The sequence below is a fragment of the Puccinia triticina genome, chromosome 7A, assembly GCF_026914185.1.
Source record: "Puccinia triticina chromosome 7A, complete sequence".
In the NCBI taxonomy this organism is placed as follows: domain Eukaryota; kingdom Fungi; phylum Basidiomycota; class Pucciniomycetes; order Pucciniales; family Pucciniaceae; genus Puccinia; species Puccinia triticina.
In genome coordinates, this window is record NC_070564.1 from 2,089,193 (window position 1) to 2,160,176 (window position 70,984).

The window sequence follows — 70,984 nt, forward strand, 5'->3', positions numbered from 1 at the left end:
CATTCCGGTCATTGAGCACGAACCCTGGCAGAAGAAGAAAATTCCCATCCCAGCAGCTAAGATGGACGAATACATTCGGATCATACGAGAGCGAGTGCGTACCGGCCTGTATGAGCAGTCGACGTCGAGCTACACCAGCCCCGTTTTCTGCGTGTTGAAAAGTAACGGCAAGCTTCGAGTGGTTCATGACCTGCAGCCCTTGAATAAGGTCACCATCCGGGACGCCGGCATTCCGCCAGCCACGGAGGAGTTCGTGGAGTCTTTCTCCGGCCGTGCATGTTACGGACTTGGAGATATCATGGGCGGCTACGATGAGCGCGCCTTGCATCCTATTTCTCGGCCCCTGACAACATTCAACACTCCTCTCGGCAGGTTTCAGCTTACCCGGCTCCCTCAGGGGGCGACTAATTCCGTTGCGGTTTACCAGGCGCAAATGGTCTGGATCTTGCAGGACGAGATTCCCAATCACGCCGGGATCTTCATTGACGATGGGGGAATAAAAGGTCCAGCCTCCGACTATGATAATGAGAAGTTAGAATGGCACTCAGGAATAAGGTGATTCATTTGGGAATACGCGGAGACCCTCGAGCGCATCCTCTTCCGCATTGAAGAATCAGGACTTACGGTCTCAGCGTCGAAGTTGGCGGCCTGTGTGCCTGCCCTTGAAATCGTTGGACACGTCGTCTGCAAGGAGGGACGACGGATGGCGAAGACAAAGGTCAACAAAATCCTTTCCTGGCCGACTCCGGTGAACGCGACGGAAGTGCGGGGCTTTCTAGGCGTGGTAGTGTATGTCCGAGTCTTTATCCCCAACCTCTCCCAGATTTGTCTCCCTCTCAGGCGTCTGACGCGTAAGGACATGGATTTTGTTTGGACGGCGGACTGTGAGGATTCTTTCGAGGAGCTGAAGCTCATTGTTGGGAAGGATATCGTTCTCGTTAAGATCGACTACGGACCTGACGCGGGTAAAATCAAGCTCGCAGTTGATTCGAGTTCTCACGCAGCTGGCGCAGTTCTTATGCAGGAAGATTTGAACGGGCTCGATCGACCCCCTCTTTACGAATCATTGTTGTTCTCAGATGTCGAATCTCGCTACTCTCAGTCTAAATTGGAGCTTTGCGGCGTGGCTCGTATCCTCAAGAAGCTTCAGACTATTTTGTGGGGACAACAGTTTGAGTTGCAAGTGGACGCGCAATCGCTTATTCAGATGATCAACGCCCCAAGCCTACCCAATGCTCCCATGACGCGCTGGGTGGCTTTCATTCAGCTCTTTTCGTTCGATATTGTCCACAAACCCGGCAAATCTTTTACGATGCCCGACGGATTGTCTCGCCGCCCGCAAGGCGACGAAGACTCTGATTCGCCATCCTCTGATTTTGACGAGGAGGCTCCTTCTATTCGACCTGTGCATTCTTTCTCTGTCAACGCTGAGTCAGGCTATTCGGGATATCAAGAGGGTTTTTGGCGGCGAATGGAGATCTTCCTGGCAACTTTGACTCGGCCCACTGGTTCTGATGCTCGGGAGTTCCAGGCGCTCAAGCGCAGATCCGTCAAATTCTTTCTGCAAGCCGGCCGTCTAATGAAGCGCGGTAGTCCATGTTACCGCATTGTTGTAACCATTGCGTCCAAGCAAGAGGAAATTCTCCGGGAGCTACACGAAGCGTTGGGGCACCGTGGTACCGCAGAGACCTACCGGAGGGTTTCAGAGCGCTTTTGGTGGCCCTCCCTCAAGAATTTGGTGGCGCGTTGGTGCCAAAGTTGTGAGGCGTGCCAGAAAAAGGATTTAAGGCGCCCTCAGGAGCTACGTTATCCAACCGGCGAATCTACAGTGTTTGGGCACGTCGCGATGGACGCGGTTCACCTCAAGGCAAGTGGTGCAAAGTATTTGATTGTGGCTCGTGATGATTTTTCAGGTTGGGTGGAAGCGAAGATTCTTAATAATCTCACATCGGAGGCGGTCGCGTCATTCCTTCAAGAGCACTGGACAATGCGCTACGTACTCGCACGTTCCTACTTGACAGATGGCGGATCCGAGTTTGGCGGCGCGTTGGCGGAGATGCTTCGTGTGTTGCCCGGCCAGCACAGAGTTTCTACCCCATACTATCCGGAAGGTCAAGGGATGGTGGAGCGTGGCCACAGTCCTCTCAAATCTGCCCTGGTAAAGCTGGCTGGTGAAAGCGGCAAAAATTGCCGCAAGTATTTGCCGCTTGTCCTGTTTTCTGATCGCATTTCCACTAAAAGAACAACCGGCTACTCCCCTTACGAGCTGGTTTTCGGCCAGCGCGCGGTGCTACCCCTGGATCTCGAGATTGAATCATATCTGGGCGTGGACTGGGACTCAGTCGAGGACACTTCGGACCTTCTTGTCGCGCGCTCCCGCCAATTGGAGCGCAGCGAAGAGACACGCGGTATTGCTTACAGGAAATTGATGGACGCGCGGGGCGATTCCTTGCGCTATTGGGAAGAGAAACATTCATCAAGAATCCGCGATCCCCTCAAGCCCGGCGATCAAGTTCTTGTTTTCAATCGGTCTCTCGAGACGCAGTGGGGGCAGTTGTTTGCTCATCGGTGGAACGGCCCCTACCGCGTCGTGAAGCAGGTTTTTTTGTTCACCACAAAACCCCCAAATGTAGCAACTACAGTCTGATCAGTTTCCAAATATCACTACTTTTTTGGCCGCTTTTCAACATTTTGCTAACCATATGGCAGAAGAATTCCCACGCGGGGATGAGATTTAGTGGCAGAAACACCCAGAAACTGCCAAAGTAGTGATATTTGGAAAATGATCAGAATGTAGTTGCTACATTTGGGGGTTTTGTGGTAAACAAAGGTACATAATGAAACTTTGGGGGCTTTTCAACATTTTGGTTACCATATGGCAGAAGAATACCCACGCTGGGATGAGATATAGTGGCAGAAACAACACTGCAAGAGCTACGCTTCGCGAAGAAAAGCGGTGCTTTTGCGTAGCAAAGCGGAAACACGCTACTCTGGATCCAGAGTAGCGTTAGCGCTAGCGGAAAATCGCTACTTTGAGTGGTAGCAAAGCGCCAGAACCGCTACTGCAGTTTTGGCCTGCGCGTAGCGCAGCGCTTTTTTTTGCCGCTTCGCTACAGTCTAGCGCAGCGGAAAAATTGACGCTTTTTGGCGCTAATAGCGCTTTTTAGCGCCAAAAGCGTAGCGGGCATGTCTGCCTTCTGGTGTAAAATGCCAGAAAGAGTACACAAACATCAATCCTCCATCATTTTATGATGTGCAGTATTGTTGTTTGAATGGTGCTATGGTAGCACAGCAAAATTGCTACAGTAGCGTTTTTTCCGCTACTATAGGGAGCAGCGTAGCGAATTGCCGCTACTCTGTGCTAAAAAAAGCGCGCTATTTTCTAGTATTTTTTCCCCTTAAAAAATGTAGCGAATAGCGAAGCGCCAAGTCCGCTACAAAAAGCTTAGTGAAGCGAGGCTAAAACCGCTACGCTTTTGCTACGCTGCCGCTTTTTGTAGCGTAGCTCTTGCACTGTTGGCAGAAACACCCAGAAACTGCCAAAGTAGTGATATTTGGAAACTGATCAGACTGTAGTTGCTACATTTGGGGGTTTTGTGGTGAACAAAGGTTCATAATGAAACTTTGGGGGCTTGTCAACATTTTGGTAACCATATGGCAGAAGAATTCCCACGCTGGGATGAGATATAGTGGCAGAAACACCCAGAAACTGCCAAAGCAGTGATATTTCGAAACTGATCAGACTCTAGTTGCTACATTTGGCGGTTTTGTGGTGAACAAAGGAACATAATGAAATTTTGGCCGCTTTTCAACATTTTGCTAACCATATGGCAGAAGAATACCCACGCTGGGATGAGATCTCGTGGCAGAAACACCCAGAAACTGCCAAAGTAGTGATATTTGGAAACTGATCAGACTGTAGTTGCTACATTTGGGGGTTTTGTGGTGAACAAAGGTACAAAATGAAATTTTGGCCGCTTTACAACATTTTGGTATACATATGGCAGAAGAATAGCCACGCCGGGATGGGATATAGTGGCAGAAACACCCAGAAACTGCCAAAGTAGTAATATTTGGAAACTGATCAGACGGAAGTTGCTACATTTGGGGGTTTTGTAGTGAACAAAGGTTCTTAATGAAACTTTGGGGGCTTGTAAACATTTTGGTAACCATATGGCAGAAGGATACCCAAGCTGGGATGAGATATAGTGGCAGAAACACCCAGAAACTACCAAAGTAGTGATATTTGGGAACTGATCAGACTGTAGCTGCTACATTTGGGGGTTTTGTGGTGAAAAAAGGTACGTAATGAAGCTTTGGGGGCTTGTTGACATTTTGGTAACCATTTGGCAGAAGAATACCCACGCTGGGATGAGATATAGTGGCAGAAACACCCAGAAACTGCCAAAGTAGTGATATTTGGAAACTGATCAGACTGTAGCTGCTACATTTGGGGGTTTTGCGGTCAGCAAAGGTTAGCTGCTACTTTTGGTGGTTTTGTGGTCAGTAAAGGTACATAATTGAAATTTGGCCGCTTTTAAACATTTTGGTAACACTTTGGCAGAAGAATTCCCACGCTGGGATGAGATATAGTGGCAGAAACACCCAGAAACTGCCAAAGTAGTGATATTTGGAAACTGATCAGACTGTAGTTTCTACATTTGGGGGTTTTATGGTAAACAAAGGTACAGAATGAAAGTTTTGGGGCTTTTCAGCATTTTGGTCACCATATGGCAGAAGAATACCCACACTGGGATGAGATATAAGGGCAGAAACACCGAGAAACTGCCAAAGCAGTGACATTTGGAAACTGATCAGACTGTAGCTGCTACATTTTGGGGTTTTGTCGTCAGCAAAGGTACATAATGAAACTTTGGGGGCTTGTCAACATTTTGGTAACCATATGGCAGAAGAATACCCACGCTGGGATGAGATGTAGTGGCAGAAACACCCAGAAACTGCCAAAGTAGTGATATTTGGAAACTGATCATACTGTAGTTGCTACATTTGGGGGTTTTGTGGTGAACAAAGGTACATAATGAAATTTTGGCCGCTTGTCAACATTTTGGTATACATATGGCAGAAGAATAGCCACGCTGTGATGGGATATAGTGGCAGAAACACCCAGAAACTGCCAAAGTAATGATATTTTGAAACTGATCAGGCTGTAGTTGCTACATTTGGGGGTTTTGTGGTGAACAAACGAACATAATGAAATTTTGGCCGCTTGTCAACATTTTGGTAACCATATGGCAGAAGAATTCCCACGCGGGGATGAGATTTAGTGGCAGAAACACCCAGAAACTGCCAAAGTAGTGATATTTGGAAAATGATCAGAATGTAGTTGCTACATTTGGGGGTTTGTGGTAAACAAAGGTACATAATGAAACTTTGGGGCTTGTTGACATTTTGGTAGCCATATGGTAGAAGAATACCCACGCTGGGATGAGATATAGTGGCAGAAACACCCAGAAACTGCCAAAGTAGTGATATTTGGAAACTGATCAGACTGTAGTTTCTACATTTGGGGGTTTTGTGGTAAACAAAGGTACATAATGAACGTTTGGGGGCTTGTCAGCATTTTGGTAACCATTTGGCAGAAGAATACCCACGCTGGGATGAGATATATGCAGAAACACCCAGAAACTGCCAAAGTAGTGATATTTGGAAACTGATCAGACTGTAGTTGCTACATTTGGGGGTTTTGTGGTAAACAAAGGTACATATTGAAACGTTGGGGGCTTGGCAACATTTTGGTAACCATATGGCAGAAGAATACCCACGCTGGGATGAGATATAGTGGCAGAAACACCCAGAAACTACCATAGTAGTGATATTTGGAAACTGATCAGACTGTAGTTGCTACATTTGGGGGTTTTGTGGTGAACAAAGGTTCATAATGAAACTTTGGGGGCTTTTCAACATTTTGGTAACCATATGGCAGAAGAATACCCACGCTGGGATGAGATATAGTGGCAGAAACACCCAGAAACTACCAAAGTAGTGATATTTGGAAACTGATCAGACTGTAGTTTCTACATTTGGGGGTTTTGTGGTAAACAAAGGTACATAATGAAAGGTTGGGGGCCTGTTGACATTTTGGTAACCATATGGCAGAAGAATGCCCACGCTGGGATGAGATATAGTGGCAGAAACACCCAGAAACTGCCAAAGTAGTGATATTTGGAAACTGATCAGACTGTAGTTGCTACATTTGGGGGTTTTGTGGTGAACAAAGGTAAATAATGAAGCTTTGGGGGCTTGTTGACATTTTGGTAACCATATGGCAGAAGAATAACCACGCTGGGATGAGATATAGTGGCAGAAACACCCAGAAACTGCCAAAGTAGTGATATTTGGAAACTGATCAGACTGTAGCTGCTAAATTTGGGGGTTTTGCGGTCAGCAAAGGTACATAATGAAACTTTGGAGGCTTGTTAACATTTTGGTAACCATATGGCAGAAGAAAACCCACGCTGGGGTGAGATATAGTGGCAGAAACACCCAGAAACTGCCAAAGTAGTGATATTTGGAAACTGATCAGACTGTAGCTGCTACATTTGGGGGTTTTGTGGTGAACAAAGGTTCATAATGAAACTTTGGGGGCTCGTCAACATTTTGGTAACCATATGGCAGAAGAATACCCACGCTGGGATGAGATATAGTGGCAGAAACACCCAGAAACTGCCAAAGTAGTGATATTTGGAAACTGATCAGACTGTAGTTGCTACATTTGGGGGTTTTGTGGTGAAAAAAGGTACAGAATGAAACTTTGGGGGTTGTCAACATTTTGGTAACCATATGGCAGAAGAATACCCACGGTGGGATGAGATATAGTGGCAGAAACACCCAGAAACTGCCAAAGTAGTGATATTTGGAAACTGATCAGACTGTAGGTGCTACATTTGGGGGTTTTGTGGTCATTCAAGGTACAAAATGAGTCTATGGGGGCTTTTAAACATTTTTGTACCAATTTCATGGAAAAATTCCCAGGCTGTGTTGAGATATAGTTGTAGAAATACCAAGAAACTAACAAAGTAGTGAGATTTGGCAACTGATCAGATTATAGCTGCTGCATATGGGATGTAACCCCAAATATAATAGTTCTGGGTTTTATATGCAGAAAAATTTCCCAATGAAATTTTCTGAGGAAATATTCCTCATCAATCTGTGGTTGATAACAAAAGTAGATAAAAAAAAGAACCTGACAAAAATATGCTAAACCATGGTAAACTAATTTCAAAAAGGCCTTCTAAGCATGTAGTACTGCAAGTATGATATGCAATATCTTCAGGAAGTTCAACCAACCAAGTTAAGAATGAGTGCAGGATGGTATCATGAGAGATGTCAGGGGCCAATGTTTTTCCTTTTTTGAAAAAAAGTAGATTTGGAGACTTCTGATAACATCAATTGTTGATGTAAAAAAAAAAAAATTGAGACCCCTCAGCTACCCTGGATTAATCCTAAAACTTGCATTTTCAGGAAGAATTTAATGGTGTTTGTAGAAATTCATGATTTTACCAGGCAAAAAAAAAAAAAAAAGATTCCTGTGGCTTGAAGCTAACACAGGGGGAAGGAGAGAGATTATAGAAAAGTATTAAGGAGAAATGGAACACAGACAAAGGTATCAACAGGAATAATAAAAAAAAATTGATCAATATAAATTGATCAATATACGCTATATTGATCAATATACGCTATATTGATCAATATACGACATCACAAATTCATCCATCTTGGTAGTGTATAAACTCTTGATGGTCCGTCTTCTGGGGATCAGAATGCCATGCCTCTCCCATCAACACTGGTTCGCTACGCTAACCATAGCGGTTAGCGTAGCGTAGCACAGCGCAAATGCGCTATTTTTTAGCGTAGCGTTAGCGCAATTGCACGCATATGCGCTAACGCTACGCGCACGCGGTGCGCAGCTATTTTAGCTGATAGCGTAGCGTTAGCGCAGATGCGCGCAATTGTGCTAACGCTACACATGCAGGGCGCAAAGGAGCGCGCGCTACGCTGCGCTACAGCGCCTTTAGCGGGAAAAAAGGGCTTTTTTTCCGCTACAAGCGCTGTAGCTCAGCGCAGCATAGCGTAGCGACTGTAGCGGCGCGCTAACGCTAACAAAGAATTGGCGCGCTGTTAGCGCCGCTGAAAATTAGCGCAGCGTAGCGGCGCTAACAGCGCGCTAACGCTATGCAAAATAGATGGGCGCTTTTTGCCGCTACGCTAACGCGTAGCGCTGAAATAGCGTAGCGTAGCGTAGCGTAGCGTAGCGTAGCGTAGCGTAGCGTAGCGACCCAGTGTTGCTCCCATCATCCAAGTTCGGCGAACTTGGACTCCGGGAGAGCCACATGTCACATAGATTTCATCACATCCTCCGCGCGCTACACGCGCACACACTCACAACAGACAAGAGAAGCAGGAAAAGAGAACACAACACAAAGAAACAAGGAAAAGCACAGTGAGATGAGGCAGAAAGAAAAGAGCCAGAGAGAGGAAAGGAAGAAAGAAAAGAAGAGGTGGGCAAAACAAAAAGAAGAGAAGAAAAACAGAAACAAACCAGAGAATAAACCCACAGCAGGTGCTGTGTTAGGAGCAAGAAACTGAAGAGAACTGGGGACTGAGAAGGAGAGGAGATGGAAAGATGGAAAGATGGAAAAGGACAAGGGATGAGAGATCTTGAAGGGGGGATCCAGTTGGAGGTTGGAAGGTGGCGAGGAGGGATGAGAGGGGATCTTCAGGTTTTGGGTTCTTGATACCTTGATGAGTCTTGATGATCCTGGCGGCGGCGTTGATCCTGACTAGCTGGCCACGAGAGGGGCCACCACATCCACCCACCACTTGGAGTCTGTCCCCAGACTCCTTTGACGTTCACTGCGGCCAAAGGAAGAGAGAGAAACCTGAAAAGAAAGCCCCAAACAAAGGTCCCGCAGATGGCTCACAAAGTGGCGACGTAATGCTTACAACAGTGTAAAGATACCCTAAGGTGCATACTAAGGAGGGGGACTTACTTTTGGTCAGTAATTCCCCCGCGCGGAAAGTACCGCTTGACCTGATCTGCCGCAAATTGGCGCTTGAGCTCCGTCCCATCAAGCTCGGAAAGAACATAAGACCCTCCTTGAACCTGCTTTACGACTTGGTAGGGCCTGTTCCACTTGTGAGCAAATAGCTGCCCCCACTGGACTTCCAGAGATTGGTTATAAGCAAGGACAAGGTCGCCGACGGAGAGCGGGACGCGAAATCGACTAGAGTTCTTGTCTTCCCAGTAGCGGACCGACTTGCCGCGCGCCTTCATCATGCGCTTGTACGCAACCGCCCGAGTTTCTTCACTCTGTTCCAGCTGCCTCAACCGCGCCACCAACAGATCCGTTTTTGCAGGGAAGCATTTGACAGTCTCCACAAATAAGGTTGTATGTTTTCATGACATATGCCACTATCTCGCAACTTTGGGAACCCCAAATGAAACAAGTATTGGGTGTGTAATAGGTAGAAGGAGAAGAAAGAGAAATGCCATGATTGATATTAACAATTAGTGGGAGAATTGGAGAAGGGGAAAAGTATATTGTGAAGGTGTAAAATGTCAAGATAGATAAAGTAAAGACAATGAGAGGAATTATAAGATGGAAGTGCTGATATATTATGTGGATGTATATACATACTAGAGGCTAATGCGGCTTTGCCGCTGCAGGGGGCTGATGAAACTCACACTCAAGTTGTGGTTATTTGTGCTCAATACTGTTTCAAGCTGCACATCTCCGCTGTGTTTCTAATCAAGCTGTGTGAGACAAAAAACTGATTAGCCTCATCAAACCTGATCTTTGATTACGTATTTCTCACACTCTCCCTAATTTCCCTGATTCTCCTCCTGAAAAACCAAACTGCTTCTGTCCATCCACTCGCGCACACCTGCTAACAATATCAAGATCAATATCATCTCAACACTTGAAAAATGCTCATCAAAACTCATTCTGCCTTCATCAAGTATTGGAAAAGCTTTAACATTGGAAAATCTTCATATCTTCAAGCTTGGTGAGAAATCTTCATCAAGTGTTTCTTAGTAATCTCCCTTTCTTTCCTCTCCCAATATCTTTATAACTACATAATCTGTTCTAATCTTATCTCCAGTCCTCTTTCTTAGTTCTTTTTTCCTTTATATCTATCTTTCATCAGTTGCTGATCAATGATATATTTAGGGTTTGTTTGCTTCTATTGGAGGACTTCCGGTGAACTTGGAATAAATCTGAAATCTGGAACTCTGGACCACTTTGGGGATCTTTGGGGACCTAGAGTTCCCTGCAAAATCTGATATATAGCAGCTCAGATCTGACTTTCCAGATTGACACAAAGTCCTCCATTCTTGTCATCTATCTTGACCAAAATAACTAAACATCTGATTCCACACTTAGTTCCTCAAATCACTTCCCTGTCCTCACAAATCTCATTTGTCCTTCTTTGATGTACTTCTTATCAGCTATTGGGTTTGTTTCTCATTATTTTATTTACTGTTCTAATTTGATTATTATTTGTTCTTTCTTTTAGTTCTGTTGTTTTGGTTTCTTTGAAATTAAACAGTCTTGGGTTAAATAGGGGGGAGGTAGGACATTGCCACCCCCCCCCCCCTCTTCCTCTGTTCAAATTCAATCTGGATGCACTGGCCAGCTCCCCCTCCCACCCCCTTCCATTAATACCAAAGTGTGTGCCAGGGTGTGGGGCAGGAAAATGTGAGAGTCTGACAAGAATTTTCAATTAATATTGAAGATGAAGACCTTTGGAGATTTGGGCACATAGAAAGACATGGTAAAGACTGATTCTTGGCAAGGAGATTTCTAGTAGAGATGGCCCCGGCGAACCCGTTGCGGGTACCTGCTATCCGCTGGCGGGTACCCGCCACGGCCGGCGGGTGCGGGTGCGGGTGCGGATGTCTGAGATTCCGGGAAAAAGTGGGCGGGTACCCGGATAATTCAACCCACACCCGCCCGCACCCGCCCACCGCTTCAACCGGAAGGCCTCATCCCTTCAACCGGAAGGCCTGATCCCTTCCGGTTGCCAAGGTTTTACAGCCTTGGCAGCCAGAAAAACCCACCTGGTCGCCGAGGACACACAACCTCATCGACCAGGAGGGATTCCTTCCGGTCACCGGGGCTGTATCTCGGCGACCAGAAGGAAAAAATCCTCCCGGTCGCAGAGGTTACAAAACCTCGGCGACCAGGAGGATACTATCTTGGTCACGAAGTTTGTAAAACCTCGGCGACCAAGAGGAAATAGTCCTGGTCGCAGAGGTTAAATAACCTCAGCGCGCGACCAGCAGGTAACCTCCTGGTCGCAGAGGTTACCTCGCCGACCAGAAGGCAACCTCTTGGTCGCCGAGGTTACCTCGGCGAGCAGAAGCTAACCTCCTGATCGCTGAAGCTACCTCGGCGACCAGAGGACAACCTCCTGGTCGCTGAAGTTACCTCGGCGACCAGAAGGAAACCTCCTGGTCGTCAAAGTTACCTCGGCGAACAGAAGGAAACCTCCTGGTCGCAGAGGTCTTATTGCAACCAGAACGGCTTCCTTTTGGTCGCCGAGGTCATCCCTCTTCGACCGAAAGGGGCCCCTTCCGGTCGCCGAGAGGAGTTTCAAGGAGCGGGTATCCGCGGGTATCCGCGCGGGTACCCGCCCAGGCTGGCGGGTACCCGCCAACGAGTGCGGATGCGGGTACGGATGTCAGGATCCAGTCAAAACAGGCCGCGGGTACCCGCACCCGCGCGGGTACCCGGGTGTGACGTGCAAGAATTCAGGAGACTAAGAGCGTGTATTTCATCAGACCTCTTGTATCAAACAAACAAGTATATGTACAATGATAGAGAGATGGAAAAAGAAAGAGTTTTTCAGGAGGAAACAATAAAAGATTCTGAGTCTTACCTAAGAGCAGGATCGCGATGGTAAGAGACGGGATGAGATAGTGAAGTAAAGAAACAATGAGAACAAGTATAGGCGAGGAAGAAGAAGGTCTGTAGAGGACGTGAATCAGAGAGAAGTGAAAAAAGCTTCAGGCTGCTGTGGTTTGTTGGTCGCACAAGACAGGACAGGGTCTAGGAGCTGAAGAGTGAGGCAAGGGAGAAAGGTTATTGGAATAAGGCTCGAAGTGATCTGGCTGCTGGGTTAGGACTGTGAGAAAGAAGTGCGACGAGAGAAGCGAGACAAGGGATCAGTTCCACTGGCCTCTTTTATAGTGCTACGAGTAAGGTGGCTTACTGTGATAGAGTGCCTGATTAACGTCGCTCTGCACTGGCCCAATAAGGGTCCAGGTTGGTTGCGGTATCTAGGCCTTGACCGGTTTGGTTGTATTCTTCCTGCATGTGAGCATTGCCTGGGCGGTAAATGAGGGTAAAGTGATGATTCAGTCAGCACGCGGTTCCTGTATCATCCTGTATCATCAGTTGAAACTGGTATAGGAGTCAGACTTACCTGTATCGTGAGGGTTAGTTTGAACTGTAGCTCGGGCGTGATGGTTGTGAGGCTGGACCGGTCGAGACAGAGGAGGCGCGTTGCCTGAGGTGTCAGGCGAAGTTTCACATGACGGAGCCATCTCTAATTTCTAGAAACCAGAAATTATTGTATTCTTAGTGCAGTAGAAAAATAAGCATTCCTCCTGGTTATGTTTTCCTTTACTGTATCAGGTTTGTATGCATGCGCAATTTTGTGGTCCATTGGAAATTGTAGGGTGAAACCTTGATCTTGAATCCTGTGAGTCCATGTCTTAAATAATCTTGGATAAATACATTCAATAAGGTATAAAATTCTGTGTACTTTATTAACAATTGAATGAAGTCTTACAAATAGTCCTTTTGCAATACTAAAATGAAGAAAAAAGCTAATACTAATCATAATAGGCAATCTGACATTCAGAGAGGACCAAGTTGCTAGCCATTTGGATGTTGGAGCTAAGATTGCTTTGTTGACCGTTTTTGCTTGAAAATCCAGCCATATTGGCAAATTAATAGATTGCTTTGAAGAGCGGAAACGGAACTTTGGTTGCAAAATCCTAATAGTGATTGATTTCAACTCAAAATGAGGGGAATCCGGCCAAGGGGAGGTTGCAGTTGCAATAGAAGGCAGGAGTTGTGGGAAGTAGTACCATAGCTGGAGTGGTCTTCAAGTGTGGGATGATGCGGGTAGCGATGGCGGTGACTTCAGAGCCTAGGGCGGCGGGCCAGTTGGTGTATTGATTGCAGTTGATGAGCATGGCGGCGACCTGCTCTGCTATGGGCTCTGGCAGGGGCTTGCCGATCCTCTCAAAGAACAGCCGCTGCATTGAGATCACTTTCTCAATGAGGCTCTCTGGCTTTGTCTGCTTGTTCTCAAGATCCTCGCCTGGCGCTACTTGCCGTCCCCTGCGCCGAGCTTGTTGAACAAGGGGTTGTGGGTGGGATGGTTTGTCTGGATCACGATCACGACCACGTTGACGGTTGAGCGGGGCAGGAAATCAAGACTCTTCAAGTTAAGGTAGTGGGTGGGCGTGGATGCGCCCAAGGGCGGCCGGTTGGAGGGTGGTGGTCTCTGGTTGGAGGCGTCAGATAATGATGATCATAGTGAGGCGGAGGGGGGTATGGGATCAGATGGGAACGGGTATGGAAGATCCAATGGTAATTTTTGACCAGTTTGAGTGCCTTGGGCTGACAAAGCGGGCAATGAAGAGGCTCCAGTCGGGGTGGAGGAATCCAGGCGGGGTGATGGTCGCGTTGGCACATTGGTTTTTCTGGGGTTGCAGAACTGGCTGATGAGTTCGATCTGTTTCAGTGTTGCATGGACAGGCTTGGTGGCGTGGAATAACAAAGCTTAGTCAAGATCAGATTAAACATGCGTTTGTGTGAGAGGAGTGAGCGTTCTGGCCTGAGTGAGGAGCGGAGAGCTTAAAAGGTGGCAGCTTGGCGGCGTAGCTGTTCCCCCAGGCGATTGGAGATGCTGCACTTCCAGCTATCTGTTGTCCTCAACCCCTCCGCTGTTGCGTGTGCGCAGTCTGAGGGGCAAAGAGTGGGCCCCCCCACTGGTCAGCAGCCTTTGCTGCGGGCCGGGGGCCTTCACGTCCAACCTTTTTGACACGCGCGCTTGACGTGGGCTGGAGGTTGAGCCTGGGTGCTCAGCACTGCTGATGTTGGAAGGCTAGGTTGAGAATTGAGAGAGCTTTTTTTGATTCATAGATTGTTGCGGATTTTGCATTGGTTGTTTGTCCAATGGGGAAACTCATGATTTTTTTTCTCTCATTTTGTGTATTTACAGGTGGAACCCTTGAATTTTTTTTAAGGTTCTGGCAAATCTGTGTCTTTAATAAACTTGGATAGATGATTGAACAAATAGTTATGAGATCAGTTTAAAGAAAACATAATTGGCTCTTGGATGGTGGCCGTTGAGGTGCCCATACCATTAAGTGTTGAGAATACCACATGGGATAGATTCTCTTGTTAGTGAGAATAATAAACTCATTGAGCTCCTTCATCTTTGTAGCTCTTGCTTGCAAGGCACTTGCAATCTTTACCACTACATATTTACAGTTGATTTCAGCAGCTTGGGTCACTCCAGTTTGGGGCTGGCGATCTCTGGCTTGGTCTCCTTCAAGCTCCACCTGAGCTGCTGGTAATAATGGCTTGCTTCCAATCAATGTTGTAAGAATAGCTGGTTTTTCAGTGGCTGTTGACCGTCCGGTGGACGCTGGAAGAGAAGTCGCGAGGATCAGATATATTTAGCTGAATAGGCTGGACATTGAAATAATAGACACAGCTTGTAAGACTCCCGCGAGAAAATCTGGTTTTTGCCAAGTTGATTGCCTCCATTTACTCGGCCTCATTGAAAATCCACTCCAGAGCTCCGGTGGGGGTCTTTGGCTGGGGGAGGGAGTGGAGTGGGGGTACTGCTCGGTTAGGATTGCAGGGCAAGGTGGCTTGAAGATCTTGCTGACAGTCCAAGTCCACTGCTTGTTGTCCAAGGACAAGCCAACAGAGAGTGAGAAGAGTTGATGGGGATGGGGAGATTGTCCGGCGGGTGTAGGCTGCTGGCGGTGGGGTTTGAGTGCGGAGGCGGTCCAGGTGGCCAAAAGCCAAGCTGAGCGTTGGGCACGGCAGCTGAGGCCCGACAGGGGAGGTTGTAATGGGGAACCGATTTGGAGAGGAGCTCGTAGCCGGTGTAGCCCATGAATTTGACCGGTGCTGCTGGGCCTCGGCTCTTGGCTGGATCAGAGGGGGAGAAGCTTTTGGTGCAGGCTTGAAGCTCGTCTTGGGCGGCCTGCAGTGAGTCCCAGAAGGTTTTTGAGACATCCAGTGGCTGCCAGGAGCCGTGGTGCTTGTAGTAAGATAGCCAGATGGTCAGGGTCTTGCGGGCTGCAAAGTAGAAAACCAGCATATCCCATTTGCAAGTAAGATTCTTGACGTCTACATATTCGAGTGGGATGGGCCATAGCTCTCGGCAGGCAGAGTCCCGCCAGACGTGATACAATGGGCTGTGAGGCTTGATTGGATTCTTGAAGACCTGCTCTGGAGTGAGACTGCTGCTTGTGAAGACAAGTGAGCGCACTTGAAAGTGGGGGATGCCGCTGGTTGAGATTGTTTGTTGGGCGCTGGCGGAGCTCACTGAGCTGTAGGATCACGTTTGGCAAGCGCTGTAGGCCATTTCCCTGGCCATCCCGCTCTCTGACCTGACCATCCCGCTCATCCCGCTCTCTGAATTGACCTGCACTGCAGCAGAAACAACTTAGAAGAATGAGCAAAATATCTCGGAGCTGGCATTCAAGCAAACCAATAAACAAAATGGACTGTATCCATGACATCCGAGCCTCTGGCGCAAGGAAACACGCCGGTAAGGGGGAATGCCACTGGCTTGAACCGCGACCCGCTAGAGATGTCTGAGGATTGCAGGTCATGAAAACTGTTGAGAGTTGCACCGGGATGGTCATGAGAACTGTTGAGAGTGGCGCAGGGGAAAGAGAAACCAGTAATGACTTGCCTGGTTAGGTTGAGTTTATTGCGGATGTCTAGCCAATGGGGAGCGTGGCGCAGGGCTCAAACGGCGGGGTTGCTTGATCCAAGATGAGGCAGCGGTGTGGTGGTGGTGTCTGGTATCCACGGTGGATTTGGGCGAGGGCTGGGCCAAAGATTCAGATGGGATATATAAACCTGTCTGTCGTGATTGTTAAACCCCAGGACGTTCTTTGCCACTGCACTTCCAGCTGGCGGCTTGTCCTCACCCCCTCCGCTGTTGCACTTGCGCAGTTTGAGGGGCTAAACTTGTTGGCCCCCCTTTGCATAATGCCTTCAATGCGGCGCGCTGGGGGTCATCCTCTCACCATTTTTTAACCCTGCTAGACAGGGATGGATGGTGGGCCATGGTGCATTAGCTTGCTGATATTAGGTGGCTGGTTGCATGATTTTTTTTAAATTGTGTTTTTTTGTTGAGTTTGGCATTTGTAGGGGGAAAACCCTTCTTGTTTTTTTTCTGGAAGTTGTAGAGGGGGAACCCTTGATTTTTCTTTATGATCTTTCTAGATTTGTAGGGGAAACCCTTAAAGTTTTGTTTTGTGATTCAGAGGCTTTAATAAACTTGGATAATTATTATTGGATGTCATAAAGTTATTTTTAAGATTGATGGTTCAAAATTTTGAATTAAGATTTCTTTTGGGCAGGTAGATGGTAGGTATTTTGACCTATGCCAATCAAGCTTGAGTATTAATTGGGAAGGAGAGTACTATTTAAGTGTGGGTATTTCTTTCAGATTATTACGAAATATAGCAATGGAAGGGAGGGGGGGGGAGGGGGTTTTGGAGATCCAGATCATTTGACTTGATGTTTGCAGTGGTCAAGCTGCCTTGGAATCTAGTACTATAAATAACCAATGCCACAACCACCTGGAACTCCATTCTGGATGCTGGAAGCGGGTAAGACATTAGCTTGAGTCACTGCTGGATATGCCTGTTTCAAAATCAAATAATCAGAATCTGAATTTGTTTTGTAAAACAAAAGAATCTTGATTAATTAAATATGTTAAAAAAAAACTAACTCTGCAGATAGCCAGAGCTTGATTATCAAGAGAAAACTTGTATGCCGAAGACTGTATCATCAGGTTGGCAATACAAGGTCTTCCAAGAATTGAGTTGCATTGATTTGCCTCTTGAGGGCTGAAAGGAACATAAGATTGCCCACCATCCTGTGTTGAAAAATCAGTGGGGTCTTGAACTTTCACATTCTGAAAAACATTTCCTTCTGCTAGCATATTGCTTCCTCCTGCTACTTGGAATGTTGCACCTCTTTTGGCAATAATTTCAGAATCCAAGAATTAGCAAGATATAAAAACAATCTCCCCATCCTTCCAGTGATCATTATATCAAGATATGAAATTCTCACATAATGTTTGTGTGTAGATTATTATAGCTGAAAAAACAGAAATTTATTTTCTGTGAGGTTATGTGATAGAGTAATATATTGCAATTAGATCAATTTTTATATATTTGAACTCACTAATGTAATAGCACCTTGGGGTTCCCAGAACCTCCGGTTTTTGGACTCCTACCTGACGTATAATCAATGCAGCTGGTGAAAATAATTTTTAGATTGATTAATCTGATTTTTGGAAATCTGTTCTTATGGTAGGATGTGTCCATTTAGGTTTGAGAAAAAGAAACTGACTTGTTAGCCATAGTTATTTCATCATTGGCTCCTGTGAAAAAGATTGTCCAGTAATGATGGCTTATATGTGAAATAAGGTTTTGGTTGTCAGGTTCATATTTTTAATTAGAGAATTTGTATTGTGCAAGATTTAGAAAAGTTAAAATTACTTTTGACAACGAGAGGACCATTGAGTTTTTCCTGAAAATAGGTTGTTAGATATTGTGATACCTGTGTTTTCTTCACCCTGCCTTTTACCACCAGAAACAATCATCTGCCGACCAATGTTGCTGAAAGTGCAATGGTCAATCCATATCTGCAAATTCAAAAATTGGCAGTCAAAATCTCCATGCTGCTTTTCTAAGAATTTAACAAGAATCACATTCTTTGCACCCTTAATCAAGAGTCCATCCCCTCCCCAGACCTATTCATTGATTTCAATCCAGAAAATATATGTGAGACAGTGGTTTCAAATTTTCATAGACCAAATGAATTGAGCAAGAAATTGGAAAACCCAACAGTCACACTGACCAAATGTGGATTCAACAATGTGATGTGGATATTCTAGCAAGGCAAAATTGAATGAAAGATTTTGAGGGGCTGATAAAAAATTGTTTGATCAAAAAAAATCAGGGCAGACCTGAATGATGATATTCTCAACACCAGATAGAGAAATTCTGAGAAAAAAAAAACAAGCATAAATCAGTTTGATGGCAGTTAAGAACAAAATAATTGGAAAGCTTGCCCTTTCCCCCTGATGATTGCTGATTTACCAACACCCAACAAAGTCTTTTTACTTCCAATTCTCAGGGGCTTCAATGCAGAGGGGTCAAGTGAAACCTGTCAAAGAAAACTTTACATGAATAAATTTGGTTTGAATGAAAACTGTGAATCCCACTAATACATATAAATTTGGCAGCCATGCATACAGGGATATTCCCAGAAATATTTTTTTCTTTGGTGCACCAATCATCTAATTAAGCCAATCCTACAAGTCAGTTGCAGAATTTCTGAAAACTCAGCACTAGGTGAAAAGCAGACCTTCATTTCTTGCTGACTGTACTTTCATTCCATTTGAGCAAGGTTTCCAAGGTTGGCTATAAGATCAAAATACACCATCAGCTCAGGTAAAAATTTGGAACATTATTTGAACCCAGTTGAACCATATTTACCATCCCTGGGCAGTTATTGTAGTAGAAGAAGTAAAATCGTAAGTTTTGTCAATCAAAATTACTCTAGGAACTTTATCTGCCAGCCAGGCTTGCAGTTCTGCAGTATCCTTTGGGGTTTGAGGAGTGACATTCCCACCGCCGGTCACTTTGGAGCCAAAACCAAATGGGACAGGTTTGTTAGTACCTTTTGACTTAGGGAGCTTGTTAGTTGCCCCCTGGATTGGTTTAGGCCCCATAACAGATACTACTACTAGGAAGAGCAAGATTAAAGATAGTAAACCAGCCATTTATTGATTGGAAGGAAGAGAGTGCCCTTGCGTGGTAATGCAGAAACAAAAGCAGTTCAGTCAAGTTATCGTTGGAGGAAGTGGATGATGAATCTGATCGGAAGGACGTGTGCCAAGCATGTCAAAGAGTCCCCCTGATTATTTATAGAACAAACGCTGAAAGGGAATATGGTAGCTAGCACTGCATAGACGACAGTTTCTAGCAGTCAAACGGGTTGTTCTTTTCCTCGACACGCAGACCGCAGATAAAAAAATGAGCCGGCATTTCATTTTAACCCCGGTTGCCATTTTCCATACATAGATACCCTGCGTCAAGGATACGTGTGCCACACGAAGGCCGTAGTGTAACGTTTTCATCGATTACCACAGAGTAACACAAATATAATGTACACCCAGGTCGAATGTCGCATGCGACCGACCCTCAAATGTTCGGCTATGAGCGGTCGTGATGCAATCAGTCATGACCTTCATAGCCAAGCGTAACTACACCCTGGGCCCATATATTCATATTGCGGGCGGGGAGACCGGGGACCGAGATCAGCTGCATGCTTTTTTTATGTGCAGTTTGTTTTGACATTGCGCACTATGAGTCGATACCAACAGAAGAGTAGAAGTAGTGATTAAGAGATGTCTCATTGGACTACAACCATTTCCGTCAAGATTTGCAAGCTAAAACAAAGAAAAATGAAAAATTTGAGAGAAAAGGGAAAACAGAAAATTATGGCTAAGACTAGAGTGGGGAGACAGCAGAAGAACTGGATCCTATGAGGGGGTTGGTGATAATGCCGCCGCTGAGAGGATGCAGTGCCGAGTGTCCAGAAAGCGCCCGGTGCCCCGAATAAATTGTGCTACTGCCTGAGTGGTTCTGGGGCATTCGAGAGGTTGGCTCTGGGGCATTTAAGAGGTACCGAGCCGATACGGAGCCCGATCGTAGTTTGAGTGTTTTGAATGTTTGCCTCATCCGTGGCCTGCAGTGTTGGTGATGAGTGAGCCAGTAGACCAGGAAGTTGTTCCATAGTGTCTTTGAAGTTGCATACGTCGCAAACCGTGTAGGGATCAAACTTATCAAAGTCCCTCCGAGGGGGGCCCGAAGGGCCCTCCGCAGAAGGGACTCACCTAAGCGGTGAAAGCGGGGAGGCAGAAACAGAAAATCCGCGTCGATGGCAGGTCATATTTATCAAATGATAGGTAAGAAGCATGGCTTCATTCCTATCCAGATCCTTTCCCCATTCCCTCAGAGAATCTCCACCATGGGCCCTAAATCCCACTTTCTTAAATCCACATAATCCTGGACCTCTGGATCTAAGTTTTGGCGTGTTTTATGTACAAAATTACAACAGAAATATCACACAAAACAATTGAAGCAAGTTGAAAATCACCCTCCAGCTGTGCCAAAGCAACGAGCAAAAGTGGGCCGGTTGTTAGAGTAGTCCAGGAAGGCCCTAATCAAGTGATTAGTGGGCTCCCAGGGAGGGGGTGTCTTTTTTGGTTTCAAACGTTTCTTGGCCATCAGGATAGATATCAAAATTGTGACGGAGAAGTCTCTATGTCCCAAGAATGAAAGCCGTGGTGAATTCAGCCAGAGTGTATAAAGGCAACAAGATGACTGATGGGATATACCCTGAATTGTATGAATATGAACCGAGTAAAGAAACCAATCAACCAAGTCAAGAAAATAATGTTTCAGAGCTTGAATGTAAAAGGTGCGAGACGTCAGATGTAGAGGGATTCGAGTAGTTGAGGGATGGGATTCAAGTGGTTAGTTGGATATGGTTGGATAACAGTCAGGTTGGCAACCCGAACTCAATGACATCACTTCAGGATGGCCCAATGTGGCCGCTGCAAGCTCCGGTGAACTAATCCATCACCTATCAACATATCAAAATAACAACATAATTATTATATGCTCACCTGCTATTTCGAGCATCAAAAATATATGCCGCAAGCTCCTCTGTGAATCTAAAAGGATGGCCCAATTCTTGCTTCTAAAATTCTGTTTCTAGGATATCTCCACCAAGCACTGGTTCCAGCTTCAGGCTGTGCCTGTCATCAGATACAAGACAAAGTCTGGCACCGTTTCCTGGATACTTTCCAGGAACTTCCACAAAGGCGGAGCCTGCGCCAGGATATCAGATATAACTGATTGGACCAGAGGTACAGGCCGGAGCAGAAGTACTGACTGGCTGGGTTACTCAAATTGAAGCACAAATATCTGTTTGTAAAGTCTGGCTCCGTTTCCTGGATACTTTCAAGGAACCCCAATCATTGGTTCCACAAAGGTGGGGTCTGCGCCAGGATATCAGATATAACTGATTGGACCAGAGGTACAGGCCGGAGCAGAAGTACTGGTATTTCCATTGATCATCGGAAATGACTTGATGGATCCATTATTTAAGAAATCCACTCACCGGCCCTTCCAAGTTCCATCCACCATTCTCCCCATTATGTAAGAAATCCACTCACCGGCCCTTCCAAGTTCCATCCACCATTCTCCCCTCACTCCCCACCAAATACTCAAGCTAATCAAGATCCGACATCCTCTGTCCGCTAACTTGAATTGTTCATCCTCTTCTCTTGTTTTGCTTGCATTCCTGGCTTACGAGATTCACTGTTGGGCTCTGCGCCGCCCGGCCAGCCGGGCCGACTTCCCACCCGCACCGGGGCAAATTTTATGCAAGAGCTTCGGTGACGAGCCATGATGGGGAGCACGGCCTCAAATTTGCACCAACGCACACCTCGGGGCCCCGGCTCTGCCATGAGCGCGGCTCCAAATTTGCACCGACGCACGCCTTGGGCCCCCGGCTCTGCCATCCGGAGATCTGCTCCATTGTTATCATCTGCTTCCATATCGCCTACATCCTTACAAACGGTCGGAAATTTTTCACCTTCTGTGTCCAATACTCGGCGATCAAGTACGTTTTTTCTTCTATTTTCTTGATATCTGCGTTGGTCATTCCTTCAAGACTGACAAACAAAATACCCAAAAAAAATTCTTTGGCTGTAGCCCAAGTTCCATCATCCTTACAAACCGTTGGAAAGGATCATTTCACATTTGGGAATATTTCATCTCCTGTATCCACTCCCAAGCTATCATGTGGGTTCTTTTTGGTCTTGTCTACATTGCGGAGTCGTTTCATCAAGACTGACAAACATATTTTTTAGTTCCAAAATCGCCACCTGCAAAAATGATTCCGCCATCTTTTGGGACCCAGACGGCAAGCAATAAACGAGTAACTTCCATAAGCCAGCTCTCAGGTGCTTCTGCTCCAAAGCGTGTGAGAACTCAAGCCAACAATGCTCAGTGTTTGACTCGGTCTGGCACCACTAATCTACCTTTGACTCCACCTTCAACATCCAACGCTCCTCATCAAGAGACTGCCACCGGAAGCATTGGGAATTTGGGAGCAGCCAACCAACAATTTGACAATGCTGGAGAACAGACTGACAATGGCGGCTTCGAATTCAAATCTTTGGAACCTCATCGCAACGGAGACGCTGCCAATGCAGTTGTTGATGGCCCCAAGTCCGACAAGAACAATCAAAAGCGTCTAGACCCCAGGATTGTTGATTTGATGAAGGATCTCGAGATCAATCAGCTGCGCCAAAAGGTCACCAAACATGCACAATACAAACGTCTCACCGCTGACGAACGTCATGTACTCACCAAGCTTTACACCAACTACCAAAGACAAGTTCTACTATTGGCTGCGGAGAGACTCCTCAAAATCAATCCAGTCTTGAAGCATTTGGGAAACCGGAGTCGTTTCAGAGGGCCAACAATGTACAACAACTTTTGTGAATACAATGTTGAAGCTTGGAAATCCTTTTACAACGGTAAGCAGTAGATTGACTCCTTCTTCTGGTCTGTTATGTCTGGTTACTCATTTTATTGTTATCAATTAAAACTAAAGGTAATCTAACTATAAAAAAACGACATAAGCAATGCGGTTGCCTCTGGAAAAAGCTCGATCGAGCTACGCAGCTGAAATATAAGGATGTTGAGTTCTTGGCGACACTCCCCAATCCTTTTGGACGCGGTGCTTGTGAGAAACCTGATGGTGGGACTTCGGAGGAATCTTGTCAAAAAACCAAGAAGAGTTGCTTTTACCGGGAGGCTGAAACGGAGCTCTGGAGCCAAAAGGTCATCCTTGATGTGAGTTACATTCCCTCATCTTTCATGCGAATCACACTGACATCAATATAACTGAGTTGAAGAACCTTGGGGCCGCACACAAAGTCAAAGGATTTCTGATGATGTACAAGCCTAAGGACACAGGAGGCGAAATCATCAGTGGCGGTAGCTTCATGGGGGAGCAGTTTATTGACATGTTTTCACAGGATAAGAAAACTGACATTGAAGCCAACTTCCTATCCTTTGCGGGCGGTCAGGAGGTCATTAGAAGAGCTACTGGAAAGCTTGCTCAAGTTACCAAACCCAGGAAGAATTGAACTCGCAAAATTGGGGCCCAAAAAACCCCCTGGAATTTAGGTATATCATCTATCCACCATTTTTCTTGTGTCAAATCCCACTGATATCTTTTCTTTGCTTCTAATTGCAGGGTCCAAGGAGTCCAACTATACGGCTGCTAGAGAGAAGTTAAACACTGCGATATGTAAGTTTTCTCCCTCACTCACCCTTAGGATGTTTGGCATGGTTCTTACTGATTTGGCTGGTTTATTACTGACCATTGATTCAGCCAAAGTTACCCACGGTGTGCAGGCCCAGTGGCCAGGAAGATCTACCACATTAACCTTGAAGAAGCTCGGTGTGACTTTGCGGATCAAGGACAACGATCACGGAATCACTGTGAACGACTTTTGCGGCAAACCTGGGGCCATGAGAAACGAGCGGCTGCAGTATATCCTACGGGCTTTCCATGAGGACTTGGTCGTGCTTGATGGGCCGCCGCCTCCTGATGCTCCTGTGACTTTGGGTGCAGACCCTGACAACTGAGAAGTTTGGGCTAAATAAAAATGATTTCAGTAAAAACAATAAGATAAATAAAAATACAAATAAATAAAGAAAATGATTTTTACCTAAATAAAACAGGAACAAGATTTGGGATGAGAGCTATGAGAGATCAAATACAACAAAATACTAGGACTTTAGGACTAACAAAAATAAAATTATCAGAAACATTATATCACGGTCAACAAGAGTAAATGGAAAAATATAAGAACCTTATAATGATTAGTCGGCCTAGACAAAGTGACCTCGACGATGGAATCCCGGCGTGTTACAATGAGAGAGTTGACTTGCGCCGTGGAAGTGAGTTGTCGAGATGAAGAAGAAGAAATCAGATGATGGTCAACAGGCCCCGGAAGGGGACGGTCAACTGCTCTAGAAAAGGAGTATCGACACCCGGAGCGTTCTTGACGTCATAGCAAGAATAGAGCAAACCTCCGTACCGTGCACACCTTGCATGCAGTAAGTTGGAGTCAGCCGTCAGATTCCAACAACAACCCCGCCACAGCTATAAAAGCTACAAAATCCAATCAAACAACCTCAAAAAAGGGCAGGGGAGAAAAATTGATCAAGGCAAAGAAGAAAGGGAAACAACTGGCTGTTATCAATTCTGACAAGGATGAAGAACACAATGATGATGAGGAGGAGGAGGAGGATGATGACAAAAACGACAACAACAACAACAACAACAACAACAACAACAACAACAACAACAACAACAACAACAACAACAACAACAACAACGACAAGGACAACAACAACAACAACAACAACAACAACAACGACAACGCCAACGACGATGAGGACGACACCAACAACGATGAGGACGACGCCAACAACAACAATGAGTAAAAATATGACAGTGAAATGAAGAGGGGTAGGTAGGCATCATAGAATTTCCAATACATTCTTCTTTTTTGTAGTTTCTCTCACTTTTATGTCTCAAATTGCTCTCAAATTCCTTGTCTGGTAGTCCTCTTGTTTCTTGGTTGCATGCACTACCCCCACTCAGTTTCTCAATCCCCAATCACTCCCTCTCATTGTTTTTATGTCGAACATGTTTTTTTTGCTTGAAATATACACGCAAATGTAACACCAGAAACATCTGAGAGACTTAAAGAAGGATGTTGTAGTGTGCGGTGTGCAAACTCCACATTTGGAGTATGGAGTAGTCAAGAGGCGGGCGTGGAGGAGCAATGTCAACTGAAGGGTTTTCACTTCAAAGCAACAGATTAAGATTTGACTGCTCACCACTTCGCTAGCCCATACGGTTGGGAATCACGTCTGATTTGAATTGATGCATGGTCAACACCCGGCGCGAAAAACCTGAAATCGCTGGACCGCTACCACCTCCTACACGAGCGAAACGCCCGAAACAAACAAAGGCGTACAAGGCTTTACTCGCACTTCCACCCTTACCACCATCTCCCGTTGAAGAAAAAACAGATCCATTAGAACTAAACCGGCCCCCTTCTCCTTTCATTTCGGCTATATCCTACGTTAACTCTAACTCGGCACATCAACGAAAGGTTATCACATCCGGCTCCGGCTCTGCCCAACTATTGCGTGGTTCAGAATCCTTTTGGATTACCGATAACGACCCTTATTCCCATACCTGAATATCGACCCAAGTTAAACGTACCACGGGGTACATCACCATCTTACTCACCATTGGATACATCACCGACAGAAGAATTGTCGAACGTCTCTGAGTTCTCGTTGGATCAACCACCTTCAAACCTACCCATGTCACAGCCGACGTCGGACATTTCTCCTTGTAATAAGTTTCTCCAGCAACCGAGTGTTTACAAAACTGAGATCGAACGGGATCTTTCCCGGGTCATCCTTTTGACGCTCAACCATGCGTTGTTCTTCGAGAATACGGACAACTACAAAAAACTCTTGGGGCAAGAAGAAACGTGCTTGCTGTATCTTATTCAAATCACGGTACACGATGAACTTTTGTCACTTGTGGATCGGTACACAAAAGGCACCAAGGTGTTTGATGCAGTCCAGGCCAACTTTCAAGGCACTATTCGGTTCAGGCAGATGGAGCTTATCGACTGGCTTCTTGAATTCAAAATCACCGGTCCAACGACCAATCCAGCTCACGTCCAAGGGTTGTTCAATAAAGTTTTTGACGTATTTGCAGATCTCAAAAACGTACAGGCAGCTCTTCCCCCGCTGGTTGAGGGCCTCATACTTCAAGCAATCGCACCGGCTCCCTCGACGATGTCTAGGTCTCAATTGTTCCAGAACATATCGCTTCAGCTCGGAAGCAAAAAAGACGCCACTGCTTGCAACATACAAACAATTATTACTTCGGCATACGGGGAGAGTAATTGCTTCAATAGTAACTCGGCTTCGAATGTGTCCGTTTTCCGTTCTGTCCCTCATCCCCAACAGTCATGGAACATGTCGAGAACACCACAAGCTCCTCAGAACCCTACTGGACGATTTCAAAACCGATCCAACCCACAGGGACAACAACAGCGACACCGTCAACCAAACGTTGGAAAACCCGGAAATCCGACTGTCGAGGACATATCGGCTGCTATTAACAACATCAACAAAGGGAATCAAGGACCCAGCGATTGATCTTTATTTGACGGGAAGCCATGTTCCTACTGTGGAGTGCAAGGGCATTGGAGGTCGTCTTGCCCGACACTCCGCAGCAATGCCAAGCTGCCTCCCCCTAACACTCCTTTATATGGTCGCCCCGCTTCCGGTTTCGCCCGCCAGGTCGCACCTCCGAACGGCCCTCCCGCAGGACATGATCAGGATGTGGCGGTCCGATCAGCTGCGGGTGCGGATGCGATGGGTGCCACCGGCGATGGCACTGTTTTGGATTCTGGGGCGACCCATCACGTGAGCGGCTCTTTCCACTCATTTTTCTTGTTGTCTCCGTTAAATCCTCCGATGAAACTAAAATTGGCTTTGTCCGACGGTTCCATGCTGGCGACGCATAGTGGGTCCCTCAAGATGGTCAATGGGGATGGTACCCTCACGATTCCGAAGGTTCTATACAGCCCGGAGATGACCGGAACGCTCATTAGTCTGGGACAACTTATCAAATCCGGATTCCAGCCGTTTTTTCTTCCAAACCACAATATTTTCTTAATCTCAAGCTTCGCCTCAATCACTGCAAAGTTTCTACATCGATCTTGGTTTATCAATCCTTCTTCTTTTTGTTTCTTTTCATCAACTGCCCATTCTGTATCTACCCGCTCCGGACTTCAATCGAGATCTCCGGCCTATGAGTGGCATTGTCGTTTGGGCCATGTCTCCGATGGGGTAGCAAAGGATTTTCTTAAACGGTTTGTACCATCCTTCGACTTAAAACTCTGGACACCGTTTATCTGTGAGACCTGCAAACAAACCAAAAGCGAACGCCGTCAACAATCACTACCCGAAGTCATTCCGCGAGAAAACCGTCTTGATCTACTAGTCACCGATGTTATGGGACCATTCGACCCTGACGTACATAGCAATCGATTCTTACTCACAATCCGCAACCACGCTACTACATACTCGTTTGTATATCCCATGAAGTCAAGGTCCAAAGTTCCACAGATCATCATGGCACTCGTGCGAAAGATGGTCACACAATTCAAGTCGGCACCAAAATTTATACGATTGGACAACGCTAAAGAGTAAACTGTGAAGCCTCTTTCAGATTATCTGGATTCAATCGGATGCCAGATGATTTTTACGTCACCCTATACCCCGGAGCAGAATGGGGAAGCAGAGAGACTCAACAGAACGCTAGGGGACATTGCTAGGACGACATTGGCTCATTCGGAACTGCCATCAAAACTATGGTTGTATGCGTACCGGTGCGCATGCTTCCTCGTTAACCGCATCTCCAACCAACAATGCAAGTCAACACCTCTTGAGGAGTGGGCTGTACGGCAGCCTTGTGCCGATACATTCTATCCTTTCGGTTCTCGTGCAAGTATTCATATTCCAAAAGATCGACGTCGAAAACTTGACCAACGCGGCTGGACGAGTTACCTTGTTGGCTATCAGGACGACGAGAGGGGATGGTTCTTCTGGAACCCCATTACTCAGAAAGTAATCAACTCTGAGTGTGCCTCTTTCTTAGATTTCCAAGGGAAACCTTTATTTCCTTCTCCCACCTTCCTCGCTAACAATCCCATTGCCCGTAGAGTTCTGACGCTGGGTCGGGAGCGCACCAAGGAAATTTGCGAGGAGCAAGATAGCCAGCTCGATCTACTTCAAGCGACTTCAGACGTTGATATTCCCTCGACTTTACAACAAGCGTTGCGATCCCCAGCGGCGGACGAATGGAGAAAAGTGTGCATGACGGAATGGAACCAACTCACAGACATCGACACATTTGACATCATGGACAAAGAAAAAAAACATTCAATAGGAACTCGGTTTGTTTTTGACATCAAGCGCAATACAGACGGCTCGGTTAACAAGTTGAAGGCTCGGTTTGTGGTGCAAGGATTCAAGCAACGTCTTGGGAAGGACGTACGGTCAACCTTTGCCCCGACGGCATCACTCTCGACCTTACGGATTCTACTAACTCTAGCCATGTGAAATAAGTGGTTCATCAATTCTTTTGATATCACCGGGGCTTTTGTGCATAGCCCAATTGAAGAAACCATTTACGTTGATCCACCGGTTGAACTATTTCCTCACCTCAAAGGTAAAGTCCTCAAGTTAAAAAAGGCGTTGTACGGTACCCGTCAAGCAAGCCGATGTTGTTGGAAACACTTCAAAGGCTTGCTTCACAGCTGGGGATTCGAATGCAACGAGGTGGAGGAGTGCCTGTATCGGTATAGGAAGGGGGATTCTATCATCATCGTTTGGATTCACGTGGACGATGGAATAGTGTTTGGAAATGATCAGCAGAGCATTGATATTCTTCGACAAAACATGGACCAAAACTTACGGCTCAAATGGGATTCTAAGCCAGACAAGCTCGTGGGAATCCGACTGGAATATGAAGATGATGCAGTATTTCTAAGCCAACACATGCTTATCGACCAACTCGTGGAGAAGTATAAGAAAGAGGTTAAGGGCCAATTGCTGGCCACACACACTCCATTGACGGGCGACAACCTAATCACTTCGTGGGGGGAGCCGATCTCGCCGACTCTTTACCAATCTCTCATTGGCTCAATAAACTACCTCGCACTCGGTACTCGACCGGATATCAGCTTCGCGGTCAACTGTCTAGCTCGCTTCAGTACCAATCCGAATGAATCACATTGGGACGCATTATCAAGATTGGTTCAATACATCCACACGACTAGATCCAAAAGATTGAAAATATCGTCGACGGGAGACGAGATGACAACATGGGTAGATGCTAATTGGGGGGGGGAATTTCAACAATCCACCTCAGGTTTTGTGATCACTCTGTTCGGGACTCCGGTCGCTTGGGGGTCGCGAAGGCAGAAAGTGGTCGCCATGTCAACTTGCGCGGCGGAATTCATCGCATTGGGACAATCAGTCGATTTTCTCCTGTTCCTTGTACCAATACTCAAGTCTCTCGACATCCATCCAAAACTATCGATCAAATGCGACAATAGGGCAGCGGTTTTAATCTCAGACGACAACGCTTCAAAGGGAAGAATGAAAAGCTTGGAGCAAAATTTTTTCTTTGTCAACGACGCTGTTTGGGAAAACAACATTGAGCTCAACTGGGTTTCCACCAAATCGAACATTGCGGATTTTCTGACGAAGCCGGTCAAAGCGACAATTCACCACAACTCCATGGAAAAAGTATTTCTTTAATAATGTGTCCTATCTCAGTTTCTCTTCTAGTCTAATATCTATCACCTTTGCCAATCCTTATGTCAATTTTTTTCGTTCAAACTTTTCTCACTTATTTCTATCTTCTCAAAATTGGTTGTACTTAGATGTGTGGAGTTTGAGGGGGGGGTGTTGTAGTGTGCGGTGTGCAAACTCCACATTTGGAGTATGGAGTAGTCAAGAGGCGGGCGTGGAGGAGCAATGTCAACTTAAGGGTTTTCACTTCAAAGCAACAAAGGAAATACAAGGAAACTGAGACAGGCAAGAAGTTTTTTTGCAAGGCAACTAAGAAAATGATGAGAACAGAAGATAAAATGGTGCGGGGTGAGGGTGTTGAGAGGTTGGCAAAGTTGTTTCTTGTGAGGTTGCCGGCTGTGTTGTAAGGTTTGCCGGGTTGAGTTGCGGGCCGGGTTGTTGCAAGGATGAGTTGCCGGCCGGGTTGTTGCAAGGTTGAGTTGCCGGACGGGTTGTTGCAAGGTTGAGTTGCCAGCCGGGCTTATTGTGAGGTTGAGTTGCCTCGGGGCCGGGGGGGAGGGGTGAGGGGTGTTACATGTATACGGTCCGGTGGTGTGATGTGCTGTACGTACACAGCAGGCCCACGGCGACCAATCGGGGACGCACCTGTATGGTCGCCGCGACCCCGCAACAAGGGGACATTGGAGTGCGTCGGGGTCAAGGTAGTCAGGTCCCACGCAGCGGGGACGCAACCCGTGAGGTTCCTGGATGGGTGACACGACCGGGGAAGCACGTCCCCAGAACACACTTCTGACCATATGACCCAGGGCTCATCCATGGGCTGAAAGATTATCCGGTCTTATCACGTGGATTATGTTATCCGGTCACATGACTCAAAAGTGGTACGGACAGTGACCCGTGAGAAACGTGCCAGATATTCTTTGGGGGGCCCAGGTTTTTGGCCGGACGGACCAAGAGATTACAGCAAAATACACTGGCAGTTTTTTTTTATTTCTCAAGGGGCGGGGGGAGTATATGGATGGGGGTACATAGGAGATTACATAGAAAACTGTGGGACAGAAACTCAGCCAGATACTCGCTCTGCTGGGCCTGCGGTGGCTTGCTGTTTGGGATTGATAGCTGGAGGGGCTGGATGGACAGTCAGAGCATGGGGGAGGGTGGTTGTGAGGTGAGCGGGGAGGCATGATCATTAGTATCATCGCAGGCAAGTCAATCGTTGAGAGTTAGGTCAACAGCGGTCTGGGTGAGGAGTAAAGGTTCTGGCCCTCAGCGGTCGGGAGAGGTTCTGGGCGGAGAAGACAATTGGGCAGGTGGGGGTGACCAGCAAGGCTGGTTCACACTTGTCTTAAAAACTCAAACAAACCTGGAGCCCCCCGGAAAGGGCTCCACTGCTTGAAAACCATTGTCGAGGTCAGACCTGTGGGTGCGAGCCGAGGCTGGGCCCCAAGGGAAAGGGCTACACTACCGCTGGGTGGCACAGCCTGGGTCAACCATCTAATGACGGAGCCCTACTGTTCTTGTGACGCACCCGGTGACGCAGGCAGGACAATTGAGTCCTTTCTGGGTCACAGATGCGTGGGGGAGCCGGACTAGTGACTGGGCACGTCCCAGTGGGTGGCATAGGTGCAACACGGGACTTGCAGTCCCAGGTGCGCCCTATTGCGTCGTACGACGCCACGGCTACTGTTGCGTACTGGTTACGGTTCCAATTCACGCGGGGTAGTCCCGCTGTGTATGTACACAGCGGGCGCAAGGCAACCAATCGGGGACGCACCCGGATGGTCGCCGCGACCCCGCAACAAGGGGACGTTGGGGTGCGTTGCGGTCAAGGTAGTCAGGTCCCACGCAGCGGGGACGCGACCTGTGAGGGTCCTGGATAGGTGGCACAACGGGGGAAGCAGGTCCCCGGAACGCACTTCTGAATGTATGACCCAAGCTCATCCCACCAGATTGTGGACTGAAAGATTATCCGGTCGGATCACGTGGGTCATTTTATCCGGCCACATGACTCAAATGGGGTCCGGACACTGACCCGTGAGAAACTTGCCAGATATTCTTATTTATTTTTTTTTGGGGGGGGGCAAGTTTTTGGCTAGACGGACTAAGCAATACAATTTTTCTTGGATCAAGTTACAGCAAAGGGGGAAGAATACACGGATGGGGGTCCGGGGGACATCATCGGAGCGGGGGGTACATAGGAGATTGCACAGGAAAAAAGATGAAGCAGGCTGCTGGTGGCAGAGGTGAGAGTTCCGGGTGCATTTGCGACTGGATGAGATGGAGGAGAAACTGGAGCAAGGGGAGACCTTGGGCGTAGACAGTGCGGGAAGCCGTTGGCGGGGCCGGATGTGGTGGCTTGCTGTTCGGAATTGATAGGAGAGGCTGGATGGGCATTCATAGCATGGGGGAGGGTGGCTGTGAGGTGAGCGGGGAGGCATGATCATTTATAATATCATTTCAGCGAAGTCAGTTGTTGCTGCTGGAGAGTAATGTCAACAGCAGTCTGGGAGGAGCCAAGGTCTGGCCCTCAGCGGTGGGGAGATCAGGTTCTTGACGGGAAGATAATGGGCAAGTGACCAGCGGGAGTGAATCACACTTCTATTTAAAACTCAAAAAAACCTGGAGCCCCTCCAGAAAGGGCTCCGCTGCTTGAAAATGACCATCAAAGGCAAACCTGTGGGTGCGAGCCGGGGCTGGGCCCCCAGGGAAGGGGCTACACTACCACTGGGTGTCGGCGGTGACAGTACAGCCTGGGTCAACCGTCTAATGACGGAGCCCTACTGTTCTTGTGACGCCCCTGGTGACGCAGGCAGGACACCCAAGTCCTTTCTGGGTCACAGGTGCGTGGGGAAGCCGGAGTGACTGGGCTCATCCCAGTCAGTGGAATAGGTGCAACATGGGGGCTTGTAGTCATAGGTGCGTCCTATTGCGTCGTACAACGCCACGGCTACTATCGCGTCCTCCTTACGGTTCCAATTCACGCGGGGTAGTCCCGCTGTGTAAGTATGTGTAAGCGGGTGGTTATGTGGTTGTGTAGTGGGGGTGATGATGGGTGATGTGTAGTGCGGGGGGGGGGGGGGGGGGGGGGGAGGAGGGGGGACTTGGAGCAAAAATTGGGGGCTGAATAGCTGGTATTTTGGGTTGGGCTGGAACTGCTGGAAATTTGTTAGGCCCTGTTTGGCAGCGTCATATGACGCAGCGTAATAATAGGAAACATGCTACATTACATATGGTAAAACATGTCTTTTTAGGATAATCTTTTGAAAGTAAACCCTCATAAGGCTTGGCAGTTTACTTCCAAAAGATCAGGCGGAAAAGTAGTGTCTTACACAATGTAGGGGGACATGGCAAGATTATTTATTGCGTAATAATCACACTGCCAAACAGGGCCTTAATATTTGGCGGTAAGTGACGCCTTAGTGTACCATTAAAAACGCGCGCCATACCATGTATAGTATAGTGGGGAGTAGTGGCCACGGGTGGGCGTTATAAGAGAGAACCGATGAGGATGAAGTAAGAGGATCATACTTTTGATGATACTTTTGATTTTGGATGTTTTGAACGGTGGTCGGTTTTTGGTGGTTGTGGTTGAGTTCCCGCAATCTCCCTAGTGCATATATTCAATGTGGTCCACCAACAAAAACTATGAAATAGAGAAAAAGAAGAGAAGAAAACAGCTAGCCAACACCAGCCAAGATGTTCTCAGTCAACCGATTCGACCCAAACCAGCAGCAACAGCAACAGCAGCCAAGCCAGGAAAACACTTTCAACCCACTCTCGAGACTCAACCAAAGACTCCAAGAGAAGAATTCAACAGCACCAGCACCAGCACTAGCACCAGCAGAAACTGAAAGCACCCATGAACGACCAACAACCGCCAGCACAATCCATGCCGACCGACAAGCTGTCATCGACAAACCTGAACCCTCACTAGATCTGAACCAGCCACTGACCAAGAAACAAAAGGCTCGTCTCAAGCTGGGCTTCACCGGGGCAAACACCATCCCTCTACCATCCCTAGAAACACCCAAGCCAAAATCGAGCGCAAAGCTCAAGTATCTCAAGCGCAAGAAGGAGCGCAAGAAATCCAGGAAACGGACGACTACGACATCTGCCGAAACAAAGAAAACTATCAAACAGGAACCGCTCCAATCTACTAGTGTGGCCCCAGCCGATCAAACCTCTGAACCCGAGAACCATGAGAAAGAACTATGCTCAGATCCACCTCTTAATACGACAGCCGGTCGGGCTGCATCCACCGCGAGTAATGAAGACCCGCCCCCAGAGAAACCCAAACGAGCCAAGCGACCGAAGAACCTGGACGTCGCCTTGGAGAAGATTTCGAAAAAGAAGAAGAAGAGGAATCGAGAGCCAACACCAGATGACCAAGAGGAGCGGGAGTCCAAGGCGGGTGATCAAGATGAAGATCAAGATGCACCACGGCCGACGCTCGTCGAAGAGATCAGCCAGCCGGGAGCACTTCCCCGCTTCCCAGCACCCACCAATCCCTCCCTACCCGACCCACAACTCTTGGCCCGACTGGCCATGGGATTGGGCGACCCGGACCCTGCAGAGATCGCCGATCCCCAAGCCGACACCGGCATGGTCCGCTTCGATAGCGCCGCCACTCTCCCCTTGTCCCAGCTCGAAGCCAGGGCTTCTGCCCCGGGCCAATTCATACAGGCTCTCTCCCTCAGCCCCCAGTCTATCTCCCGACTGAAACAGCTGGAATTCGAAAACCTCCTTGCAGGTAACCACTTTCCCCTCCACAAACAATCCCTTTTCAAGCTAACCTTTCTGTTGGGGCACACTCTTTCCTTTTCTCCTGTTTAGTGCAAATCGCCGTGTTTTCAATCCTCATGCCACCTCTGAGCGCACACCCAAACACACCCGCCTCCAGCCTATACCCTAGCCGGCGACCTCCTAGAGACTTATGCGTCAGCGCACCAACTGGGTCTGGAAAAACGTTGAGCTACATCGTGCCGATCGTCGAGGTAAATGCAAACCCAGCGCAATATCGTAACCCACTCGTCTCACTGTTAACTCGATTTCATCCTTAGACCTTGTCTTCCCGGGTCGTCTGTCGTCTGCGGGCGTTGATCGTGCTACCTACCCGAGACCTTGTCCTTCAAGTCAAAAATACATTCGACTGTTTCTCTAAAGGGACAGGCCTGAATGTAAGTCTGTTTCCTCGCCGGATCCTAGAAGAACAAAGCTCACATAAAACCCACTCTGTCTAGGCCGCAATCATCACTGGACAGCATTCATTTACCAAGGAACAGGCTCAGCTCAGTTGTTCTCGTGACGGATTGGAAGGCACGGTGGATGTAGTGATCGCGACGCCGGGAAGGCTGATCGATCATCTTAACTCCACCCCCGGATTCTCGCTCCAGCACCTTTGCTTCCTGGTCAGTCAACTCAAAAAGCTCTGATGGTTCATTGCTGTTGTTGGAAATCTTACGCAGTCTTCTGTTCTTCAAAGTTAGGTGCTCGATGAAGCCGATCAGCTCTTGAACAAATCTCAGGCCTGGTTACATCAAGTCCTATCTACCACCACTAATGGCCCATCCAACTCGCAAGAAATCCCCGAGCCTGTTAAAGACTCGTCCAATAATCCCAAGTCACTGCTCGGTCTTCAATCATCTGAGCCCCTCGAACCCTCAAATCTTCTTCCATCACACCTTTCCGATGACCCTCTCCCTTCGTTTTTCAACCCGGATAGTCGTGCTGATGGTCTTGCCCAGAACCTGCCTATCGAGACGTACAACCCGTGCCGATTACGTCCCGTGAGCGGCTTTGACCCCCTTGCACCAAAAAATAAATCAATGTCGTGGGCTAACTCAGCATTCTTTGCGTTGATGTGTGCATTTTAACAGTTTCGAATCTTGTTGTTTTCGGCTACTCTGAGGAGGGATCCCGTGAAGCTTGCCCATCTGGGCCTCCGCCGGCCAGTCTTTGTCAAAATCTCCACATCCTCCTTGGGCGATGTAGGTATGGATAACGGGGGTCGAGAGGGTGGCCAAGTTGATTTTGTGGATCAATTGAATAGCTACAGTCTGCCTAAGACCCTTAAGGTTCGTCCGTCTTTGTTTTTTGCTGCTGGATGATTGAGAGAATGTTCGCTGATTGAAGTGGTGTTTATAGCAACATATTGTTGTCACCAGGACGGATTTGAAGCCGTTAGTGTTCTTCAAATTAGTTCAGTCACAACGGATCGAAAAAGCGTTATGTTTTTGCAAATCAATCAACGGAGCGCGTCGATTGACCGGGCTGTGTCGACTCATGGCCGAGCAGCTGCAAGCATCTCCCGCTTCCACTGAGCTTGGGCCCGAAGCCGACCCGCAACAGACAGAAAATCAAGCTCCAAATGGCGGGTTAGATCTTGCGAAGCTGTGTCGGGTCGAGTGCTTCTCGAGTGATCTGAGCCCGGCCGACCGTAAAAAAATCTTACAAAAATTCCAATCCGGCGAAATCAACATGTAAGCTGATCACACTCAACGTGACCAAAAAGAAACACAGAGAAATGATGAAAGATGCGAAAAAAAAACACAAGGTTGATATGTTCGGACATAATAGCCCGAGGGATCGACATCGCAGGGGTGCAGAACGTGGTCAACTACGACTCGCCGATCGACATTAAGAAGTATGTGCATCGGGTGGGAAGAACGGCGCGGGCGAACGAGCAGGGCCGCGCGTTCACTCTCGTCGAGTCCCAGGAGGCCAAGTTCGTCAAGGGGTTCCTGAAGACTGGGTTCGCTGCGCTGTCTCCCGACCAACAGGTCGTCAGGATCCGCATCGATTGGCTCGACCTCCAAGCCCTTTCGCCCGCCTATAACGTACGTCTCTCTCTCTCTCTCTCTTCCTTTTTTTGCTTTTCACTTATTGCGGGGTTTTCTGTCTGTGTCGACTCGTAGATCGCGTTGAAAAAGTTGGGTGATTTGTTTGGGAGGTCGATCGATTTATAAATCGCCAGTTCAAAATTGCATCCAGGCCCCAATTATAAACAGTTTTTTGAGATATTTTTGAAATGGGTTTGAAATCAAAACAAACTTTGGTTGGTTTTCTTTTCAGTTCAAGTTTGCCGGGCGGGTTGGCTGGCACATGAAAAAGATAACTGCCAATATACCAGATTGCCACAAGGTTCCACAACTGAATCCCATTGGCAACAAAGTCAGTGGCCTCAAGACCTCCAGGAATATCACAATCCCCATGAGAGCCAACCACCAGGAAAAATGAACTGTCACAACTACAGGTGACATCAGGCTAAGCCCAATGAGCTACCCACCAGTACTTGCACAGTTGGCTGCATAGACAGCCCCCTGTAGGAAACAAAGGGGCCATTGTAGCCTAGTTGTGGTAGCACCAGAGCTGAAAAAAGTAACAGCCATTGTTGCTTGATGTCACCTGATGTCTGGTGACAATTTATTTTTCCTGGTTAATGCTGCAACAAATACAACAGGGGGGGTTCACAATAGGATAAAAATAAGGGCCTGTACCATGGGCCTCAATTTTGAAAAATTTCAACTTTTTTTGCCCTGTACACAAAAAATGAAAACTAGTGGGGGGTTCAAATTTTGAAATTCTTCACATTTAGGCTCAAGCCTACATTTTGGCCAGGCTCAGTTTTTGTACCAAGAAATTTTTAGGTAAATAAATTTGGAAAATTTCAATTTTCATGCCCTATGGTACAGGCACTAAAACTTTAGAGCTAATTTTAATGCCTTGATGAACAATTTTTTAAAAAATGAAGAAGTTGCTCTGATTCTCTAAAATTAGCTCTAAATTTTTATTTTTATCCTATTGTGAACCCCCCTAATACATGGAGTGTATATGTATGGTATTCAAAATTGCATAAGATTTTTTTACATAAAATCATAAACTGCAATTTTGGCTGGGAGATGTCACTTGAAGTTTTATGCACACTGACGTCTCCCAGCCAAAATTGGCTTTATGATTTTATGTAAACAGTGTCATATGCAATTTTGAATACCATAATGGTAAATATTAATTGAAGATGCATATCTATATGTCCAATTTTTTGTTTTTAGCTGCTATCTGCATAATAACAGCTGAAAACAAAAAACTGGCAATTTAGGTATGCATCTTATTCTTCAATGAAAAAAGTTTGCCATATACACTTCATGTATTGTATTTATTGCAGTGTTGCCAGAACCTCCAGGGGCAATATGATACTGACCTTGCCAGCAGACGCACATGACAAAACACTGGTCAATACAGATTCAATCTCACCACTGATCCAGATGGCCATGGAGACTGCCACACAGGAACTAACACCCCATTCTGTCTCACCTGTGAGGAAACAATGAGATCCCACAAAGTGGCATGCTCACAATGTTCAATCAAGCAGCCGTGGGCACCATGGGTTGGCCAACTGGGCCCTTGGAGGGTTCAGACCACACCATCAATCCTTGCATAGGTATGAGTCCCTTGAATCTAGTTGTTAAGCGGCTTCTGACCACAAAATTGATCCTTGCATAGGTCTAGGCATGAGTCCCTTGGATCAAATTACAAACAGCCCTCAGGTGGGACCCAAGGTTTTGTCCACTTGTCCCCCACCATCTTCTGACCAGGTCAACACTTCAGTGTGTGTGTGTTTAGTGAAGAGGCAGGCAGTTTTTTTTTCAGCCAGCCAAGGCTGAACACTGGAGATGTATTCCGGCTTTAGTCCTGGGGCCTGGCCTGCATGACAGACATATTGCCACTGCCTACCCACTTTGTCAGGGACAACAATGGGCCACTACGCTACACTGCGCTATTTGAGCGTCACGTGTCAGCATAGCAGCAATTATTTTTGGCCAGTAATCTGCAGTGTTAGCAGGATTCTAGGGCACCAAAAATGAGCTGTAGGAGACCTCCACCACCAACACCATATGGCCACAACCACCACCACATACACCTGTATGGATATCACACCAGCAAAAATCTGGCAGGGCAGACCTGACTTGGCTACAATTTCCCCAATATTATATACCCCTCTAGACTTCTGATCCTCAATCTGCCTTTTCCACCATTGGACTCAGAAGCTTCTTAGTTTTCTTCCCCCCACTTCAAGCTCCTCCATATCCATCCCCCCTGGAAAGAAACATCCTGTAAGTGTTTTAACATGGTGGAGTTTTGTAACAATCCGCCCCCTTGGAGGCCGCGCAAGCCCAGCAAATTTGAAATTTTGAGCTCAAAGGATTGGGCTAATAGTTATGAGAGGCAGTGATGAGGTAAAAAGAAAGGAATGAAACCTGCTGGCTACAAGCCTGTCTACTCAGTCTTTTTTTTAAAACCACAAGCTACACTCTCAAAAACATTTTGAAGAAATAGTAGTTTTTTTACAAGAAAACCTCATTCCTTTAGGGCCAATGTTGTGACCTGTTGTGACATTAAGGGAAGCCTCTCCTTCGAAAAAACTTTGCCCCTCCTCGGAGAGGTTTAGTTCAGCTCGAGGATTACCCAGGTGATGGGAAGGTGTGCTTCAGCGGGTAGGAAATGTACATTCTGAAGTGGGTCAAACAACACAAGCACCCAAATTAACTCCCACAAAAAAGTGCGAGTCTACACGTTCTTCCAATAGGGTGTGGCAGCCACAATCTGGTTTCCCCTTGGTCAACTTTTTGAGTGTGTTTCTGCTGTGATACTCACTGGTGTTTTTGGATAGGGGGTCACTTGGACCAGCAAGTCGTCAATCAGGAGGGGTTCCTCCTGGCCAATAAAGCTGCATGCGCTTCAAGAAGAACGTGTCTGATTGGACTTCATAGAGATGGAAATGCACGATTAGGGTTTGTTTAGATCTAATTTATCTGCGCTTGTAGATACAAGGTTTAAGCAGTTTTCGGCCAGTTTCGATCAGTTCAAGTTTTGTTTTGGGGCTCAGAAGGTTAACCGAAGATAGGTCTTTCTCACTGTTCGCAAGCGCGGCTTTCTTGAATTTGAAGAGTATGAAATGGGTGTTTGATTGGTCCTATTACATGTTTTTGGTTTTGGTAAAAAAATAAAACAGGGTTTATTGGAAAAGAATAGACGAAGAAAGTCGATTTTGAGAATGTGAAGGTCTAACCTGGGAGAGATTGGAGAATCCGAGAGATTTGATGAAGGTGACGAAGAGGTCGACGTCGACGAACCGACTGGTGACTTCAGCTATCCTCAGTTCACCGCTGAAGAAATGGGGGCATTCGTGTCAACCAGGAAGGATATGGACGTCGTTTTGAGAGAGAAAACGTATGTGTGCTCAACTCTTGCTTGAGTATCCGCCGAGCTTCAAAAATCATCCCGACCCAATTGGTGCTCATCAAGCTTAAACAACACACCCCTACATCCATCATCCCGTTCCCGATTCGATCATCTAACGAGCCTGGCAATGGAACCTGTAATTTTGTAACGTCCCACGCATCAAGAATAAGCTTACATCCTTCTTTTTTCCTTTTGTTCGTCGTGGTTTTGCTGGATTGGGCAAGCTTAACTAAAGTGGAACATTCAGCAACAGTGATCCAGCCTTCGGGATCGGCGACCAGATCATAACTGAACACTTTAAATTGATTTTGCCGAGTCAACGAACTTGCGTTGGCCTTTTTCTTGGACGAATTCGAAGAAGCAGAAGACGAAGAGGGGCACAGCAGTTTGGCGAGAGGGGCTTCCCCACAGCCTAAGTCAGCCACAAGAACAGGCGCATGATTTTTGAGAAGATGCGGGTCATGTTGGAGGTCATGAGCGATAAGATGGACCGGGTTCTGCGGCCAATGTTTGGTTTGGGAGCGGAAACCGAGATGATAGATCTCAAAGTTCGGGTTTTGTTCTCCGCTTCCGCCTCCCTCTTGCTCTTCTATTTCTAGCGATGGCGTTGATTGGAAAAGTTTGAGCGCTTCTGGGCCGGTTGAGGTGTATAGAGTCTCATTCAGAATCCGGAATCGGGAGCCATTCAAGCCCGAGTTCAATAGACCTTGTGCGAGTTGATGAGTTGCTGCTCCATTGATTGTCGAGCTTGGCCGGCTTTCTGCTTGTTCATGGGGCTGATGCTTTTTGGCTGGAGGATGTGAATTCTTGACTCGTTTTTTGGGATTGGGTGAGTCTTCTTTTCGCTGTTCCGATTGGGATGGTCGGCCAGTCGGTTGCTCAGTCGATCCGTTGGTCTGCTTCTTCTTCCGTTTAGTTTTTTTATCCGGGTTCACGTTTTCCTTCGGTATCGTCCATCCAGGCGTATCAAATAGTAGTTTGCTGTTTGGCTTCTTCATCCTTTCCTTTCAAATTGTGGCATGATTGTTTTGTTTGCCTGGGTCGGCTTCTCTGCTGACTGTGCATATGCATATTCATATGGTGCCCGACATTCAGCGTATGAAGATCGGTAAGCCGTTTACCACTTCGGTTCAGGCTTCGCCATTCTACTCATACCTACAGCACTTGCGACTCACGAGCATACATATACAGATGAGTTGTCCATGAAAAGAGATGAAAAGAGGAAAAGAGATGAAAAGAGGAAATGAATGAAAAGACGAAAAGAGATGAAAAGACATCATCTGTACATAGAAGTTGCAAGACCACTCGGATCCTCAACGTGTTTCAGGCTGTTTCAAGCTCCAACATGTTTCGTCCACTCAAGCTCGCTAAACATGAATCCCAGGACCTTAAAAATCATGGCACCGCTGAAATGTAGTCGACATCACCAGCCGAGAAGTCCGCCTGCCAGCTATCTACATCGAACACATCCAATCCAAACCATGTTGTATTGCCTCCTCCTGGCAGTCTTAACTGTCCTGATCCTCTCCTCTGATACAAGTGCCCAACCGCTCATTGAGGACACTGCGCGCTTCGGCCACGCTGGCAGCTTCAACCCATTCAAAATGCCCGACTACTTCACATGGGAGCCAACATCGGGACGAAAAACAGTCGGCCAAATTGATCACCACCCTGGAAAATTCGAACCTCACGGCAGCGGAAAAGTACTCATTTTTCTCGAACTTGTGAGTCAATCATGCTACCCCCTGCACATCTACAAGGTGAACCGTTACTGATCCCAATACACTCCATGAATGTCGCAACCACACCATGCCAAAAGGGGGCCCTACGACTGCCTAATTGGCACACCGACTCGGCCTACGAAATACTGAAGAATTTGGCCTCAGGAGAAAATAACGAAGTTTGGATGTATAGTGTAAAAGATCTCAAGTACCTGGACACGTATAGGACTATTCCTAATCTCAACATAGCGACAGAGCATGGGGCGGTACTGCGGATGGCGGGTTCTGATGTGATCAACAACGCTGTGCACCCTGAGGTACCACAGATTAAAACAGCAATGGCCGAAATCGCTAAACGTTATCGTAAGTTCCCTCACCGGATCTAGAAGAATTGAAACTGACACAAGTTGTGTATCCTGTCGCGTTTTTTACCCTCTCAGCCATCTTTAATATTCATATGTTACCAGGAGTAAACACTGTGTCATTTAGGTACAACAAAAAATACCACGGTGAGTCACAAGTGGAAAAAAATCCTGCAGCATTGACTAAGTTTTTGACATTCATTACAGATTATTTCGAACCAGTGGTTGTCGCGGACATAACAAAAATGTTAGAGCAGAGCCACCGGGACTTCACGTTCAGGCTAGATCAGATAGGCTATGGGGAAATTAAGCATAAAGAATCCGACAGAGGGAATCTCATCCACCACTTGCTAGTCACCAAGTGGTACTCGCGCGGAATCGCAATTGGACGTCGGGATGTTGATGAAGGCATGTTCAAAGCAATGAATATGGCAAATTCCTTCGGCGCCAATTTCCACACTGTGATTGTCAGCGAATCGGAGGAGCAGGAAACTTCTGCAAAATACAAATTGGCAAATACTTTCCAGGTTCTCCGGCTTCTCTCCGACTATGCCCGCCGCCAAGACAACTTCAAGTATGCCACTCAGACTGGACAGATAGACCCTATTAAACCGCCTCCAGACTCGTAACCAACCCTTTTATACATACATCTCTGCGCAAAGCAGTTGGGAAACAATTTGGAAAAATTAATCAATCATTTTGCTGTAAACTCGTTCTCTGTGGAGATCCAAAGAGTGTTGAGTAGAGATGGCCACGGGTAATCGTCGGCGGGTAGCCGGCACCTGTGGCTTGCGCGGGTACCCGCCTGGCGGGTGCGGGGGTTCAGTTTTGCTAGAAAAAAGGCGGGTACCCGCCTGTCTGACTGGGACAATAGAGGCCTATTGATGGCCAGAAGAGTTGCGGTCATCAAGAAAACACACCTCTCAATGACCGGAACGGTCCCGGTCATTGAGAAAACACACCTCTCAATGACCGGAAGGGGGAATGGTCCCAGTCATCAAGAGAAGTTAAAAAACCTCTTGATGACCGGAACGAACCTGGTCATTGTGAGGAGAAACACACCTCTCGATGACTGGTGCACACCCGGTCATTGAGGGGATTAAGTAATCCTCAATCATAGAGAGGAGTGTTTACTCTTCTCTCAATGGCCTGAGGGGAGCAAACACTCCCCTGAAATTGTCAATGACCGGAGCCCAGTCATCAAGCGTGTCCCTCCTCTCAATGGACGGGTCTGTTCCGTCCATTGAGGGAAGTGATCCTCTCAATGACCGGAGCAAACTTTTCATCATTCCTCTCGTTGCACAGTTTTCTCCGTTCATTGAGGGAGTGTTTCTCCTCTTGCTGACCGGAGCAGACCCGGTCATCAAGAGGATTACTTGATCCCCTCAATGATTGGGTTTCCTCTGGTCACCAAGAGGTGTGTTTCTCCTCGCAATGACCAGGTTTGTTCTGGTTTGCCTCTTGCATCCAGGTACTCGCCACTCCTAACTTATCTAAGTCCCGGAGGTGGGGGCGCAAAGCGCCTCCACCGGAGAGATTTATGCGGTATTGGTGATTTAGGACTGAGAGCAAAGGCCAAAAACACCAATTTTGATAAATGTTCCCATAGCTCCCTCACCTCCAAGGATTCCAACATTTTTTTTGGATCAGATGAAATATCAAAATCTTGTCTAATTTTTGATGCATTAATATCATCATAAGTCTGTAGGATTATGGACCCAGACCCCCACCCGCAGCTACCCGCAAGGAAGCTCGCGCGGTTAACCCCAGACGCGCAGCATTCCGCAAGGAAGCTCGCAACCAGAATAAGCCCAGCTGCTAAGAAAGGTAAGCTGATTAAGCCCCTTTCGCAGTACAAAGCCCCAGACCACAAGCTGACAAACATCGCTTTGACGATCGCAGCCGAGGATCAACCAGCAAGAACCGCACAGGTCAAAGCCCAGCCAAACAAACAAGAAAGACCAACCTTGTACGTCCCAAGAGCTAGATCATAGAAGACTTAGAAATAAGGCTGACTAGATCTTACATTTTCTACTACAGAACTCTTGCGGATCGACTCGGACCCAGAAAGAAACAAGACTCACTCGTAAGACTATTGGAGGTGCAAGCACCCGGTAAGCAGAAGAAACAGATCCAATACAGAACAAAGAGACAGAAGAGAAACTGACTCAGAACGTTGCGCGCACAACAAACAGACTCACAGCAATACCACCCGTTCCGACAGGACAAGACCAAGCTGCTACGCTGATTGGTCCCTGTCTCGTCTTGTATCCAAGTTCAGACAGACCCCGATCTCACGATTGACGGTACCAGACCCAGAACCAAGCAACCGGACAGAAGGTCCCTAAGCAAGCATCCTCCAGTGTTGCTTTTAGGTAAACACTTCTGTCCGAACTCTTTCTTACTTAACTATTAGTTTGTAAATACAACTAGTTTAACGGAGAAATTATTATTTTAGTTGTTTGAATTCTTTTAGATTTACAGTCTCGAGCTGCTCTTGCAAATCACCTCAAATCACAACTGAAAGCAACACCGGATGGCCAACCCCAAAGATCCTAAGGCTCCCAGCACTCGAGCCAGCGTGGAGCGCGCATCTCAGTCAAGGAACACCGCGAACCGGAATGACGCCTATAGCCCGGACAAAGACCATGTAAACGTCCCGAAATTCGACGGTTCTAACTTCCCGCTGTGGGAGCGCAAAATTAAGATGCACCTGCGTCCACGGTATCTCGAATCCTACTTGGATGAGCCAATGTCAACTGACCCGGACGAAGACGAGCTCCAAGGCGCCTTGCGGACTTGCAGCATTCTGAGTGAAGCAATATCCAACGCAATATTCACGAGCGTAATCAACGACGATAACGAACAAGACCCACACGCTATCTGGACTGACATCAAGACAATCTACGCGTCCGACTCACTCCTTTCAGTGTTCCAAGTCTGGAACAAGTGGCTAGATATTCAATACAACAAAGATATGAACAGCTACATTACGGAGATGGAGGAAAGTTTAGCTGAGTTCAGTTCGCTTGGTCTAAAAGTCCCAGACGTTTTAGTAGGCTGTGGAATCGTCGGAAAAATCACGAAGAGGCGACCATTGCTCATGCAGGCGCTGTTCGCCGATCTGAAAGCGCTGGCGAAGCCCAAAGAAATCATCGCTAAACTACGAGACATTGGAAGACATGAAACCGCGACAAAGAGGAAATATGTCGAGGATCCAGAACCCACCTCCACCGCTCTCGCCACCGGAACCAGTCGCCGACCTCCAAGGAAATCTAAAGGCCCCAAAGCAAGCGGATCAGGAAACTCAGACGTGCGATGCAGCAACGGCAAGCACAACCCAAGAGCAACGACTCACGTCGAGGCCGACTGTTGGACGATACATCCTCTATTGCGGCCGCAAGGCAGGCCGCTACAAGAAAAAGAGCGTCCGCAGAAGAAACAACGTAGTTCCTACCACGCTGAAGCGGACGATGATGACGGCGAAGAAGAAGCTCAGCATGCCACCATAGCCAAACCGACCTTCACCTACAACATGACGACCCCAGAGAAACCGCTGTCCACGATCCTGGACTCGGGAGCGAGCAATCACATGCTCAACTCCCTCAGCTTCTTTGTACAGACCACCCCCGTCCACATAAGCATACTCACCGGCAGCGGTAAATCCGAGCTCGTCGCCATCGCTCGAGGAACGGCAGAGTTGCATCTCCCAACTGGAGAGATCCTAGTTCTGCCAGGAGCACTCTATGTGCCTAATCTAACTCGAAACCTGGTCTCGATGATACAGTTGATGGATTGACGGGTAATCATCGGCGAGCGAAGCGGCTATTTTGAGGTTAAAATAGACAACAACAAGCCATTCCAGGTTAACATTTCCAACGATCTCCTTGAGATCGCCGATGTCACCGCAGCCCCAACTTCCCCCACCGGTCTGGCCACGACGGCATCCACTGCTTTATCAGACTTTCAAAAGTGGCATAATCGATTAGGCCACGCTAGTTCCGGACGAATCGCGCAAGCGGTGTCGGAGAAACTCAATCTGACAAAAACGCATGCTTGCACCGCGTGCATGCAGGGCAAACTCACCCGGATACCGTGCAACGGAACCTTCAAATCTGTTGACGCCTCTCTCAGCGTTGTCCACGCCGATCTGGTCGGCCCCATCTCTCCCCCAACGAATGGAGGCGCCAGGTACTTCCTAACACTCGTGGACCAGTACACCGGATACATCCACACGGTAATACTAAAGGAAAAGAGTCAATCTTGTCAGGCGATAATCGACTTCCGAGTATTCTTCGAGAAGCAAACAGGTCACCAGATGAAGAAACTTATCTCTGACGGCGGTGGGGAGTTCGTGAACGGCACCTTAAGCGATCACCTCAAATCTCACGGGGTACAACACAACGTCGCGCCACCATACACCCCGCAGAACAACGGTATGGCCGAGCGCGCCAATAGGACCATAATCGACATGACGCGCTGCTTGATGATGCAAGCGAATTTAGCCCCGGAGTGGTGGGCCGAAGCGGTTCAAGCGGCCACCGCGACAACCAACTGCCTTCCGTCGCTTGGAAAGAGCAAGGCATGTCCTCTTGAACTGATGTTCAAGCTCAAGCCGAACATCTCGTTCTTCCGGCCATTTGGCTGTCGAGTCTGGATTGTGAAGCCAAAACAGAAGCGCGAGTCAAAATTTTCTTCCATATCCTGGGAAGGCGTCCTGCTTGGCTATGAAAATGACTACTCGTCATACCGGGTCTATCGCACTGAAGACAAAACCGTGGTCATCGCCAAGCACGTTCATTTCGACGAAACTACTTTTCCCGACTGTCCCGCTCTTAACAAGAGCTTCACGGCACTGGGTAGCAACAAACTCCCTAGCTTCAAGCCCGATGAGCCGCTACCATTCGCCGAGGAGGACTCCCTGGCAGCGGATGATAGAGAAGAATCAGCAGAAGAGGAGCAGGAAGCGGAATCTCGTGACTTCGCCAGAATCATCACCGATCTTCGGTCAAGCAGCCCGACGAGCAACGCATCACCTGAACCTAGTCATATCGGACCCGTTCCTGCTTGTCAGCAACAAGCCCGAGCAGGCGGCAGTCGTTTCGCTTGGACGACGGCTCTGCCGCCCAAGGAAATCTCAAGCGGAATCGACACAAGTAACATAATCACAGGGAAGCGCAACCGCCAGGCCTACTTGATCGAAATCGAGCTCGACCCAAAGAATCATCGTCAGGCCATGAATGGCAGGGACCGAGACAGCTGGACCGAAGCCGAGAAAAGGGAAATCGCTAACATGGTTAAGCACCAAGTGTGGATCGTCCAAGCGCGCATTGACTCTGACGAGCCCATCCCATCCACCTGGGCATACCGGAGAAAACTTGGCCCCTCAAATGAGGTCATAGAATTCAAGGCGCGCATTTGCGCACAAGGATTCCGCCAAATTCACGGCAGAAACTTCAACGTGATATATGCCCCGACCGGAAAAGCGGCTTCGTTGCGCCTGCTAATCTCCTTTGCAGTAAATAACGGCTTGAAGATACACCAATTGGACGTTCGTAGCGCCTTTCTCACCTGTCCGCTCGAGGACAAAGTAACTCTCTTGCCGCCGCCGGGATTCGAATGCCCGGCGAACTCTGTACTGCAGTTGAAGAAAGCCATCTACGGCTTGCGGCAGGCGCCTCTTGTATGGTACAAGCGCTTGACAACTTACCTCAAAGGTCTTGGTTTTCAAATCTCAGTTTCGGATCCTTGCGTCTTCTGGAGACCCGACCAGAAGGACAAGCCAGCCACATGGCTTTTTGCACACGTGGACGATATAGTGATAATCAGTCGACGCCCAGAGGTCTTCAAAGCCGAGATGGAAAGGGAATTTGATATCAAATACCCTGGGGAGGCCGATTTTCTCTTAGGAATGAATATCGAGCGCTTTACCGACGGCCTTCAGATCAACCAAACCCAGTACATAGAAAGGAAGCTAGTTGAGTTCGGACTGGAGAACGAGCACCCCGCGAGCTGTCCCCTCAACCCTCGAGAACGCCTATCAAGAGCGACGGAGCAAGAAATGGCAGCCTTCAAGAAAATTGAAGTCAACTACCGCGGCCTAGTCGGCTCATTGAACTACCTGAGCATCCTGACAAGACCGGACATATCATTCGCCGTCAGTCAGTTATCTCAGTATCTTGAGAATCCAGGCATCAGGCAGTACCAGGCCGCTGTCCAGGTTTTTCGCTATCTCTCCGGAACTCGACATGTCGGTCTAACATTCAAGAAAACCAAAGGCGCCAACCTGAAAGCGTTCGCAGATGCAGACTGGGGCAACTGCCTGGATACAAGGCGCTCGACCACTGGCTTTGTTGTCACCCACGGAACTCACTTACTCAACTGGAAATCCAGTAAACAGCCGACTGTTTCGCTATCTACCGCGGAAGCGGAGTACAAGGCACTGTCGGACCTGGGCAGGGATCTAGCCTGGTTCGCCAGCCTCATCAAGGAGATCAACTTACAGTCAACTGTCGAAAACATTGAGGTGGCGGTCGATAATAAAGGAGCCATTGATCTAGCGAATAGCGAGACGTCTCAAAATAGCTTCAGAACAAAGCACATGGACATTCGCCTACATTTTGTTCGGGAGCTGATTCTACTGCATCTCATCAAACTCCGGCACGTCAAGACGACCGCTAACGCCGCCGACTTTCTCACAAAGGCCCTCGGCCGGTCGGTAATCCGACGCTCTCTCGCTCTGATCGGGGTAATCCAAATCTCCGAAGTTGCTTCGAATCTCGCGACTCGAAGCATGCGAGGCTGTAGGATTATGGACCCAGACCCCCACCCGCAGCTACCCGCAAGGAAGCTCGCGCGGTTAACCCCAGACGCGCAGCATTCCGCAAGGAAGCTCGCAACCAGAATAAGCCCAGCTGCTAAGAAAGGTAAGCTGATTAAGCCCCTTTCGCAGTACAAAGCCCCAGACCACAAGCTGACAAACATCGCTTTGACGATCGCAGCCGAGGATCAACCAGCAAGAACCGCACAGGTCAAAGCCCAGCCAAACAAACAAGAAAGACCAACCTTGTACGTCCCAAGAGCTAGATCATAGAAGACTTAGAAATAAGGCTGACTAGATCTTACATTTTCTACTACAGAACTCTTGCGGATCGACTCGGACCCAGAAAGAAACAAGACTCACTCGTAAGACTATTGGAGGTGCAAGCACCCGGTAAGCAGAAGAAACAGATCCAATACAGAACAAAGAGACAGAAGAGAAACTGACTCAGAACGTTGCGCGCACAACAAACAGACTCACAGCAATACCACCCGTTCCGACAGGACAAGACCAAGCTGCTACGCTGATTGGTCCCTGTCTCGTCTTGTATCCAAGTTCAGACAGACCCCGATCTCACGATTGACGGTACCAGACCCAGAACCAAGCAACCGGACAGAAGGTCCCTAAGCAAGCATCCTCCAGTGTTGCTTTTAGGTAAACACTTCTGTCCGAACTCTTTCTTACTTAACTATTAGTTTGTAAATACAACTAGTTTAACGGAGAAATTATTATTTTAGTTGTTTGAATTCTTTTAGATTTACAGTCTCGAGCTGCTCTTGCAAATCACCTCAAATCACAACTGAAAGCAACACCGGATGGCCAACCCCAAAGATCCTAAGGCTCCCAGCACTCGAGCCAGCGTGGAGCGCGCATCTCAGTCAAGGAACACCAGAAATTATTATTTTAGTTGTTTGAATTCTTTTAAAGTCCTCCTGCATTGCTCACAATGACCCATCAAAGATTATGGATGGCAAAAGCCAACCTGGAGATTGTTAAAACACCACTTTTAATGCAAATCCATACACTTGCCTTGGGGAAAACAATTGTCAGTTATCCAAGACTCCCTGCTCTGACAAGATCTGAGAATGTCAAATATGGGAACTAAAGATGTCACCTGATACGCGAGTACTTGCCACGGGTGCGAGTACTTGCCAAAAAAAACCCAAAATCTGGGCACCCGCACCCGCACCCGCACCCGCGCAGCGGCAGGGGGCAGGTACGCGCGTACTTGTTACAAGTACTCGCGAGTACTTGCTCTTTTTGCAGCTCAGAATCATCGCTCTCTTGCATTGCCGTGATTACATATCTTAGAGAAATAAATAGAAAGAAGGAAAAAAAAACAACAAGCACATCATTTTCTCCCTGCTCTCCCTTTACCTTTTTGCTTAGTCTTGTTCGCCTTATTTACCTTCCATCTATGTAATACCCCGGGTTTTATTTTCCCATTCTTCGAATAAAAAGCAACCGTCATACCTTTTGTGACTGACACGGCACCGAGCCGGTGCCTTTTAAGGGAAACATAATCCCTCTCAAAGCTGAATGATCGTTTGACATCCACGGTCGTTGCTACAAACATAAGTGTCAGCAAATCAAACTGGCCATCTGTGCTAGGAGACCAACAACTTACCCGGACAGCTTAAGACATCAAGGGCCATACGTAGCAGACCCCCGTGAGTATTCCCTGCACGCCGTTGTCGCATCCACCATTTGAGGGGATTCACCGGCTGACCGTCATCAGTCAAAGTCAAGCCGCCAGCTAGCCACATGTGAATCGGATCGGTTGATGTGTTCCCTCCTCGCGCTTCGGAGGCTCCAATCAAACCTGCAAGAACCCCTTTCTGGGGCTTTATTCCACCAATTATCATAAGTTAGCTTGCATTCGATCGGATGAAGTAGATCAGAAACATCCCATTCACTCACCTTAGGACATATGATAATTGGTTGTGATGTCGATGGCTGAGATGTAGGTTTGTAGTGAGTTTCCCACATCTCACGGGTGAGCCTTATGGATTCTTCAATCCATTCTGGTTGCAATCGAGCAAGTTTGAAATATTTGTCTTTAAAAGACGGATGTAGGACTTAAGATAAAGAAATACCATCAGTACAATATAAAATCATTGGTAGAGATTGAAAGCATACCCATAGCGACCCGGTATAATGGTGAGCAGTCGGTCAGCGTGTAGTATTTATTTGTTAGCTTAAGTCCAGCCCGACACGCGTTCCTCAAGGCAGGGGGGTAATTGTGACGCTTCTCCGAGATTGCAGAAGAGAGATGGCTGGTGATCTGGTCGATGAAGACAACGATGTCGGCGATCCGAGCGGAACCACGAATTGAGACCTGCAGGGTAATGTCGTAGAAAGGTTCAAGAACCTCAGCGAGGTCGTGTGCTAAGCTGAGATCCTCCTGGTTAATATGATATTGTCGAGCGGGACCGTGGCGTTTATCTTTTTGCCACTGAAGGCTTCAATTGGAATATAAAACTATCAGCCTATCAGGACTGATCGTTGATGTTGTGAGTGGAAAAAAAAAGCTCACATTGCTGCCGAGCATCGCAGAATGCTTTTTAATTGCTCCAGAGTTGAATTCCACCGGGTCCGAACGTCGCGCCCAACGTTATGCGGCCTTGAACACTCAACCTCCTCACAGATCTCCTTGAAGAGAGCCTTTGAGTTCGGTGACTTATTTAACTTTCTGGAAATCACTCGGAACTGTTTTTAAATTAAAATGATTCAAGTCGGTAAGCAATCGGTTGACTGTTTAATCAGTTGGAGACAGCTTCTTACCTTGGCTAAGGTCACCTTGGAAGATTTGGAAGTGTATCGATCATCTTCCCCCTCATCGCTGAACTCATTCAGATCATCATCCTCGAGTTCAATTTCATCCTCACGAATGAGATCGGCGGCCAAGATATTTTCCCTGGAGTCGTTTTCAATCTCATCATCTTGATCATCTCCTGATTCACTCCCGGTAAACCTAAGCATAAACGTTGTATCAGCCTTAAAATGAATGAGAAAAATCAAAACGATCACAATCAGAAGATTTCTTACATTTGAATCTGCTCATCTGGATCATCTAGGTCTTCATCTTCCTCGTCGTCGTAGTCACAAATGTCGTCGTCAGTGTCTAGGTCCAGATTAAGCGAGGCAGACATTCTGGGTTGTTTTTTGTGGCTGCCAAAGGGTCGTAAGATCGCCTGAACGATCAAGTTGAGTATGTGAGCAAAGCATTGGATCCACTGGCCTTCACCTTTGAACCTAGGCCACTTGAAAGATTTGATGGCTTCAATCATGGTCTGGTTGTTTGAAGCGTTATCGGTGACGATCCCATGTATCTATCCAACATAATATCTTCTGATCAGGACACCAAAAAAGGAAGAAAAAGAGAAATAAGTCACAGTAAAAAGCATACCTTTTCCGTTATCCCAAATTTCTCAACAATGCGCTGAACAGTTTCAGCTAAATACGAACCGGTATGGCTTCTTTGAAGCTTGACAAAGTCGAGAGGCATCGCCTCCAAGAGATATCCACTGGGCGTATCTTCTTCCACGAGGCGGTATATGACCGTTCCTAAGACATCATAGCCATTTGGGGACTGCCAGGCGTCTAGCCCCAGGTACATTGCCCCCTTGTGATCCTAGAATAAGAATAAAGGTCAGATCGATGAGGTTTAATTTACATGAATTCTAGATAGATGACAAAAACTGACCTTGAGCGATTTAATCATTTCCTGCTGCACAGCTGTATATAGACGGGCTATATCATTTGAGACGGTTCTCCGTGGCGGTAAATTCTTGATAATGACCGGGTGCAACATTGCTCGATGAGCCGCATCTCCAAGAGCTGAAAACGGTCGGGCCGCTTCGGCGCACCAGATCGCACACAGCTGAGGTACCTGGAGGTCAATTGCAATCAGAACAATTGTCAACTTGCTGCTATTATGGGGAGGAGAAATAAAAGACTTACTTCTTGGGGATCAATCTCGCCGGTCCCGGATATCCCCATCGACGAAAGTTTCTGATTATCGGATGCCTTGCGTTCTTTTTTGGCGCAGCTGGCTACATGTTTAGCTAGATTCAATGGGGAAGTGTCAGATACTGGGCGGTGGATTTTGTTCCCACAGCTAAAACGACAAACGAAAGAGAAATTAGATACAGGCTGCAAGACGATCAAAAAAAACGTAAACGACTTACGTTTTACAACAGTAGACGATCATCCTCCGGCCTTTTTTGTCAAGCAAATCCGAAAGATGTGGTGATTCGAAAGCTGCATAGCAAGCGCTAAGACGATTTGCATGAAGTCTCCGAGCCTTTTCTGGAATTTCACAAAGTGAAAGTCAGTCAGTTTGGTTAAGTAAATGAGTGAGCTAGAAATGACTTACTCAGCTCTTGCTCATCTGTCAGCTGTTGAACCTTTGAGTTCTGAGTGCTTTCCGGAGCTTCTGAGTTGGAGAGAACATTGTCGCTTTCGTCGGAATCGTTGGGTACATTGACAATCAATCGGCTTTTTGTCTTTTGTGAAGCAGAAATATTCGGATCTTTGGTGGGGATGGATATAGAAGATGTTGGTGATCCACTTGGCCTCTGACGCTTCTTACCTCTCGCCATGGTGGCGGCCGATGGGTGTGGTGAGGTGGTGGTGAGGAGGTTGATGGAGATGGATATGTCACGGGGACAGGTATGGACTGGGGACGGGTATGGACTTGTAAATGTTTATAAGTATGGTATTATGCATAATAATATGCTTGTATCTAACTGTCAACCTACACATCTGGACGCTCTCAACTTCGCAAGTATTGGCAAGTACTTGTTGCAAGTACTTGCTGTTTTTTTCCCACCAAAAGTGGACACCCGCACCTGTACCCGGCACTCGTTTCCAAGTACTTGTTTCTAAAACCAAGTACTCGCCAACAAGTAGCGGGTACCTGCAAACGAGTACTTGATGACATCTTTAATGGGAACATGCATTTTTGGCTGTTTGCTCCAAATCCTGAGGGAGCCAGTTTGAAGAACAGTGATCCCTCTCTGTTCTAGCCGGGATGAGTCTTTTGTGTTTACAATCCTTGTATCTCAAGTTTGGGAAGGAGGAAAATACACCAGGGGGTGGCTGGAGATAGCCACACTTCTGATGAGTCTTAGCGTAAGTTTACGGGGTGATTACAAAAAGACAGAATCACACAGGGACCTTAGCACAAAAAGGCAAGGATTTTGGGCATAACTCTCAGTCCAAAATCACCTGTAAGGCATATTGTGTTTTTACTAAAGCTTGGACTTTCCAAGATTTTTTGGATGGTAAGTTTATGGACTTTGGGGCACATCACCCGTTTGATCTTTAGGTTTCTGCCATACACAGCGCCGGGGGTATCAGTCTCAGCTGTGATTGGATGACCAGCTGATTGCTGAAGGCAGCTGTGCGGTCAGAAGCCGGCAGCCATCATCCATCCCACCGATATCGATTGACAACGCCTCCGCCAATCAATTTCACCCCCAGCCGCACTCAAGACCGCCAGGAACTTCCAGCAGAAAGGAAGCATCCAAAGATTCAAGATGACCAACTGCACCATTCTCCCACCCAAGGTCCTTGCCGCCAACAAATCTAGAATCAACCTTTTTGGTTGTTGGGACTCCGCCAATGTCAAAGCTTCGGCCCTCACACCACTGGTTGTTATGCCGCCTTGCAATTTCGAAAGGCTCAGGTGCCAATTGTTGATTGACTTGTCAACACCTTGATGATGAAGTTGATTTTCACTTCATCCAACGCCTCCAACCTTCAGCCAGAGATTCAAACTTTCAAACATGCAACTAACAATCCTGGCATACAACAATTTCTCTAGGGACAAAACAACGGAAAGAAGCAGATGGCTGTCCGGATTGTCACCCCCGCCTTTGAGATCATCCACCTCCTCACCGACCAAAACCCCATCCAAATTCTGGTTGATGCAATCAATAACACTGGTCCCCAAGAAGACTCTACTTGTGTTGGCTCTCAGGGAACTGTCCGTCAACAGCCCGTTGATGTCTCTCCCTTATGACTGTCAACCGATCAACATCAGTCTCCCAAAGATGAGATTGAGCTCTGTTGTAAGGCGGCGATCCTGATAATTTTGTCGTGTTTGCAGATCAGATACCCCAGCGGAACTTGCCCTGGTTGAACGAGTGGCCGAGGCGGCGGGAGCTCACTCAGCAGTAGCCTGCAACCACTGGGCCATGGGAGGAAAAGGTGTGATTGATCTTGCCAAGGCACTGATTGCCGCATGCAAGGGACCGTCAAACAAAACCTTCAAGTTCCTCTACGAGCTTGACCAGCCGTTGAAGGCCAAGATCGAGAAGATTGCTGTGGAGATGTACGGCGCTCAGGGTGTCTGCTACAGCAAGGAGGCCGAGAGTCAGATTGCGGCTTACAAGAAGCAAGTCTTTGGCGGATTCCCGATCTGTATGGCCAAGACTCATCTGTCCTTGAGTCATGACCCTAAACTGAAAGGTCAGTGGATCTTGCATCCAAGGGGTTTTGTTTTGCCGAGATTCTTGTTCTAACCCTGCGAGATTGATTTGTTTATAGGCTTCACTCTCCCTATTGGCATGATCAAGATGTCTGCTGGTGCTGGATTCTTGTACTCAATTTTTGGAGACATGTAAGTCAACATGCCAACTTTTATTTTGGATGGGCTGGTCTTTGAGGAAATGAGTGATTTATGATTGTCTGATTTTTGATTTTTTGTATGCAAGCAAACCATTCCCTGATTGAGCACCCGCCCGGGTTTCTTTGAGTAGGAAATTGACCTAGCCACCGGGAAGAGTGAAACAAGCCACTGCTCTCTTGACTATTGGTGTTAGCTATTAACAAAAACCCTGGACAACAAAAAATTGGAAATAAGGAGTTATTAAATTTTTGTTTGAGCTTGTTAAACATATTGAGATGAACAAGCCCATCAAAAAACTTGCTGATAAAATTTTCAAGTGTGGTTTTATCTTGAAACATTTTATTTGATAGACGGTCAAGGTAGTTGAGTGCCTTGGAATTGATGGTCCAAGTATGTGAGAGTTAGTGATGACAAGGAAACTGGACAAACTCTTTTGTTGATGTGCTGGGTGGAGTATTGCTTGTTGGTAGTCTCCCCCTGCGCACTGCTCAACCAAGGCACATAAAGCAATTGAGGCAACCTTGTGAGATTCACACCAGAAAAGTTGTCTGGCAAGTTTTTCAAATCAAAGCCCCTGGTATCAGGCAGAAAAAAAAATGATGGTTAAATCTGATTAAGATTGCTATTCTGGGTGTGGGGCCGTGGGCTAATACAATTCAATGAAAAACAAACAAGCCATGAAACAGAGCTACAAAGTTTAATCTAGTTAAGAATCAAGATGCAATGCATCTGAGTGGTACAAGCTACAAAACAGACCAACAAGAATTTTTGTTTAGACATTTCGGATAAAATGGTCACCAGGGGGGAAAGTGTGGCACTCCCTGGAGAGTGCCAGACCGTATGTTCCTTTGGGAAGACTGTCTGATGTCAAATGTGTGAGAATTTGGGATTTAGGCTTCAAATATGTTGACCTTATGTTCAACTCAGGCTGATCTTTGATCCACTCCATGGTGAACATGTTGGTAATTGAGTTGAGGGTACCCCCACTTGATGCCTGGTACACCCTGGTATTCTACACTTAGTGGTGTGTTTCAGGAATCAATTTGAGACCCCCTCCACTCAATGAATGGTTTGTAAAGTCATTGAGTGGAGATTCCCTCCACTTGATGACTGTTGGACAACCATTGATTGGAGGTTGTGTCCACTCAATGACCATATCTAAATTACCAGCCACCAAGTGGAGACATCCTCCACTCGATGACTGGTTTTTAATGTCATTGAGTGGAGGGATTCTCCACTCGAGGACTGGTGTGTATACTGGCTGTTGAGTGGGGGGGTTCCTTACTTGGTGACTGGTTCTACTGGCCATTGAGTGGAGACACCCTACACTTGATCACAGTTCACTAGGCTGGGAAAATCCCAGAGCAGTGACCAGTACTGCATGTTGGTCATTGAGCCGGGCCTCTCCCAGCTTTAAGGACTGTATGTACTGTAGTCAGCGCGGGGAAAGTCCCGGCTTGATGGACAGTATGTACTGTCCATCCTCCTGCACTTTTCCAAGCTGAGTGGCCAGTGTAGGCTGCCTACCGCGCTCGGAAAGGCTGACTAGATGACCAGCATTTGCTGGTCATTGGGCCAGGGCTTCTCGCTGGATGACCAGTATCTACTAGTCATCGGATTTGAGCTCGGAGAGGCTGCAGATCAATGACCAGGGCATGATGCCTGTCAAGCGCGGCCTCTCTGAACTCGATGGCCAGTTTGTGTTGGCCATCCAGTCGGAGAAGCCCTGGTCCGATGACCAGCACCTATTGGTCATTGTTCTGGGCCTGTCTGAGCTTGGTGAGCAGTCTGTACTGTCCACCAACCTCGGAAAAGCCAAGCTGAATGAACAGTATTTAGTGTACTGTTCATTGAGTTGGGGCTTTCCCAGCTCAATGACCAGCAAACAAAGGTCATCGAGCCCGTGTAAACAAGCAACTCGCCAATGTCCACCCTGATGTTCGGCCAAACATGACAGTGGACATAGCGACAAAAAAAAAAACACGCTCCCCGGGGACACCGGGGGATACAGAGCTGATCCCTGTTGCCCCGCTGCCACCGTAGTTGACTTGTGCCCAGATTGAAACTCCTGGAACACAAGCTTTTTTGGTGATTTGCTACACATATGAACACCATTTTTGCCACTACAAAATGATGATGATTTTGATTGTTCTGGATACAGCAGGTCAAAAGAGCATCATTCTTATCTTACACCTGGTGCTAATAATTACCATGTGATAAGAGCAATCAACCCCATTTTGTTGCACAATGGCCACAGACATAATGGTAGGTGTGATGAAGGTATGCTACCTGGACGAAAAAATTGCCCAAAACAGTCAGGCAAAAGGTGTGAAGATGATCAATCTACAAGACAAACGATATGACCCTGCATGCTGAGATGTGTGTGGACATTTCAGAGTTGACTTTTCACCTCAGAGTTCAGACCAGCTATTGAAATCTTTCTCCTGCTGGTTCCAGGATCATCAAAATATTGATGCATCTATTGATATCCACCAATCTGCCCCCTTCCCTCTGTGAAGCTTAATAATTTTAACCTCTAGCTGCTGCATTTTTCAGTCAGATGGAGGTCAAGTGAAGGAAAATTGTGCAATGTGTATTCACATACAAAAGGTGCATGGACCCAAATGAACAGCTGACCGTATGGCAAACTTTAGCTTGCATAAGTGGACCATCACTTGGTAAACATTGTTGGTGAAAAGGCCTCTTTGATTGTTCACATTTCATATTACAGGGAGGGAAGACAGGTTACAGAGGTTTTCCCAGCTTTGACACTGTGTGATACTCAAAAAAGAGAAATTTAATTTTACATCACTTTCCTCCCAATTGATGAAGGGAACAGGCATAGCAGGAATATCCCACAAGGATTAATCTACCAGTTAACTGATTCTTTGTGGTTGCTATAATTTACAGCTATCTTTCATTATGTGATTTTATGTGGGTTTTGATTGAAAAAAAAATGAGCCCTGAAAAATCTTCCTTCTCACTTGGTCAAGGATATCTTTGAGCATCAGGATAGTTACATTCTTGGCAAAACATGTTGTGAATTGAAGCTCACATCCTGGATTTTGTTTGATATGAACCAAACAGAAAATTTCAACTAAGATATTTCCATGTGTTGGAATTGAGTTACAGATCATCCCGCAACCACTTCACCTACAGTTACACATCTTTTGGGAAGAAAATGAACAAAGAGTTGCGACTCACATCTAACTCACATCAGACCATTTGACTGACAGAATTACGGCCTGGCACTCTCCAGAGAGTGCCACACTTTCCCCCCTGGTGGGTATTAGGAAACTGTGGGTAGTGTTGATAAGATGCAGGGGAGAGATTAGGCTAGAAAGACGGAAAGAAAACCTTGCTATTGAGAAGCCAAATGCTTCTTGAACTTTGATATATTATCTTTTAGCTGTGCAAGGATTCCATTGCTTAGGCCTCATTGGCTCATACGCTCTTCAGTAATTATCTTAGACTTGAGATACTTTAGATGAGTGATGTTGTTTTGATCAAGGATCACAATCACTTCTTCACATTTTTCCGGACAAATCTCAACAAAGTTGATATAGTTGATAAGCAACTGTGTATCAATCTGCGGCTGCATGTGCACATTGTAAAAGAGCAAAAGAATGTTAGAATCATGTCAATATAGAGCCATGAATAACCATAATCTCACCGGTAGGTTACTCAATGGTTCTCCAGAAAGGTGAACCCGCTGGTATTCACTAGCGCTAAAATACCCCGGAGGGGTTCTCCCTTCCCAAAAGATCAAGCCCAAATTGAAACATTGGAAAGGTGGGAATTGGTATCCGTCGAGGCTAGCAAAATGAGAAATGGGGGGGGGGGGGGAGATTGAGCTGCCTGTTGAACATCCGGACAATTGACCCACATCCTGACAGGAGTGGTGCTGTGGCTGTTGACCATCCGGAAAATCAAGCCACAGCCTCACAGGAGTTACTGCTGTGGCCACGATGATCGTTGCAGGATCATGGCTTTTGAGGGAAGACGAAAGTGTGGAACCTAAAATTCATGTTTGATGATTTTGGGAAACCTTGCTGAAAATCAGTCCAAGCATCCATAAAAAAACAATAAGTCCCTCCAAGAGGGGGGCCTTAGGCCTCCCTGGGGAGGGACTTAGTTAAGTTAGTCGCCACTCGCACCCCAGTACCCGCTCTGCAGGTGTCTGATTTTAGTGAAATACGGGTACCTGGGTGCAAAGTGCCATCCCTAGTGTTGAGGATTAAAACAGTGTGCAATACTGACTGGAGTGGGAACCCGGTGAAATATTGTGTTTTGATATTTGCTTGGACTTCAAGAGCAAAGTTGTGTGTAGTTATGGGGTTATTGGACACAGCCCCAGTTTTAACTGCACCAATCTGCCATACACAGCCTACTGATGTCATTGGGGTGCGCTGTGGTTGGGTGCCAATACTCTACTGTGGTTGGCAGGCTGATCCCTCATCCTCCCCCCACCATCCACCATATCCACCTCCCAAACCTCCTCCCTCAACCAAGGTTGAAAGCTCTGCGCTGCAAAAAGCGCAGCGCAGCGTGAAGCACAGCGGTTTTGGTGGCCGCTGCTCTGCGCTGAAAGTAGCGGCCCTGCCCGCTGCGCTACCGCTTTTTGGGTCTGGCAAGAAGCAGAGACCCGCTACTTTCAGCAGTAGCACAGGAGAACCATTGCTGCGCTACCACTTTTTGAGCTGGCAGCGTAGCGCTCCCCCGCTGCCAGCCAAAAAAGAGCAGCACAGCTTTTTGGTGGCCGCTGCGCGGCACTGAAAGGAGAGGCCCCGCCTGCTGCGCTACCGCTTTCTGGGTCCGGGAAAAAGCGGGGCCCCACTATTTGCAGCAGTAGCGCAGAGGGACTGGCGCTGCGCTACCGCTTTTGGGGCTGACCACGCAGTGGTTCCCTGCTGCACTGCGCTAAAAGACCACTTTTTTGTAGTGCAGCGCAGCTTTTGAGCCTTGCCTCAACACCAACATTGACAATCTCAAAAAGGATGTTGCTGGCCTCAAAACCAATTTTTTTAGGATTGGGCCAAAGCACACTCTGTAATAGGAGTGTGCCAAAGTAAACTCCATAATAGGAGTGTGCCAAAGCACACTTTCTAATAGGAGTGTGCCAAAGCACACTTTGTAATATAATTGTGCCAAAGCACACTTTGTAATAGGAGTGTGCCAAAGCACACTTTGTAATAGGAGTGTGCCAAAGCACACTTTGTAATAGGAGTGTGCCAAAGCACACTCCATAATAGGAATGTGCCAAAGCACACTCTGTACTAGGAGTGTGCTCTGCATAAGAGGAGTGTGCCAAAGCACACTCAATAATAGGAGTGTGCCAAAACACACTTTGTAATAGGAGTGTGCCAAAGCACACTTTGTAATAGGAGTGTGCCAAAGCCAACGGTGGGTAGTTACGTTACGTTGCGTTATCTGCGCTATTTGCGTAACGTAACTACCTCCGTTATCCATCGCAACCCATTACGTTACGAGTAACGGGCCTTTTAAGCGCCATATGGTTAGCGTAACGGGTCTTTTTCCGACGCCGTTACGCCACGTTATCGCTTGGATAACGCGATAACGAGCCCTTAAGGGCTGTTTTGGCGCTGAAATCAGTGCATTATCTGGCGCGCCGCGGGCCCCGATAACGTAACGAGCAGAAAAAAATGGTGCAAGCAGTGGCGCGATAACGTAGCGCACCACCGTTACGAGTAACTGTAACGATAACGGCTTAAAAACCGTTACGTTACCGTTATTGGTAACGTAACTACCCACCGCTGCCAAAGCACACTCCGTAATAGGTTACATAGTGAAATCTTTATACTATCTAGCTTGTCTATTTGTTATCTGTGAAAACATTAGATAACATAATTTCTCCATAAATGAAGAAATGAATTATGTAAGACAAAGTAACCAAATTGAAAAAGATAGAAACAAAAAAGAAAATGTCCCGGGAAAACTGCAGTTATAACTATAGAAGAAATTCATGTTACCTATACCTTTTGTTAGAAAAACCGCGCAGGAGAGGAGAGGAATTAGCCAATGGGCGCCTGTGTAGAGGATTTGTGGGGGGAGCAGGAGAGGGCTGGGTACCTGTCAGAATTGGAGATGATGGATGGGGTGCAACTGGTCCTGCTGGTTTTTAGTGCAGGAGAGAAGTGTATGTAGCGGACCTGCAGCTTTGCTGGGGGAGCAAGAATTGCGTAAACTGACTGGTCAGATAACACTGCCCAACCAGTTTTGGGACACACTCTATCCAACAATTTCTGCAAAATTGCGGAAATTTTTGGACAAACTCTGTCTGACAGCAGCTTGGACAGCCTGGTACAATCAGTTAATTTTTGCAGTGGGGGGGGGGGGGGGGGCTGGAGAGGCTGGTGTTCCAGGAGGAGGAGGAGAAGCAACTGGTCCTGCCTGTCCTAGTGGCTATTTTTGGGCACCTCAATCCTCTTTTTTCCATAGGGCTGTTTGGGTTTTGTGGCTCTGCTTGAGCTGAAGGAATTGAACGTTTTGGGGGCAATGGCAAGGGTTGGAATTAGACAGCACCAAGTCCAGTTTGATGCGTAGGGGGCTTATTTACATCTCCTTGACAGCTTGCTCTCCTTTCACTCTGCAATCCCCTTGCAGAGCTTGGCAATCACTTTGCTGGTGTGCAGGTTGATAGTGTTGCGGGGGACATGATTCATGATCTCATTGGCGTGATTGGTTTATTTCAGTGTGTTTTGGGTATCCTTGTGATGGGTGGATGTGGAAGCAACACAGAAAATCATTAAGTTCCAACAGTTTCCCCCAAGTGACTGCTTGGGGAGTTGGGTCAGTTTAGAGTTCTGGTAGGGCACGTGAATGCCCCAACTCCCAAAGCACACTCCGTTCCATAGGAGTGTGCCAAAGCACACTCCGTTCCATAGGAGTGTGCCAAAGCACACTCCGTTCCATAGGAGTGTGCCAAAGCACACTCCGTTCCATAGGAGTGTGCCAAAGCACACTCCGTTCCATAGGAGTGTGCCAAAGCACACTCCGTTCCATAGGAGTGTGCCAAAGCACACTCCGTTCCATAGGAGTGTGCCAAAGCACACTCCGTTCCATAGGAGTGTGCCAAAGCACACTCCGTTCCATAGGAGTGTGCCAAAGCACACTCCGTTCCATAGGAGTGTGCCAAAGCACACTCCGTTCCATAGGAGTGTGCCAAAGCACACTCCGTTCCATAGGAGTGTGCCAAAGCACACTCCGTTCCATAGGAGTGTGCCAAAGCACACTCCGTTCCATAGGAGTGTGCCAAAGCACACTCCGTTCCATAGGAGTGTGCCAAAGCACACTCCGTTCCATAGGAGTGTGCCAAAGCACACTCCGTTCCATAGGAGTGTGCCAAAGCACACTCCGTTCCATAGGAGTGTGCCAAAGCACACTCCGTTCCATAGGAGTGTGCCAAAGCACACTCCGTTCCATAGGAGTGTGCCAAAGCACACTCCGTTCCATAGGAGTGTGCCAAAGCACACTCCGTTCCATAGGAGTGTGCCAAAGCACACTCCGTTCCATAGGAGTGTGCCAAAGCACACTCCGTTCCATAGGAGTGTGCCAAAGCACACTCCGTTCCATAGGAGTGTGCCAAAGCACACTCCGTTCCATAGGAGTGTGCCAAAGCACACTCCGTTCCATAGGAGTGTGCCAAAGCACACTCCGTTCCATAGGAGTGTGCCAAAGCACACTCCGTTCCATAGGAGTGTGCCAAAGCACACTCCGTTCCATAGGAGTGTGCCAAAGCACACTCCGTTCCATAGGAGTGTGCCAAAGCACACTCCGTTCCATAGGAGTGTGCCAAAGCACACTCCGTTCCATAGGAGTGTGCCAAAGCACACTCCGTTCCATAGGAGTGTGCCAAAGCACACTCCGTTCCATAGGAGTGTGCCAAAGCACACTCCGTTCCATAGGAGTGTGCCAAAGCACACTCCGTTCCATAGGAGTGTGCCAAAGCACACTCCGTTCCATAGGAGTGTGCCAAAGCACACTCCGTTCCATAGGAGTGTGCCAAAGCACACTCCGTTCTATAGGAGTGTGCCAAAGCACACTCCGTTCTATAGGAGTGTGCCAAAGCACACTCCGTTCTATAGGAGTGTGCCAAAGCACACTCCGTTCTATAGGAGTGTGCCAAAGCACACTCTGTTCTATAGGAGTGTGCCAAAGCACACTCCGTTCTATAGGAGTGTGCCAAATCACACTCCGTTCTATAGGAGTGTGCCAAAGCACACTCCGTTCTATAGGAGTGTGCCAAAGCACACTCTGTTCTATAGGAGTGTGCCAAAGCACACTCCGTTCTATAGGAGTGTGCCAAAGCACACTCTGTTCTATAGGAGTGTGTTACTCACCAGTGATTCACTAAACACCTTTACAACTTATGACTATACTCATAACAACCCTTACATATCAATAACAAACTCTTTATACAGTGTCTCAAACAAACTCATCTTGAGCATCCACTCCTATCACCTTATTAAAACTTGCCAAGCGGAGCTTGGGGGGTCTTGTAGCTGGTAGTATAGAATGGCAGAGCTTGCAACTCCTTGGACCTTCATCCCCTTATCCATTCAGCAAAAGGGTTTCACAACCACTTTTGAGTCTTACACCGGTGCTGCAAGGACCAAAGTTGGATTTTTTTTGGGCATGATCATTTCTGTTGCTCCTTCAGGAGGCTCCAAGAAATTGCATAGCAGCTTGACTTCAGAGTTTTATCCCTTTTTTCCTTTGGCTATTAGCCAAAGAAAATAATGCATTTTTCTTTGGCTAAAACTTAAAAGTCAAAGGACCTGGCTGGCGCTGGATGAGCTGGCATACATTGCATTGGTGTATCTGATAAAATGTATTGCTGTATCCAATACAAAGCAATACAATGTATTGTTGTATCTAGAAAAATAGCAATACATTGTATTGATGTATCCAATATGTACCAATACATAGCAATACAAGATATATTTGAATTGGATATGTATCCAATAAATACCAATACATATTAGATACATACTGATATGTATCCAATACAGTGTACTATACACCTTGCCAAGTTTTTTTTTAAAAAAACAGCCCTAACCCCTCACCCCTGACCCCCAAAAACCCGCCCCCTAACCCACAAATGGGGCATGGGGGCAGTGGGAATTGAACGGGCAACCTTGCTGTAAGGGGGAAACCACTAGGCTAACAAACATTGGCTGTGTTGCCCAGGTTTTGTGGCTAGGTTCCTATGAACTCAGCTCTGCCAGTGCTCCTTTGGCTTTTAGCAGAAGAATTATAGTGCCACAGGGGTGACTTTATCCCATTTATTCTGGTGTAATGTGGAGACCCGGAGGTTTCACAAGAAGATCACGACCGGATTACATCAGCAACCGTCAAGTACTTAGTTCGACACTCCCTGCCCCCCACCTAACTCAGCAGAGAGAAGCTAATCTTCTCTCCTGGGTTAGGTGAGCTCAATTTCCTTTTCATTATCATATCATTGATTATATATGGAGAGAGAAGCTTCTTCTCTCCTGGGTTAGACATTTAACACATCAGTGGTTTCCAGAAGTTTTGTGCCACTTAGGCTCTGAGCCAGAGCCCCTCGTCTGGCCAGTGAAGAGTCCCATCAAGGACTCTTACATGTAAGGTTGTACTTGTCACTCAAGCTGTGGCTTCACAAAATTCCGCAATACAAGCTTGAAGACTATATGCCCTCCTGAGCATGTGAAATGTGGAATTCCATTGGGCCGCAACATCATCAATCATCAATAAGTTTTTCCCTATCAAGCAAATAGTGATGTCTAGGAATGCAGCTTGTTTTTAGGGGAGCACTTGAAGAAGTTTTTGAGGCTGCTGAATCTGATACAAAAAACAACAATTTTGAATTCTATTGGATCTGGTTCATCATTGAGGATGATTGATAGTCCCTGCAGAACTTCAGCTGGTGGTTGGGAGAGAGATTTTATTCCTGCTTGCGTGGCAAGATTGATCACATGTGCCATACAACCAATCATACAATCTTGACCATTGAACTGAATTTGAGTTGATATATAGGAGCTCATTGTGCTGTTTTTTTTCACATTGTTGGCCGTGAGACATAAGACCTTATTGGTAATGTTGAAAGACTTCAGCACCTCTATTGAGTGCTTTCCTAGATTAACTCCAGCATGAGTTCCATCAACAATCCAAGCAGCTAAGACGATTGACCAAAGAGAAAAATTCTTGTCAATCCAGTGTGCTTTTACTCCTAGGATTGATTGGTTGCTAGGGACGTCTAAGTGTCGCCGACGCAGGTTAGGCTGATTTGGGACTTGATTCCGCGGAGCTGTTTGCAGAGGAATTTTTGTCCCTGTTGAAAGGTTAGCTGAATGAAAGAAGCCAATTTTTCTGCAGTACACATAAGATTTTTTTTTCCGGGTTGCAGAGTCAAAGGAGCTTGCAAAATTCCTTGTCTTCAATAACAATATAAGGAATGTTACAGTTGATGAAAAGCGGGCAACCGTGGCAGTCAAGGAGTCACGGTTGAGTTTTGTGATGTGACAAATAGAATGAGAATGACAATGCAAGTGGGAAAACAGACTCTGCAGTCTGTTTTCCTGCCTAAATATGGTCTCAAGGGCGAGGCGAGTGTCACAGATTGTAACCTAACAGGTTAGGTTACAACATTTTGTAGGTAATTTCCCTTTTTATCAAGAACTCTGTGATTGCGCCGGTATCCAATTTTCTTTAGTCTTGTTGACCTGACAAACGTTGAAAGACACATTTTTTCGAAGGAGACAATGGGCGTGGTGGTGCTGAGCTGGTCGGAGTTCGGGGGGTGTGGGCTTAGGTAGGCCTGCTGGCGCGGGGCCAGTTTGAGCCGGTCTGAGAGGGAGTCTGAGGTGGCCGAGAGCAGCTGGTGGACCAGCTTGGAGTCCGTCATTGTCTTGAGAGACTGGTGATGGTGGGGGTGATGGTGGTCGTGGTGGTTGTTGGCAGAGTTTGGATGGAATCGGAGATGGGGCAAATATGTAGTACAGGTGGGGGTGGCGGATCCAGAAAGCGAGCTCAGCACCAGGGCTGCCAACCTGAGCGCAACAGAAAGCAGAGGGAGCACACTCTTCAAGTTCAGTCAATCACATCGATGCTGGTGAATGAGAGGGAAGCAACATACCGCAATACATCCGGGCCAAGGCCTCTGGATTCTTTGCCATGTTCAAAACAGAGGAGGTGAATTGATCCACAGGGAGCGAGTGACCAATGAGACCCTCCATGTCTTTGAGCAGAACACGGCAAAAGTCTGCGAGTGGGTCAGGACTTGCAGCTGAGCACAAGGTGCTCTGCTGAAGAATCTGAGTAGGAAAGTTAAAGGAGATCAAGTTGATGAGTTGGACAATTCCCTTGGCATGAGGTCGAAGTGCAGCCAAGGTGGTGGAAAAAAAATGCTTGAAGATCCGCAACTCGTCATCCTTGTTTGCTCCCTTGTGCCACCGCCCCTTGCTCCTGATAGTCAGATCCTGCAAGAGCAGCTCCAAGTTGGGAGTGAATCAAAAAGGAACTAGTTCGGGGCATATGAGGTTCAAGCCTTGACCAAAACAGATGCCATAGTCAATGTGGATGACTTCGTATGTGCTGTCTGAAACAAGTATGTTTCCAGGATGCCGGTCTCCTACTCCAAAAAGATAGCCTAGGGCAGAATGGATGGCTGTTGTCTTGTTGAACATTCGCTTCTTGAGGTAGGGAGTTTGGATCCAACGATCAAGGAGATTTCTTCGGATGAACTGGTTGGGCTCACTTGGGTATGTATGAAGAGAAGGAGCTTGTGTTTCAGGGTTTGTATGAAGAGAAAAAGCTTGATTTCGGTCAAAAGAAATGAAGCCAGCAATAAACTTTCTGAGATTTGAGCATCCAGGAATATGCTGAACAATGCCAAAGTTGGAAAACATTGGCACAACTGCGTAGGTTGAGATGGTAAAGTCCATCTCTTTGGCGTCTGGATGTTTGGAAAATAACATGTTGCTATATGTATCCAACTGCACAATCAGAGCATCTTGCCGGAGGTCCTCTGGCTTTAATATTTGTTGATAAACATTGTCATCTGATCCAATCAGTTTAATGAGAAATGGGTTGCTGTTTCCAGATAGTTTGGTAGTGCAAGCTTGATCAATATGTTTGATGACTACTGAATGGTTTTTTGTGGTGTTTTTAGTTAAAATTGGGAAGTTGGAGCTTTGCATCTTTTCATATATGTTGATCACCTGCTGTTGATTATTCGAAAAAAAAGCTTGATATAGTTTGTCGTAGGTATGGAAGAGTATTATCAATAGATTCAGAAGTTCAGAATGGTTGCCAATACATTTTTTCAGCTGGTCTGGAATATGTTGGTCAATAGAGCCAAGGGATAGAAACAGATGGGCAAGATGGGTGAGCGTTTGAAGGGGAGCATCATTGATAATACTTCTGAAGGTGTTGATGATTGAAGGAGAGCAATCTGGCAGGAATATGAATCAACAGAGTTGTGGGAAGATGAAAGCAAGGTGATGACTGGGAATCTCTTTAGAAACTGAATGTATACTTGTGATTTCATAGCCGAAAACATTGAAGATTAGTTGAGCATACTCTTCATCTTGTGCACAATAATTTGTAGCCATTTGGTAGAGTTAGAGTTTGAGGGAGTACAGCTGGTGTAAAAGGGGACAATAGAACCTAATAGAACCCAAAAACCCCGTCAAAAAACTTATCAGAACAAAAAAAAACAAAAAAAAAACAATTCCTCTGTAGGATTGGCGAGAAAATGTTCAAGGTCAGTAAGTTGAAACTTTCAAGTTATTTGGCACACTCCGTTCCATAGGAGTGTGCCAAAGCACACTCCGTTCTATAGGAGTGTGCCAAAGCACACTCCGTTCTATAGGAGTGTGCCAAAGCACACTCTGTTCTATAGGAGTGTGCCAAAGCACACTCCGTTCTATAGGAGTGTGCCAAAGCACACTCCGTTCTATAGGAGTGTGCCAAAGCACACTCCGTTCTATAGGAGTGTGCCAAAGCACACTCCGTTCTATAGGAGTGTGCCAAAGCACACTCTGTTCTATAGGAGTGTGCCAAAGCACACTCTGTTCTATAGGAGTGTGCCAAAGCACACTCCGTTCTATAGGAGTGTGCCAAAGCACACTCCGTTCTATAGGAGTGTGCCAAAGCACACTCTGTTCTATAGGAGTGTGCCAAAGCACACCCCGTTCTATAGGAGTGTGCCAAAGCACACCCCGTTCTATAGGAGTGTGCCAAAGCACACCCCGTTCTATAGGAGTGTGCCAAAGCACACCCCGTTCTATAGGAGTGTGCCAAAGCACACCCCGTTCTATAGGAGTGTGGGGTACCATCACAAGTCAGGGTGTGGGTCAAAAAATAGTGCCAAAACCCAAACCAAAATTTAGCGCGGCGCAGATTTGAAAATATGCTGCCCAAACCCAACCCAATGTCATACTTTTTTGGGTTGGTTTGGTTTGGGTCTTGGGTCAACCCGACCTATTAGGCGCAAAAAACCCCCAACTTGACTGTTGGAGGCGCCGTTTTTGGGTCACAGGCTGACCCAATTAGGAAATAGGCTGCACAAACCCAACCCAAAGATTTTACAAGTTGGGTTCGGTTGGGTTTGGGTCATGCCATTTTCTTTAAGAACATGCCCAAACCCGACACATTTACACCCTGACTATGGCCCTCCATTGATAAAAATTAAACACCTATGGGCTGAACCACCAACCCAGCTATATTACTCAGAGCCTGTGGGCCGACCCAAGACCAACCCAGCCCAGCCTGAATACTGCTTTCTGGGCCATGGGTAGGGAAGAGCTTTGGCTCAGTTCAACCTGGCCGGGCCCAGCCCGCCTCCTTTCCACTTGGGCTGGGTCCAGACAGCTGTTTTTGGCAAGCAGGGCCCACTTGCAACCTGAGTCAAACCCGGAGGTAAGGTTTCAATCCAGACCCCAATGATCCGGCAATCCCCAACTGGATACCGGGCCAGATTGGGTCATGGGATGGGTCCAAACATACCCGGTATCCATTTGGGTATCTCTGTATAGGAGAGGGGCAGATGAGAGGCATTGAGTGCCTTAAATCCTCTGCTACTAGTCATTTTGACCTCTGCTGCAGCATGGCAGAGGAAACTCTCAAATTAGAGGACTTTTCTTTTATTTTTTTTAGCAAACACAACTGATAGACAAAAGAAAAAAAAAAAACACAATGTTGGTAATTTGATCTTATTGAAATCAATGATAGCTTCAGCTAGCCAGTCGTTTAGGCTGATCAGGGACTCAAGGGTTTTGACTTTCATCCAATTTTATGTGTAGTCCCGGGATGTATTGACTGGCAAGGAAGCTCTCTCAGTTGGAGCAATGGATGCAGGTAACATATGTTTTTGCCATTTTTGCAAGGGTTTTAAACTGTTTGGAGTATTTTTTCCAGAAGATTAGAGGATCACAAGATTCCTCTTCACATTCGGAGCTCAGATAGTAATCAACCTCTTTATCCAGCAACAACATCTTTTGTTTCTGTTTTTTGAAAAGCCTAGACTTCAAAGTGTTCTTAGGGGATGTCTTGGAAGGTTTGTCTGCTGTTATTCATGAATTTCTTGGTTTTGCTCCAAAATTCATCAATAATACATTTCCTGCTGTGAGTTATCATTGCAAGGACTTCTGGAGAAAGGATGTCCATCTTGATGTGTGGGTCAAGCAAATTTTAGCATAGATAAACAGTTTTGTTGATTGCTGAATTGAAATACCCCTTCAGCTTGTCAAGCATATCTTGTGCGGCAGGAATCATTCCCTGAGCACCGTATTTCTTAGAAGCCCATACATTAGGAAAATTTTGACAAGTACAATGATTATTAATACTGATACAAGGGTAGACAAGATTGAAGAGAGTCATACCTCTGTAAGCTTTTCCATCAAACAAATGTATACCGGTGTGGTATAGGATTGATTGGTTGCTAGGGACGTCCAAGTTTTGCCAACGCAGGTTAGGCTGATTTGGGACTTGATTCCGCGGAGCTGTTTGCAGAGGAATTTTTGTCCCTGTTGAAAGGTTAGCTGAATGAAAGAAGCCAATGTGTCTGCAGTACACATAAGATCAAACAAATGTATACTGGTGTGGTATAGGATTGATTGGTTGCTAGGGACGTCCAAGTGTTGCTGACGCAGGTTAGGCTGATTTGGGACTTGATTCCGCGGAGCTGTTTGCAGAGGAATTTTTGTCCCTGTTGAAAGGTTAGCTGAATGAAAGAAGCCAATGTGTCTGCAGTACACATAAGATTTTTTTTCCGGGTTGCAGAGTCAAAGGAGCTTGCAAAATTCCTTGTCTTCAATAACAATATAAGGAATGTTACAGTTGATGAAAAGCAGGCAACCGTGGCAGTCAAGGAGTCAC

General features: G+C 47.0%; 7 protein-coding genes across 7 annotated transcripts; 3 read left to right on the forward strand and 4 right to left on the reverse strand.

The window, feature by feature from the left end:
• Window positions 1-13,362: 13,362 nt before the first annotated feature.
• On the reverse strand, window positions 13,363-15,687 carry PtA15_7A245 (uncharacterized protein; the record flags this gene model as incomplete). Its single annotated transcript, XM_053170832.1, has 5 exons — window positions 13,363-13,542; window positions 13,664-13,773; window positions 14,533-14,691; window positions 14,970-15,610; window positions 15,671-15,687. The coding sequence occupies 5 exons, from the start codon at window positions 15,685-15,687 to the stop codon at window positions 13,363-13,365; spliced, it is 1,107 nt and encodes a 368-aa protein (XP_053022074.1).
• Window positions 15,688-32,388: 16,701 nt separating this feature from the next.
• PtA15_7A246 (uncharacterized protein) lies at window positions 32,389-36,789 on the forward strand (the record flags this gene model as incomplete). The annotated part of the gene is made up of 10 exons (XM_053170833.1): window positions 32,389-32,396; window positions 33,706-34,574; window positions 34,658-34,818; window positions 34,885-35,001; window positions 35,065-35,232; window positions 35,311-35,610; window positions 35,701-35,898; window positions 35,969-36,303; window positions 36,378-36,660; window positions 36,739-36,789. The coding sequence occupies 10 exons, from the start codon at window positions 32,389-32,391 to the stop codon at window positions 36,787-36,789; spliced, it is 2,490 nt and encodes an 829-aa protein (XP_053022075.1).
• A 2,840-nt stretch (window positions 36,790-39,629) lies between these two features.
• PtA15_7A247 (uncharacterized protein) lies at window positions 39,630-41,061 on the reverse strand (the record flags this gene model as incomplete). Its single annotated transcript, XM_053170834.1, has 4 exons — window positions 39,630-39,794; window positions 39,891-39,987; window positions 40,067-40,197; window positions 40,294-41,061. 4 exons carry the CDS (start codon window positions 41,059-41,061, stop codon window positions 39,630-39,632), a joined length of 1,161 nt encoding a protein of 386 aa, XP_053022076.1.
• Window positions 41,062-41,544: 483 nt separating this feature from the next.
• PtA15_7A248 (uncharacterized protein) lies at window positions 41,545-42,775 on the forward strand (the record flags this gene model as incomplete). The annotated part of the gene is made up of 4 exons (XM_053170835.1): window positions 41,545-41,787; window positions 41,883-42,147; window positions 42,225-42,293; window positions 42,354-42,775. 4 exons carry the CDS (start codon window positions 41,545-41,547, stop codon window positions 42,773-42,775), a joined length of 999 nt encoding a protein of 332 aa, XP_053022077.1.
• A 12,045-nt stretch (window positions 42,776-54,820) lies between these two features.
• On the forward strand, window positions 54,821-55,598 carry PtA15_7A249 (uncharacterized protein; the record flags this gene model as incomplete). The annotated part of the gene is made up of 3 exons (XM_053170836.1): window positions 54,821-54,962; window positions 55,087-55,443; window positions 55,522-55,598. The coding sequence occupies 3 exons, from the start codon at window positions 54,821-54,823 to the stop codon at window positions 55,596-55,598; spliced, it is 576 nt and encodes a 191-aa protein (XP_053022078.1).
• A 6,607-nt stretch (window positions 55,599-62,205) lies between these two features.
• PtA15_7A250 (uncharacterized protein) lies at window positions 62,206-66,509 on the reverse strand (the record flags this gene model as incomplete). Its single annotated transcript, XM_053170838.1, has 3 exons — window positions 62,206-62,289; window positions 64,899-64,913; window positions 66,366-66,509. The coding sequence occupies 3 exons, from the start codon at window positions 66,507-66,509 to the stop codon at window positions 62,206-62,208; spliced, it is 243 nt and encodes an 80-aa protein (XP_053022079.1).
• Window positions 66,510-66,702: 193 nt separating this feature from the next.
• PtA15_7A251 (uncharacterized protein) lies at window positions 66,703-67,581 on the reverse strand (the record flags this gene model as incomplete). Its single annotated transcript, XM_053170839.1, has 2 exons — window positions 66,703-67,062; window positions 67,126-67,581. The coding sequence occupies 2 exons, from the start codon at window positions 67,579-67,581 to the stop codon at window positions 66,703-66,705; spliced, it is 816 nt and encodes a 271-aa protein (XP_053022080.1).
• Window positions 67,582-70,984: the final 3,403 nt, after the last annotated feature.